The 72,089-nt window shown below is 36.2% G+C and overlaps 3 protein-coding genes and 1 long non-coding RNA gene across 6 annotated transcripts; all 4 read left to right on the forward strand.

The window, feature by feature from the left end:
* The first annotated feature begins 15,011 nt into the window (after positions 1 to 15,011).
* Positions 15,012 to 16,106, forward strand: LOC112770034 (serpin-ZX-like). The gene is made up of 3 exons (XM_025814465.1): positions 15,012 to 15,030; positions 15,500 to 15,706; positions 15,820 to 16,106. The coding sequence occupies exons 1-3, from the start codon at positions 15,012 to 15,014 to the stop codon at positions 16,104 to 16,106; spliced, it is 513 nt and encodes a 170-aa protein (XP_025670250.1).
* Positions 16,107 to 24,125: 8,019 nt separating this feature from the next.
* Positions 24,126 to 28,796, forward strand: LOC112772147 (uncharacterized). Its single transcript, XM_025817032.3, has 9 exons — positions 24,126 to 24,305; positions 24,495 to 24,594; positions 24,959 to 25,142; positions 25,517 to 25,589; positions 25,679 to 25,858; positions 27,165 to 27,262; positions 27,720 to 27,808; positions 27,902 to 28,075; positions 28,415 to 28,796. Exons 1-9 carry the CDS (start codon positions 24,263 to 24,265, stop codon positions 28,584 to 28,586), a joined length of 1,113 nt encoding a protein of 370 aa, XP_025672817.1. The 5' UTR covers positions 24,126 to 24,262; the 3' UTR covers positions 28,587 to 28,796.
* Positions 28,797 to 28,940: 144 nt separating this feature from the next.
* Positions 28,941 to 31,778, forward strand: LOC112771801 (photosystem II 10 kDa polypeptide, chloroplastic). The gene is made up of 5 exons (XM_025816620.2): positions 28,941 to 29,773; positions 29,875 to 29,933; positions 30,505 to 30,560; positions 30,673 to 30,725; positions 31,517 to 31,778. The coding sequence occupies exons 1-5, from the start codon at positions 29,617 to 29,619 to the stop codon at positions 31,609 to 31,611; spliced, it is 420 nt and encodes a 139-aa protein (XP_025672405.1). The 5' UTR covers positions 28,941 to 29,616; the 3' UTR covers positions 31,612 to 31,778.
* A 36,358-nt stretch (positions 31,779 to 68,136) lies between these two features.
* LOC140181595 (uncharacterized) lies at positions 68,137 to 71,818 on the forward strand. Of its 3 annotated transcripts, none has more exons than XR_011876486.1 (4): positions 68,137 to 68,351; positions 70,422 to 70,679; positions 71,319 to 71,401; positions 71,682 to 71,818. It is a non-coding gene; the product is annotated as an uncharacterized lncRNA (long non-coding RNA). The 3 variants fall into 3 exon arrangements; XR_011876488.1 differs by lacking the exon at positions 68,137 to 68,351 and adding an exon at positions 69,230 to 69,966 and having other exon boundaries at positions 70,412 to 70,679; XR_011876487.1 differs by lacking the exon at positions 68,137 to 68,351 and adding an exon at positions 69,230 to 69,966.
* The last annotated feature ends 271 nt before the right edge of the window (positions 71,819 to 72,089 follow it).

The following is a 72,089-nucleotide window of genomic DNA, read 5'->3' on the forward strand; positions in this document are numbered from 1 at the left end:
ACTTTGTCACCTTTGGAAAGCCCCTCTGTTGGAATCTTTCTATTCTTCCAACCCCTTTTTGCTTTGTTTCTGCGTTTCATCTTTCCTTTTGTTGATCTTTCTTTTCTGGCCGTAGGCTTTCCTTGGGGATCTCTCTTTCAGTGGCTAATACTCTAATATCCTCTTGGGTTTCTTCATCAGTCTGCACAATCCTTAGCATTGGGATGTTGCTGTGACCTTCCTGGTCATTTTTCATATAGTCTTTCTTCTCCTTGCTAAATTGTGCCTCTGGTAATACTTTCAGAGTGACACTCTGGTCATGCATCCTGAGAGTTAATTCCCCTTCCTCTACGTCTATGATAGCTCTAGCAGTGGCCAAGAATGGCCTTCCCAGTATAACAGAGTCACCATCATCATCGTTTGATTCTAGAACCACAAAATCAGCAGGGTATATAAAACTGTCCACCTTGACCAAAAGATTTTCAATTACACCCCTGGGGTATACCATTGACTTGTCTACCAGCTCCAGAGACATTTGTACTGGTTTGACCTCCTCTATATGCAGCTTTTTCACCAAGGAGGATGGTATTAAGTTAATACTTGCTCCGAGATCACACATTGCTTTAGTGATGGTCAATTCCCCAATGGTGCAAGGCAACAGGAAGCTCCCTGGGTCCTCAAGCTTAGGAGGAAGCCCTTTTTGAATCAAGGCCCTGCATTCCTCAATAATCATTATGGTTTCTTTCTCATCCCAGCTTCTTTTCTTGTTGATAAGATCCTTCAGAAACTTGGAATATAGAGGCATTTGCTCAAGTGCTTCAGCCAAGGGGATATTGATTTCCAGCTTCTTAAAAATCTCAAGGAATTTGTGAAAATGCTGGTCTTTAACCTCTTTGTTGAATCTCTGGGGATATGGCAGTGGAGGTGTGATGCTCTTTCCTATTTGCTGCTGTCCCTGAGCCATTTTCTTTGAGCTATGTAGCTGGTTGTCCTTCTCTTTAAGTTTCTCAGTGCTTTTGTTTGGCATCACAACTTGCTCTTTAGCTTCATCGTCCTTTGCTTGCTTCTCATCCTCTGTTGGTTCTTTGCTGTTCTCTGCTTGTTTCTTTGTAGTGTCATCGTTGCTTATCAATGTTCTCCCACTCCTTAATTGTATTGCCTTGCACTCCTCCTTGGGATTTGGGATTGTGTCACTGGGCAGTGAGTTTGAAGGTCTCTCAACAGATACTTGCTTGGAGAGTTGCCCAATCTGCCTCTCTAGACTCTTTAGTGATGCTTCATGGTTTTTGTTTGTTATTTCCTGGTGTTTCATCATTTTTTCTATCAAGGTTTCTAAATTGGTGAGTCTTTGAGGTTCAGGTGGTGCTTGTGGTAGGTTGTGAGATGTGGGTGGTGGATGATAGGCATTTTGGTTGGTGGGTTGGTTATTGGATTGGTACTGGTTGAGATTAGGGTAGTTGTTTTGAGGTTTTCTGTATGTGTTTTGGTTAGTCTGCTGATGGTTGTAGTTTTGGTTGTTTCTTGGGTTGTTTTGATTTGAGTTCCTCTACCATGGGTGTTGGTTTTGGTTGTGAGTGTCTCCCCATCTGAGGTTGGGGTGATTTTTCCATGAGGGGTTGTAGGTATCACCATAGAATTCATTTGGATTTGAATGCATGTACTGGACTTGTTCCTGCTGTTGCTCCTCTTGGATTTCTTCATTTTGCCCCCATGTGGCTGATGGTTGGCTGGTGTTAACTGCTGCAACTTGGAGGCCATCAATCCTCTTGGTTATTTGCTCAAATTGTTGTTGAATTTGCTGCTGCATTAATTTGTTTTGAGCCAGGATTGAATCCACTCCTTCTAGTTCCATTACTCCTCTCCTTTGTGATGGTTGGCGGCCTCTTTGATGAGCAAAGAAATATTGGTTGTTGGCCACCATATCAATGAGTTCTTGAGCCTCCTCTGCAGTTTTCATGAGTTGCAAGGAACCTCCAGCTGAATGATCCAAAGCTTCCTGGGATTTCAGTGTTAAGCCTTCATAGAAGTTCTGCAGCTTCTCCCACTCATTAAACATGGCAGGGGGACATTTCCTGATTAGAGCCTTGTACCTCTCCCATGCCTCATAGATGGGTTCAGCCTCCATTTGTGTAAATGTTTGTACCTCAGCCTTCAACCTTATAATCCTCTGAGGTGGGTAAAACTTGGCAAGAAACTTGGTTACCAAATCATCCCAGTTATTGATGCTGTCCCTTGGAAAAGATTCCAACCATTGAGTGGCTTTGTCCCTGAGAGAAAATGGGAATAGCATCAGCTTGTAACTGTCAGGAGGCACACCATTAGTTTTGACAGTGTTGCATATCCTCAAGAAAGTGGATAAGTGTTGGTGTGGGTCTTCAAGTGGTCCTCCACCAAAAGAGCAATTGTTCTGAACCAAAGTGATGAGTTGTGGCTTGAGTTCAAAATTGTTAGCATTGACATTTGGGGCCAAGATGCTACTCCCACAATGTCTAGGATTTGCAAAGGTATAGGAAGCCAAAACTCTCCTCTGGGGTGGGTTGTCATTGTTGTTGTCTGCTCCACCTGGTGGATTGGTTGAATGTTCCTCCATCTCTTGGAATTCTTCGTCTGATTCCTCTTCTCCAACAATATTTTTCCCTCTTTCAGCTCTTCTTAACCTCCTGAGAGTTCTTTCGTCTTGTTCATGAAAATTGGGTATGGTTCTTCTTGTACCTGACATACAAGCAGAGCATGAGAAATGCACAAAACCAGTGACACTTCAATCTACTTCTAGATTGAAGTGTTAGTTAGTTTAAGCAAAAAATCAGACAGTTAGTGGGTTAATCAAAATTAAAGAAAAAGTGCTTGATCTAGATTACCACCTCACTTAATCATTGTCAATCTAATCAATCCCCGGCAACGGCGCCAAAAACTTGATGAGTATTTTGTTGGAAAAATGAATTTCTCCCAAAACACACAAATCTAACCGGCAAGTGTACCGGGTCGCATCAAGTAATAAAAACTCACGGGAGTGAGGTCGATCCCACAGGGATTGAAGGATTGAGCAATTTTAGTTTAGTGGTTGATTTAGTCAAGCGAATCAAGATTTGGTTGATTGATTGGTGATTTGCAGAATTTAAATTGCAAGGAAAGTAAAGGGAACGGGTGATAGGCATGAAATTAAAGAGAACAAGAATTAAATTGCTGAATCTTAAAGTGCAAGTAACATAAATTGCAGAAACTTAGATTGCAAGAAATGTAAATTGCAGAATCTTAAAGTGCAAGAAATGTAAATGGCTTGAAATGTAAAGGGGATTGGGGATTGGATTTGCAGAATTTAAACAAGGAAAAGCAAATTGCATCAAGCAGAGAAGTAGAAGAGGAGTGGGATCCATTTGGATCTCAGAGCAGAAAAGTAAATGAACATGGAAAACAGTAACAGAGAATGTAAAATTGGGAAATTAGATCTCAGGACCCAGAGACTAGAAAACCAGGTCTAGATCTCAATGCCTTCCTAGATCCAACAAGAACAATTGCAAGGGAATTGTAAATTGCAAGGAAAATAGATGAAGAACAATTAACCGAAACTGAAATTCAATTAAGCAGTAAATAAACAGAGAGATCCAAGGATGAGATTGAAACAGAATTTCTTCAATTCTTCAACCCAAGATCCAAGACAATTGTAATTGAAATTGAAAGCAATAAAACTGAGAGGAAGAGAAGTGAATTCTCCTTCCCCAAGACAAAGAAATTAAAGATCACTCAATATCCAAAGCTCTCCGGAAACTATTATGAAAATTCAAAAAGCAAAAGCTCCCCGAAGAACTTGAATTCTATCCTATTTATACACTTTCTTCAAATGATCTTCAAGCCTTGAGTTGGGCCTTTGCTCTTGGTGGAATTGGGTTGAAAGAGGCCTTGGTTGATTGCTCTTGAAGTTTGGAGAAGAACCAAAGTGAACCAATTGAACCGGGTTGGAGTTTTGCAAAAGTTGGACCAAAAGTTGGAGCAAAAGTTAGGGTCTAACTTTTGGTCCAACTTTTCATATCAGCTCCCACATCTTGCTGATACTCACGTTGGTGCAAAAGTTAGGGGTCTAACTTTTGCACCAACGTTGGCCTTCCTTGGTGCACTTGTGGCGCCAACGTTAGCCTCCAAGTTAGGGGCTAACGTTGGCGCAAACTTTTGCTCCTCCCCTTGTAGTTTTCATGTGCCAACGTTAGCCTCCAAGTTAGGGGCTAACGTTGGCGCAAACTTTTGGTGCCCAGGGGTGATTTTCATCATGCCAACGTTAGCCTCCAAGTTAGGGGCTAACGTTGGCGCAAACTTTTGGTGCCCAGGGGTGATTTTCATGTGCCAACGTTAGCCTCAAAGTTAGGGGCTAACGTTGGCACAAACTTTTGGTACCCAGGGAGTGATTTTCAAGTTCCAACGTTAGCCCAAAAGTTAGGGGCTAACATTGGGGCTAACTTTTCACCCAAAAGTTTGTGCAAAAGTTTGAGGCTAACTTTAGGTCCAGCTTTTTGCTTCCTGGTTCAATTTCACTTGTTCCATTGTCTTCTCTTTACTCCTAGCTATTCCTTCTTGCTTCAACCTTTCTCCAAGCTTTCTTCACCTATCATTAATCAACCAAACACATCAAAGCTATGCTTAAAATCATGAGATATTCATTCTTTCATAATATGTAACAATTATAGTATAAAACCTCATGAAATAGCATGAATTCATACATGGTTGATTAAATCAAAGGAAACATGAAAATCTACCCAATTAGCTTGCTTATGGCTCAAGAAAGTGCATAATTCTAATGAAAACAAAAGAAAAAGACTAGTTAAAATAGGCTAAGATGACTTGTCATCAAGTAGTTGTGTTGGAAAGGTGGTGGTTCTGTGTATGGTTCATTTGGCTCATAAGGTGGTTGGTATGGTGGATACGAGTTAGGGTCATATGGAGGTGAATGGTTGTAGGTGGCTTGTGAGTATGGCGGTTCAAAGCTGTGTTGAGGAGAGGGTTTATGCATATGGTGGTGGTTGTTGATAGTCCATTGGAGGTGGTTGTTGCCATGAGGGTTGATCAAATCCTTGTGGCTCCTCCCATCTTTGATTGTTCCAACCTTGATGCCTGTTCTCATTGTAATTTCTTCTTCCTGCAACATAATTGTAACCAGACTCATAGCTAAAGGGGTGAGAGTTCATAGTATCAAATAAAAATTAAAAATGAAAATAAAAATAATTTTAAATTAAAAGGTTATTGAAATTTAAATTTTGAATTTGAAAATTAAATTTTGAAATTTTGAATTTTAAATTTTTGAATTTTGAATTTTCGAAATTTGAAATTTGAAAACTTTTAAATTTTGAATTTTGAAAATTTTTTTTTTAAATTTGAATTTTGAAATTTGATTTTTGAAATAAGTTAAGATAAAATAAAAATTTTAAAATAAAAACCAATAACCTCTTAACTTAAGAAAAAGAAAAAATAAAAAACAAAAATAAAGACAAATAAAAAAAGCAAAAATAAAATATTTACAATAACCAATAATAAGGCACAGGTTTGCAATTCTCCGGCAACGGCGCTATTTTGACGTTAGGATTTTTGCCAGTAAAGAATTTCATAAAAACAGTCGCGTTGTAGATATAGTCTCTAAACCGACAGAAATTCCTTCGTACAAACGTTTTGGTTGTCACAAGTAACAAACCCCTTTAAAAATGATAACCGAGTATTTAAACCTCGGGTCGTCTTCTCAAGGAACTGCAGGGAAGTATGTTCTTATTATTGGTTATAGAGATTGTAAATTCGGGGTTTTAAGAATGAGGAACAAATATGACAAATAATTTAAATAGCAATTAAAATAAATAAATACTGTAAAGCAAACTTTTGGCAAGGTATGAGAAATTGGAAGTTCAAATTAGTTACCCTTCTCAACAATAAAGAAGATTGAATCTTAATTCCACTTAGTTAACCTTTGCTAGAGGAAAGGAAAGTCAATGGATTAATTAGTTTGATCTTCGAATCCTATTTATTTCCTAAGAAAAGATTGGGATTATTGAAGTTCAATTCAATTGGCAAGATAACAATTATCAATTATGCTGTTGAATTGGATAACTCCTGAGTTACTGATTTCTTAACTAAAACCAAAAGGGAAAAAGTAAATCTACTGGAATAAAAATGCCTTCAGATGGGAAGCAATAATCATATAAATAAAAGAAAGCAATGATAACTGAAATACCTCAAATAATATTAATTCAAAGAAAATCATAACATGAATGTAGCATAAGCCAAATAGGCAACATAACTAATATAAGCATTAAAGTATCTGAAAGTAAGAGATAAATATAAAGTAAAAGAACATTGAACCTGGGATTGAGAGTCACTCCTAAAACTAAGAGAAGTCCTAAATCCTAATCCTAAGAGAGAGGAGAGAACCTCTCTCTCTAAAAACTACATCTACTCCTAAAATTATGAATATGAAAGCCTCCTTATGAATGGATGCATTCCTCCACTTTATAGCCTCTAATCTGTGTTTTCTGATATGAGAATTGGGTCAGAAACAACCCAGAATTCACTGGTTGCGAATTTAACATGTTGAATTTCCGTCACTGCGACGTGTCCGCATGGAGCACGCGGTCGTGTCACCTAGCGTTAGGGCAAATATGGCATATTATATATCAAATCGAAGCCCCGGACGTTAGTTTTCTAACGCAACTGAAACTGCATCGTTTGAACTTCTGTAGCTCAAGTTATGACTGTTTGAATGCGAAGAGGTCAGGCTGACAGCTTTGCAGTTTCTTCAACTTCTTGTACTCCTTCCACTTTTGCATGCTTCTTTTCCATCCTCCAAGCCATTCCTGCCCTATAATCTCTGAAAGCACTTAACACACATATCAATGCATCTAATGGTAATAAGAGAGGATTAATAATAAGCAAATATAAGATCAAAGAAGCATGTTTTCAATCATAGCACAAAAACAGGAAGGAGTTGTAAAACCATGCAAATAGTATGAATAAGTGGGTAAAGAGTTGATAAAATCCACTCAATTGAGCACAAGATAAACCATAAAATAGTGGTTTATCACTTACCTCGCGTCATAAAGCAAAGGTTAATTAGAGATTACGGCAGTTCTAAGCTCATGCATAGTATATATATAGAAAGAATAGTATAATCTACAAGCCCGATGAAGGATATAGCTCAAAAACAGCATTTCAAAGCACAAAACGTACTAACGAAGCTACTAGCTTAAGGAAAAAGAAACAGATAAGATATAACAAAAGATAAGTATATAATATCATAGGAAACTAGCCACGACTCGCGGAGTTTAAGCCGGCTAGCCATATACAGGTATACAAAACCATACAGTGAAAACAGCTTATACAAGTTTTGTTCTCTCAAATACATGTCTCTAGGAAGAACAAAATACAAGAAAAGATATGCATAAACAAAATAAACCAAAAAGACTCCAAAAGAATCCAAGATCCTCCGCTTCTGTCACCATCCAAAGCAACTCACTAAGGTGGGTTGCGACCTGCATCTGAAAAACACAATAGAAAATATGGTATGAGTACCGGAGGTTCTCAGTATGATAACAATACCCAGTGATGTAGGATATAAGACCCCAGGACGCCAAAGGCAATCCTAAGCTCCATATCCATCACAAGATTCAAACTTAAGCATACTAAAACAAATAAGCATAACTAGAACAACATTAACTTAAATAAACCGGGTAATCTATCTTAGGGATTTCTACTCTAATCAAGCACCGCTGTCCCACAGCCTTCACCAACCCATCCTCCATGCGATCCCATCGCCATCGCCTTCTGAACCTCCTCAATCCCAGTAGAAAACACAGGTAATATACAATGCAAGTAAAACACAAGTATTGACATATAAGGCAATTAATTCAACTAGAAATTAGGCATGTTATACAAATAGGAAAGCCATTACAAGTAGACAAAGCATGCAAACAGATAGAAAATGCATATGATGAATGCCTGTCCTACTGGCTGTGATATCACATTGTCAGTTCAACTGCCAACCCGACACATCTCCATGGAGACGTCGCCCTTCAGAATTCTCATATAGGAACCCCCGAGATATAGTGCTCGGATCACTGTCTAGCTACCGGCGCCTACACACTCTATAGATCCGAAGGGATGCGAGCGGGATACTCTTGCCACAGACCTTACATCTCAATGCAAGCGAGACGAACCACCGTTCTTACGCCACCGCCGCTACCTCGACAGGCGAGATCCAACCGCCGTCCCTGCCGGGCGCATAGCGTCTCATAATCTCAATATAAAATAATGGTACAGTGGTTTTCAAAAAACATTTTTAGTATAAAGTGGATCCGTCAATCTCATTTAGAGTCCTAGACTCCACTCAACCACCGTCAATCCACAATTCAGTTTCCAAACATCAACAATTCACAATTTCTCATCTCCTATATCAATCATCCTTCACATAATATCAAACCATCCTCAGCACGCTAGAAACCTAGGCCTCCGTTTTCTAATTTGTCTTAAAAATCATTTACTAAAACCCTTAGGTTATATCCGATGTTCTAATACTCAAAACCAAGCCCAAAAGTCTTAAAATAGTGTTATAGAAGCTTACAACGTTGTTGGAAAGGTGGAATAGTTGACAACAAGTAAATTTTGAGAAACACGGCGTGTGCGGCCGCACAGGGGTGTGTACGTGCGCACGCCCAAGAGGTTTTAAAAGTGTGTGTGCGCACAGGGGTGTATGCATACGCATAGAGACTGAAATTCACAAGGTCTGTCCACTCACACAGGGTGTGCTAGCGCCCCAACAGACTCCCCTTCCCGACTTGTGCGTGCGCACAGGGGTGTGTGCGTCCGCACAGGTCGCAATTCTCCATTGATGTGTGCGCGCACCAGCTATGCTAGCGCTGCAACTAGTAGGCACTTCCCTGCCTGTGCGTGCGCACAGGTTTGTGCGTCCGCACAGAATATGATTTTCGCAGGGTTGTGCGCGCGCACAAGGCTGTGCGTGCGCACACATCAGAAATCCTAAAATTCTGCAACTTAGCAAAATTTCAGATTTTTAACACCAACTTTGAATGATCATAACTTTCTCTACAAAATTCCAATTTTTACAAACCCTATATCGATTTAAAGGGTTTTCAAAGGTCTTTAATTCTAAATAAGTTTCAATCAATTTCAAAAACTGAGGCAAAAGTTATGATCAAACAAAGTTCACCAAAATTCCCTTTTTACCCAAATTTTGCATATACTCAAATTTACCAAATTCACAAGCCACATCCAACTAGATATATACCAAACCCCCATTTATAACACAATTTACCTTCTAGGGTCACCAATTACCATTCTCAAACATCAACATCAAATATATGACTCTAAATCAACCCTTCTCCAATACATTCACCAATCATTACCCCATTCATGCTTTAAATCCATATCCAACATTATACAATCATTCAAAATCATCAAGCATCATATCCCAACATCATTAATTCTCAACATATCAATATCATTCAGCATACAACATCAACCAACCACATAAATCTAAACCTATCCTATATGTCACTAGCCTAAGTGACCATGAATATTACATACTACATAGAGGAAACCCAAATCATATCTTGGCCGATTTTCAATATGCATCAAAACTCCAATTTAGCACAAACAAGCTCTCAACCACAATCCAAGCTTTTAATTCCACTCCAATAAGCACAATTAAGTTCCAATAGCTCCCAAAGCCACAATAATCAAACTATACACATATAAATCACCTCAAATCAACCTAGAGTTCCATTTAAACATAAATTCACAAGAGTTTAATGGCTCTTACCTTCTCCAACAGATTTAATAGCAAGAATCCAAGGCTAAGCAAGGATTAGAGCAAACCTAAACATCCAAAATCACAAAAACTCACTTAATCACAAACCCTAAGAACCGAAATTTTGGAGAGAAGAATAGAAAAGATTTTGTGGTTACCTTCCCAGTTTCTTGTATGGACTTTGTAGAGCTCTTCACAAGGAACGCGTAGCCGCAAATGTGATGACATGTCATCATGTCATGTTTTTTTATGCTTTTTGATACAAGAAATTGATGATTAGTGCTTAAATATTGAATACTTTTGTGCTTAAATGGTATATTTCTTTGATCTTTTGATTTTATAAACTTTATAGGAAATAAGAAGAAAAAGAAGCAAAAAAGCACAAAATAAGTTAAAAAGGAGAAAAGAGAAATTCTGGGGCACATTTTGGAGTTTGGGCACGCTTTGGAGCCTTAGGCCACGCTTTTAAAAGTGTGGCCCATGACTAAATCAAGAAAGCGTGCTCTGTTTTCACAATCAGTGCTCATTTGCAAAGAGAACGCTAAGTTAACTAACAGTGCGGCGATCGGAGCTCTCTAGCTCAAGATATGAGCTTTGGAAGATTGAGATGAATAGTGTTCAAGGGTTTCACTTCTTTCCTTTCTCCTTCAGCTGGGTGTGTGTGTTTGTTAGTGTCTTGTGATGAGATGGGTTCATTAAATGAGCCTTTTATATGTTGGGCTTGGGCCCAACTCGGGCTCGGTCCAATCTGTTAGCGTTTTTAGCCCGTTTGGCCCAACTTCAGGCCAAACCTTTAAAATTAACGCCCAGATTTTCATTTCTAATATTTTTCTAAAGTTTTTGACGGTTTTCACTTTTCTCATGCGGTACCAGGCAGACTTGAACCGGTTCAACCGGTTCAACTGGTTCAACTGCCGGTTCGCAATTTTTCACGATTTTTTCAGAAAATACATTTTCTGACTCAGAAAGACCCACTGAGTCCAAAAATCACCTTTAAATCCTCAAATTCTCACTCTAACTTTTCAGAATCTAATTTGGGCAATTAATCACTTAATTAACCAGTTGATTAGTTACGGTTCTTACATACACTATTGGGGTAACTAATTTCTAAGTAACAAAGTGCTATTAATGCATGTATATCTATATATTTCTTTGTGAATAAGGTAGTAGTAACTGTTGAAGGGGATAAGCAGTTAAAGATGAAATTTATTGGTAGCATATAATGCTAGAAAAAAGAGGGAGGATAAGGAAAAGAGCCATTTACTAAACGTTACCTTATAAGGGCGATACACAAGTGAGTTTAGACAGCAGCATGTTTTGACTATACAAGCTTTAAAGACGAATCTAGTTGGGACAGTAACAAGTCCTTTGGATAATGACTAGTTAACACAGAGTCCATTAATTAATTAAATCCATATACTAGTAATGCATGGTAATGCATGGTAGTGTCTTAATTAAGCATTCCTAGTTGAATATATATATACATGCATATGTGTATATAAATATTCAAGTGGCAGCATGTATATTAATTTAACATTTATGCTATATCTCACATGAGTGTCTTGAGAGCGCTTGTCCATCCATTTAGATTTGTCACTTTTAAGTGTGTGGGTTTCTTTGAAGACCTCCTCGTGGGTTGGTGTACGGCCCAACTGCTTTTTCTGTTCCATATAAAACACAAAAAAGAAAAATTTTACATAAATAGATGTCTATTAAATAAGATCTAAAGCCACTTAAATTATGTTACCATCCTCTCTATAGTTGAGCTCAATGGAATAGAACCACCGTAATGGACAGAATCACCTAAGAGTGACACTCGATTCTCCCTTGCTTTTTTCCTTATATGTTTCACAAGTGACAACAACCAGCCAGTCTGGCCAAACAGCTAGAGCAACTAAATTTAAAAGGCCAATAAAAGGTGCAGAGCATATAGCTATAGTCACCCCAGCAATAGTAAGAATGCGCCCCTGTATTACAATAAAAATATATGTACTTTTCAAATGAGTAGAAATGCAACCGAAATACTGACATTATAACAAGACAAACAAATAATTCAAAAAATGAACAATTAAGTGAATCACTGGACTGAGTGCATGGATGAGTCTGTTAAAGTGTTTAACTAGAACCAGGAGTCCAGGATTTTGTTGAGCAAGACTCCGATGATGATCTAATTTTGGTGAACTAGCAAAGAAAAATGAGAAGTGTAGAAGAATGGTCAAAGACAAGGCTGTTGGTGGTAAAACAACTTTCTCTTAGCAAATTTTCCAAACTTATCTGAAACTCATTCCTATCAAAACAATAATTTCAGTAAATTGATCAATAATATTCATGAGTCATGATGTGTGTGTGTGTTTTGGGGTAGGAGGGTTGTTTTTGTTTACCTTCTTGTTTTTAAACTTCAATTAATGACTGTAGGGGACCTTGATGAGAGAAGGATCTTGAACTGTAGGTCCTGTTTCACCAACCAGCAAAGCTTGTAAATTCTAACCTCCTCCTACTTTTTATAAAATTCAAGAAAGAAAAGAGGAAGAAGAAGAAATTAAGCACAAAATAGAAATTGAACAACTTGGCAGAGAATAATTAGAAGAAGAAGAATTAAATTCCAGATCTCAATCACAACCACCACAGCACCAAGAAGGATCAAAAATTACAGATTAACCAAAATTACATCATATAGATATAGAAATTACAACTTCAAGAATTCAACGATCTTCTTCAATACCTCAACATCAGTTCTCAGCATCATCAATCACAATTCCAGATTTTACAACACTGGCAATCCAACCAGTAGATGATGAAGGCGAGATCAAAATACAGATGTTCTTACCAAATGCAGCATCCGATGAAACGAAGTTGAGTAACTTAATATCTGATCTCATGAGGAGGTAAAAAGATATAACAGATACAAAAATAGCATGAACAATAGAGAATTTTCTGCAATACAAAATTTTGTTCAAGCAAAAGTATCAATTATGGAACAAATCTACAAAGTAAAATCATAACGCAAAGGAATTTTACCTATTATTCCATTTTATTTTTTTATTGCTCAATTTAACATATCTCATGAACAACAGAGAACTCATAATAACTATCTATCTATAAATTAAACAAAATAGGTTGAATAGATAAGCAGAAACACAATTCTGCTAATACTCCAAATGCAAAACTACCGAGAAGAAGCATTACCAGAGAAGAAGCCATTAACTGAATTAAATTTCTGTTCTAGACAACATTCATCAAGCTCATATTAACAATTTTCAGCATTGTTCAGCAATCCAGATTAACAATCTAAACATTTCTCAGCTATTTAGAATCAAAACCTAATCTAATCCTATTTTAACAACCTAAAAATCCACTAATCAAAAAATAAATCTAACTAAAATAATTACTAAAATCAAACTAACTAAACAAAATTAATTGAACTCAACAGAAATTAAAACAATTTTGAAACCAAAACTTGGAAGCAGAGACAATCAAAACAGGGCAGAGGGAAAGAAGGATGCTCAGGTCTCTACGGTTCGAACAGGGGGAAAGAGAGAGGTGGCACCGCGGCTGACGGTGGAACCAATTTTGGTCGCCACGGAGCTAGGGCTTGCGCGAAGGTAGCCGCAGCATTGACTGGAGGAGATGATGGTTGTAGTGCTGGAAGAGATGATGGCTATAGCCAGAACTGAGGGTGATAAAAGGAGAGAGAGAGGCACGGCGGTGATGGAGCTTGAGCTTGCTTTGTTCTGTGAATGAGAAAGAACGAGAGAGACAGGGTTTGTGTTCTACTGGTTCAGTGTTTAAAAAAGAGGAGAAGAAGGAGAAGGTAGCTGCAGTGGTTAGGGTGGTCAGCGGTGGTGCTGTGGGTGAGGAAAGGAGAAGAAGAAGTAGCCTGTTGACAGAGAAGAAGAGGTAGCTGCTAGGTTTATCTCGTTTGATTTGTGTGCTGTGAATGGAGCTCGGGCAATGGTAGGTTTAGCTTATTATTTCTGACAGAAAATCCGTCTGTAATAATTTAATGGAACGTAGCGTTTTTGTCCATTTAATTACAGACGAATTTTTCATCTGTAACTATTTCCCACAAAAAAAAATTAATTTTTCTGACAGAATTATCGACGGATTCTCTTTTCTGTCTGTAATTTATGCTTATTCATTTTTTTATTTTCCGACAAAAAATCTCTCTAAAATTTCGTCTGTATTTCCGTGGGATAAAATCCGTCGAAAATATCCGTCTGTAATAACTAGTTTTCTAGTAGTGACTTTTTACAATTTTAAAATTATCCAAGATATATAAAAAAGAATTTGTGCAGTGTTGTGTTGGTTTGATTTTATTTTTCTATTTCATCTAACTTTCTTGGAATAATTTAAAATTTTAAAATTTAGATAATTATAATTTAAAGAGTAAAGTATTATTTTAGTCTCCAATGTTTGGGTCAAATCCTAATTTAATCCCTAAAATTTCAAGTGTCTTATTGCTGTCCCAAAAATTTCAAACAGGTTAAATATTATCCTACCGTTATATTAATAGTTAACGTAATAAGTGACATAGACGTTAATAACGTTATTAGGTAAGTCATATCTTCTTCCATGAGTTAGAAAAACATAACCAAAATCTTCTTATAACATTTTTTTCCTCAATTTTTTTTCTATACAACATTTTAAATTCTAACAATCAATCATTAATGCTTTAAAATCAACGAAAAAATTTTTATATTTGAGATCGTTGATAAATCGATTTCACTTACATATTCAACTCGAATGGTAATAATTTTTTCAGTATGCGAATTTTTTGTGTCAAATTTAATGATGGAACAACATTGAACTCACTTAAATTTTTTTTTGGAATTGAAATAGGATGTTTGAAAGTTTTTGGAATTGAAATAGGACGTTTGAAATGTTAGAGACTAAATTAGAATGCAAAATTAAATATTTTGTAATTTTAACATTTTAAATTATTTAAACAAAATTGGATGAAATAGAAAAAAAACAAGCCAACACAACACTACCCAAAAGGTTTTGTATATATCATGTATAATTTTAAAATTTTAAATAATTAATTTTTTAATTTAAAAATTTAAATTGTTAATTTTTTTTCAAATAGAATATTTAATTAATCATACAAGTATAATAACATAAGTACGTAATATTATAATTAAATTGTTATAATAATACACATATTTCGTATTTTCAGTACACTAACATTAAATTTATTATGCATGTATATACACGTATCCAAGACTATTACTTAACAACAATGCTAGGGAACCAAGAAGGTATCATCCAAAAACCAGCTAAATGCCTCTGAGTGAATCTAAAATCTCTACGTGGATGGTGCTTATGCTAGGCATTAGGATGTTTCTTTTCTTTGTAAATCGGATGGTTTTAAATCTATTTTTTGATTTATCATGTTTTAGGCATTTGGAGAGAGAAGGAGGGTGAAGAGACAGAAGCTAATTGAATTAGTTTCTGTGATTCACGTTGCAATGATACTGAACGTATCTCCTCCTAATTTGAATGTGGTGAAACATTTAATAACCAATATTTTAAATCATAAATAAATAAGTTAATATACATGGATGTTTCTTCTGTTAAGTATTAGAATGTTTCTTTTTTATACTAAATGGATGTTCTTTTATATATATTTTGAATATTTTTGTATTGCAAATGTGAATATCTTTATTTTTTTTTAAGAATTTCATAGATTTTTAAGAATTCTTCTCCTTCGTTCTTTCCTTTCCACAGTCGTCGCCCTCTCTTCCATCCTCAAGATCCTCAAGTTCGAGGTGTTCGATGAAAGGACTCCCGGTGCCAGAGAAGCCATGGAAGCCATTGTTACTGCCATCATAGGTTGCCGACTCGAGAAAACTGATCCGGTGTCTGAGGACGCCGTTATGATGAAGATTCTTCAGGTTCTTGCAAATCACTTATTACTCTCCAAAGAAAACGACGGTAACAAGAACGTTGCCTTTTCGCCTTTGTGCATCAAACTCCTTCTTGGCATTGATGCCGCCGGGTCCAAAGGTCCGGTTTGTGACGAATTCCTCTCGTTCCTCTCTGATCAGAATCCATCAACAATCTCAACTCCGTGGCAACTCAGCTCTTATCCTCTGTGCTTGTCGACCGTTCTGCGAGCGGCAGACCTCTCCTCTCTTATGCTAATGATGTTTGGGTTGACAAAAGCCTATCTATGAAGCCTTCCTTCTCACAAGTTTTGGAGAATACTTACAAGCCCACTTTGGCTTCACTTGATTTCACTAACAAGGGTGAAATAGCGAAGGAGATTAACTCATGGGCTGAAAGGGAGACGAAAGGCGTTGTTATGTGGAAGAGAAGAGGAAGGTTTTTATAAACTTTAATTAAGTTTATTTGATCAGTTTAAAATTTTTTAAATTTTGAATTTAAAATTTTAAAATTAATTATTAATAATTATAATTAATTGAGTTATTCATTTTTTGGTTGGTTAGACACTTGGTTCCTATACTTTTCCATTACTTAAATATGCCTATACACATATTCTGGGTAAGACACCTAAATATGCAAATACAGATGGCTGTATTTGTTTATAAGGATGGGATATTGAGACAGAGATATAAAGACAAAAATTATATTTGATAGATGAGACATGAACAGAAACATTGTATCTAGAGACGCTAAATTAGTGTATTTTGTGTCCATCCTGTCACGAAGGACACAGAAACACTAACAAATGACACAACTTATTTTTTATTTTTTCTTTTATTATTCTTAGTGCTTGTTTGGGCGCCATTATCTTGATAAAAAATGAAAAAAGATCTGTTTTTATTTTTTAGCGTGTTTGGCAAATTTCTAGTAGTAAAAATAAAAGCACTAGAAAAATAAAAAAAAAATCTTTTTTGAGAAGCTGTAATTTACATCTTTTTTTAAAAAGATCTTTTTTTCTTAAAAAAAGATATTTTTTATATAATAAATAAACAAAAAGTACTTTTATATTGTTATACCCAAACATAATTGATAGATAAAAAGATCTTTTTACATGAGATACCCAAACATAAAATTACTTTTACTTTTCCATAAGATCTTTTAAAAAAAGATCTTTTCTTAGAAGCTCACCGAAACAAGTCCTTATTAGTTTTTCAAAATTATATTTTTTATTATTATATTTTTTTCTCAAATTTTTTGATGAAAAAAATGAGAATAAATTGAATTTTTATAATTTGTTCTAATTTATCACCAAACAGAATACAAAAATATAAAATTTTGTGTCTCTATCCTTTTTCTTGTCATGTCCTGTTCTCAGAAACAAATACAACAATAGAGATGACAATGAGACTCTGCGGGAACGGGGACCTTCCCCCGCTCCCTCATCCCCATTTAATAAAATGCTCCCATATCACCGCCTCATTCTCATTGCGCGTCCCCATTTATTTACCCCTGCCAAAAAGATAGATATCTGCGGTATCCATGAATATTTAGTTTTAATTTTTTTTAAAAAAAATTAATACAATCATAATAAAATTCAATGTAATTCAACTAAATATATCAAATTAAAAAGCGATCAAACAGATGTCTAACATAAATCAATATACACACAAAATTTTTAACATACAAATTAAAATAAAATGACACAAATTTAAATAATTAGCTATTGTAAATTTAAATATACACATAATTAATTTGTTCTTTTATAAAATTTAAAAAAATAAAAATAAAGACCATTAAACATACATTTATATAAAGATATTCAAGTAATTTTTTTTTTAGAAATTTATGGATCTTTTTGAGTCGGGTTCGCCCCCACTTCCATTTATTTATGAGGATGGATTAATTTGTTGGAAGCTTCTAGCATCAGGAAAGTATTTTAAGGTCCTTAATGGACCAGGATAAATTAAAAATATGTAAAAAATATTGGGGTCACTTTGAAATATGATAAACAAGTAATTAACCTTTACATGACTATCACATTCATATGATCATCACGTGTGTTTAAAGAGAATTCAAAACCCATATTCTTGAAGAGTTCATACCATTCTTTACACGTGTCAACATCACTAATAAGAGAAATACTGCAAATTTAAATTACTTGTTCATTTCTAAAAATAATTTCATTAAAAGATCTAAAATATTTTTGTTAAAAATGTGTTAGTCATAAAAAGTAACAATAATAACAGTAATAATAATAATTATAATAATATCAATTAATGTACTACATTAATATCAATAATAATAAAAGTTATTATAATTATAATAAAAAATTTATCTCTTTAAAATTAATGTTAAGAAAAATTTCTATTTTCTTAAAATGAATTTTATGTAAATTTTAGTCTTTTTATAATAAAATTTAAATATTAACTTTTAATACAATCAAATATCTTTAAATCTAAAAGAAATTTTAGAATTTTTTAAAATTAATACAAAAAAATTATTTTTATTTGAGTTTTAAAAAAGGTACCTTAGTCATTTAAAATGAGTATTTTAGTCTTGTTAAAATCAAATTCGAATTTTTCATTTCTAATATGATCAAACAATATGAATTTAATCTATAATGGTATTTTAATTTTTTTAGATTAACTTTAAAATGTTATTTTGTTATTTTAAAAATTACTTATATGAATATTTTAATTGTTTTGAATGTTAAATTTACAATTTCTAATACAATTAAGTAATTTTTATTCTAAAATAATATTTTATTTTTTTAAGGTTAATGCTAAAAAAAGTTGTTTTGGTATTTTAAAATTAACTATAAAATGTTTTAATCTTTTTAATATTAAATTAAAATTTATAGTTGCTAATAAATCAAATAATATTATTTATTCATATAAAATGTGTAATAGTAATTTTAAAATTATTACATAAAGAATATTTTGGTATTTTAAATTTAATGCTAATTAACAAATATTTTAGTTTTTTAATATGAATTCTATAGATATTTTAATATTTTAAAATAGAAATCAAATTTTAAGTTGTAATACAATTAAAAAACTTTAAAAATAAAAAGCTTTTTAATCTTTTAATAGTGATATCAAAATATTATTTCTTCATAATGTTAAAAAAATTCTTTTAATTTTTTTTAAAAATTAATGAAAAAGATATAATTAATTTTCAATTATTTTATCAATTTATTATTTAATCTAATAGAACCTTTCATAATTAGTACAACTTTAAAGTAGAGTTTTATAAATTTACACATTTTTTATATGGCATTAATATAAGCCATTAAATTGGAATATTTTTTCCTAGTCCTTTAAGAACCGTTTCAAGTTTCCCCACCTTAGACAATTCCTTTTTTGTTATTCCTAAATACATATATCTAAGTACCTGATTTATGAACAAAGGTATATTTTGTATGTTTCTCCCGAATGCAAGGGTTTATTTAACTGTTACACCCTAATACTTTTTAACTGAGTTAAGCTTTATTTGGATTATATTTAGTAGCTGATATTTAAAATTTTGCGAAATTTTTCTTTTAAAACAAATGTGAAATATTTATATAAAATAATTTATAGATAAAAATATTGAATAATTAGTTTTTATTAGAATAGTTACTAGTTGAAAAATATAAGTGGATTTGAAAATACTAACATGAAAAATCGGTGTGTTAAACTATGAAGGCACAACAATGACAAGCTTTACTCATACCAAATAAAAAAGGAAACATAATAGTTACAATTGCAATCAGTCAATAAGGATAAAACAAGACACATAGGAAATTCTAATTCTCTTAATTTGTTTAATTATGGCTAAAACAATCGCATATTCTTCCTTTTTAAGGTAAACGTTTAATGTTTTGTATCTACGTCCTCGATGGCTTGCTCCCACTAGTGCACCTATCTTTTCACCTCAACTGTATTGTTTCGTACTGCATCGTTCCTGAAGATAGTACAGAGAGAGGGGTGAGAAACAAAAGTTTCTCAGTAGTTTATCTATATGGTGTCATCGTATCCATCTCCAACCACTCCGAGTTTTAAAATAAAAACAGTGATGATGCAATGTTGTTCAATTATTATTTTCAAAAGTCTTGATTAGTCGGAGTGGTGTAACTTTTAGATGCTTCTCATTTACTTATGTTATGACATGTGTAATGCATACAAAATGCCTATAGCGTTAAAACATATAAAGGTAACTCATAAACCTTGGTATGATATTTTCATAGGCCATAAAGCAAGACGAAATAAATAATAAATAAGAGAAGAATAGTAACATTACTATAGATAAGTCAAACAGAATAGATCTGAATAAAATAAAGATCTTAAACAATATCACACATCATACAAAAAGGAACTTTGAAAAAAAGAAGGATATTTGAATGCAATAATAAACATAATCACAAATAAAAATAAAAAAATAAAAGAAGAACAATCATGATCACACTTTTCATTGCACTCTTCATTACTTTTTCTTGTAGCTTTTATGGAAGGTATTGAGCTCAAACCGGTATAAAAGGTAGGAGTCCCCTTCCCTTACCGAAGGTTCTTATCCCAAACGTTTTGACGATCACCTTCCCTTACCGAAGGATCATATCGATATCTTGTCTTTAGGGGTCACCTTCCCTTACCGAAGGATCATTCCCTCAGTTCAATTTACAATCAAGGTTATTTAGACATACACAAGAAAAGAGTTATATCAACAAAGATATCTTATTATATAAAATTGATGGGAGTCTCCTTCCCTTACCGAAGGTTCCCAAAAGTTTGCCGATCACCTTCCCTTACCGAAGGATCATCTCGATTATCTTGTCTTTGGGGGTCACCTTCCCTTACCGAAGGATCATTCCCTCAGTTCTTTATGCACATAAAATTTTTATTATAATGCATAATGCGTATGAAGGGAAGAGACATTATATCATGACATGTAATGCTAACATCTATATATGACATAAAAATTAGCATAAAACCCCTACCTCGAGTGAAGTTCCGCTAGGTATTCCGATGCAAATAGATGCGGTTTGTTAGTGAAGAGAGACTTGTTTCATGATTAGACTTTGTGTATACTAGAATTTTTTGTATAGAAAAGGGAATAGAATGATAAAGGAAGGATCAAATAGCTCTCAGGTATGTGCAGATTATGTTAAGAGGCATTTAGGTGAAATCTTCAATCTGGATCGTCACTTTGTGAGCCCTATAACTTTTTCTACGTTTGAAATTTGGAATTAGCTAATAGAGACAAATTTATGGAGAATTGAATTAGCTTTAAAACTAATATCAAACGAAATCAATCGGATAACAACATCTTGATATATTCTCAAAATACTGTTAGTATATCAGGCTGGCTGATAAGAGCGCAATTTTCTACTATGAACTCATAACTGATTTATCTATCTAATTTAATTTGAATTTGATTTTATACTGAACTTAAGGAATAGAGCTAGTATTCTTATCTTTTCATATAACTAAATATCATTCAAATCTAATAAATGTAGAATTAGTTATGACTATATTTTAAAAGGTTGTTTACTGTCGGTTAGAGATTTACTACCACTAGTGCTTTCATATGTTTAAATTTTAAATTCAAATCTTAAATCATTACCATTTTAATTAATTAATTAGTTATTAAAAAAGAATAAATGACCATTTGTACCCATGAGAGATGAAAACGCTGACATTTGTACCCATGAAAGCTCGAAACTAATCTTGTACCCATGATAGATGCTGTCCGTGTGACAAAAGTACCCTGACTTGGATCTGAGCTTGGTTCGTGCGTTTCCGAACCTACGTGGTACTCTCAACCTCCCCCCCCCCAAATCTGAGCCAACCATTCATCATCTTCATCTTCTTCACCATCACCATCACCATAACCTCCATAACCTCCATCACCATCACCTCAGCACCGCTACAGCCACCTCCCTTCACCACAACCTCCGGCGACAACCCACACCGCCGCGCCCCTTTCTCTTCTTCTTCCCCTCTTCTCACTCCTCCTCTCCACCAAACAGCCGCGACACCCAACCTTCTCCGCAGCGTCTGTCCGAACCCTACCTCCCCCAAAGCTCCCAACAGTATCAGACAAGCCAAAAATTTCAAACAGTAGCATGAATCAAAAACAGCAAAATTTTCAAACACCAGCATGAATCAAAACAAACCTAAATCCACTAACATGCATTTTTAACTAACCAAATTAAGCAAAATGAACTAAAAGCAATACAGTGAAAGAAACAGAACTCAGGGAAAAACGCAGGGGATGGAAGACACAGGGAAAAACGGAGGGGATGGAAGACACAGAGGCTGCACCCTGTTCTGGTCGTTCCATGGGAGAACGGGAAACGGGGCTGGAATCGCGACGGTGCTAGGCTGGTTCGCGATGGTGAGACGGGATGACAGAGAAGGAAGAAAAAAGGGGAAAAGGGGCTCATCGTCGGCGTTGCTGTGGCTCGTCGACGGCGCGGCGGTTCGGCCAGTGAGAGAGAGGGAGGAGAAGGTGGCCGGTTCGTTGGTGTGGCTGAGGAAGACAGAGATCACACAAAGGGAAGAAAAGGGAAGAGGGTTGCGGTGGCTCGTAGAGGCCGACGGTGATGGTTGGCGGAGCTAGGGTTCAGACAGGGGAGTGGTGACGGATTGGAATGCCGTAAGGACGCTGCGGAGAAGGTTGGGTGTCGCGGCTGTTTGGTGGCAGACGAGAGGAGACCCAGGAATGGAGAAGATGGCCGCTGTCGCTCTAGGCTTTGGTGGAGAGGAGGAGCTAGCGCTGTGGTTTCTGGGCTCAGCGGAGGTGAGAAGAGGGGAGAAGAAGAGAAAGGGGCGTGGCGGTGTGTGTTGTCGCCGGAAGTTGTGGTGAAGGGAGGTGGCTGTGGCGGTGCTGAGGTGATGGTGATGGAAGTTATGGAGGTTATGGTGATGGTGATGGTGAAGAAGATGAAGATGATGAATGGTTGGCTCAGATTTGGGGGGGGGGGAGGGGGAGGTTGGGAGTGCCACGTAGGTTTGGAAACCCACGAACCAAGCTCAGATCCAAGCCAGGGTACTTTTGTCACACGGACAGCATCTATCATGGGTACAATATTAGTTTCGAGCTTTCATGGGTACAAATGTCAGCGTTTTCATCTCTCATGGGTACAAATGGTCATTTATTCTTAAAAAAAATGACTTAATTCAAAAAGTTGGGATGTTACATTAACACGGTTAGATTTAGAGCCCGTTTGAAAAAGTTTAAAATTAACTTTTTTGAAATTTTGACTTATGAATTTTTCTGGTATAATTTTTAAAATTAAATTACAACTTTTTGAGAAGCTATTTAGGAGCTTATAGAGAAGTTAAAAAAATGACTTCTCTCATAATACTTATACTTTTTATCACATTTCAATAAAATAAGTATTTTTAGAGTTAAAAATTCAAACACAAAATAACTTATTTATAAGCTACTTATAATATAACTATTTATTGTTTAAGCTATTTTGTCAAAAGAAACTTAATTAAGCTATTTACCCAAACTGAACCTTAGTTATTTTCAAACCCTCTTACTTACTTATCCCTAATACTGAGTCATTAAATTGTATTTTTTTAAAGGTAAATACCAAATCGGTATCCGAAAGATTCTGGCGCTGACAAAACAGTACCTGACTTTTGTTATTGACAAAATAGTTCCTTAAAGATTTTAAAATTTGACAAAATCGTCCAACCGTGAAAGGATGATATCACAGTGAATGAAAAATGCTAATTGGTCGTCAGAAGAGAGTTTCAATGATGGTAGAGAGCTCTAGCGACGTTTCTGATCTTCTTCTTCTTTGCCATGGCAGAAGGGGACGCAGCGGCGAGGTGATGCCATGGCGGAGGGGACGCATAAGGGACGCAACAATGTGTTGAAGAAGAAGCGGCGAACACGAGAACGCAACGAGATATTGCCATGGCAGAAGGGGACGTAGCAGCATGCCATGGTGGTCTGGCAAAAGGGGACATAGTGACGTGTTGAAGAAGAAGAAGCGGCAAATACGAAGAACACGGTGAGGTGCAGCGACGTGACATGGCGGTCTTCTTCAGCTGCCATGGCAGAAGCGGACACAGTGAACACAAAGAAGAAGAAGAGGACACAGTGGCATGTTGAAGAAGAAGAAGCAGTGAACACAAAAAAGAAGAAAAAGGTGGTCAGAAAAATGTCACCAGAGCTCTCTTCCGACGACTACATCAGCATTTTTCATTCACTGTCATCCTTTCATGGTTGGATGATTTTGTCAAATTTTAAAGATTTTCAGGAGTTATTTTGTCCATAACAAAAGTCAGGTATCATTTTGTGCTAGAATCTTTCGGATAGCAATTTGGTATTTATCTTTTTTTTTTATATATAATTTGTGTGTCTTAGTATTCAAGATGTATAATCTTATTTAAATTAATTAATACTATACGGATTACAAATTTCATAAATATTAAATTTATTTAATTTAAATATAACAGCAGTAACTTTCAATAATTAATGACCCATTGAAAGATCAAGGTGTCCACTCTCCAGTCCAATGCACAAACCATGACTATCGTCTCTGTTAGATAGATTGGACCTTTCAGATTCATCTCAGAACCTATTACATTTCATTACCACAAAACCATGAATACCGCCGCCTTTAAGGTTGCTGTGGTGGGAGGTGGAAGTATGCACTTTACTCATCTTATCTATTGCCAACTGATCTTACTTTAATTTCTTTATCTTTCTTTATTTGTTCATCTTTTTGGCTTCTAGTGCTTCCGTTGATTAAAATATTGAAGTTTACAAAGTAAAACAATAATAATGTCGATTAATTATGTTAAAATAAAATAACCAAAAAATGGATTGTTGGCAGTTTCAGGAGCTGTGTGTGCATCTACACTCGCCAGAAATGGAGTTTCAGTCACTCTCTTTGAGTCAGCTAGAGGCCCTGGTGGACGCATGTCCCATAGAAGGTTTCTTTTTTTTATTCATTATTAATTTATAGATTTTAAAATTTGAATGGCTCCTATTCTGTGTAATAACTTGTTTATTATTTATTTGTAGTAGTATTTTGAAGCTATTATCTTTTTGTTGTTGAATTTTTTATCTATATATATTTATTTATTTATTCATGAAAATTGCTTATATTGATTTATGATAAAACTTCTGCATCCTGTTATTGTTTTCTTTTATGAGGTTGTGCTATTTGGTTTTGCTTAAAGGATGCCAGAGTTAAAAAATTTAGTTGCTTAAAACAAGTTTTAGTGGAAAATTCTTTCATTGGTTTGATGGTGATTGAAAGAGGATCCTAATTTTGTTTGTTTCTGTGGAATCCAGAGAGAAAACTGAAGATGGGAAGGAGCTGAGCTTCGACCATGGGGCTCCGTTTTTCTCAGTTAGCAAGCCTGAAGTGCAGTCTATTGTTCAAGAGTGGGAGTCAAAGGGTCTTGTAGCTGAATGGAAAGAAGAGTTTGGCTCGTTTGATTTCCACACTCGTAAATTTAACAACATAGAGCAGCAGGTTGAAATTATTCTTCATATGTTTAAATTGTTTTTGCATAATAATAAATGATAGGGTGTTGTCTCAGTTTTTCTTGTTCATTGATTATGTCGTGTTATACTTTCATTTTGTATAAATGTTTATGGTATTTTGATTACGGGATAGAAGTTGGATGAAAATGATCATGATTGAAATCATCCATGAGAGTTTTCACTAAATTCGTATCCTCCAGCCAAACATGCCCTTAGTGTTGTCAATGCTCATGATAGTGTAACTTCCTCTGTATTGTTAACATCTTTCCATCATGTTTATAAGTGATGTATTGATTTGGATTGGATTCATGTATATATATCATTTGTTAGAATAATTGCTTCTCTAACTTGAATCTCTCTTAGGTAGGATTAAGCAAGAGATTTGTTGGTGTTCCAGGCATGAACTCGATATGTAAAGCTTTATGCAATGAAAGTGGTATCTACTTCTATTTATGACTTAGTCTTTTTATTCACAGTTCACTGTGGACCTAGTGAAGAGCTTATTTACTATGTTCTCATCATTAGGTGTGGAAAGTAAGTTCAGTGTAGGTATTGGAAAAGCTGAATGGTTGGATGATGAGAAATTGTGGTCATTGACGGGTGTGGACGGACAAAATCTTGGTCAGTTTAAGGGGCTCGTTGCATCAGACAAGAATATAGTCTCTTCTAGAGTCACAGAAGTCACAGGACAGCCGCCACCACTTGGTATGATGTCTTTCTTTCATCTCACTTTATTCTTCCATGTTCAAGTGATTCATGATTCATTATCCTTTGTGGGGACAATATTGTGCTCTTTTAATAGGTCTTTTTCCCAAAACTTCAGTTGTGAGAATTTTAGATGGTATGAGCCAATTGTCATAACTGTAAGTTGCATGCTAATATACATTTGCGTTGAATGGAACTTTCTGTCTCTTTTTCATTAAATCAGAATTTTCAGTATGAATGAACATAAGTAGAAATTGATGAGGGGAAGTATCGAAACTCACCTGATTTCTTTACAATTTTTAATATGAATATTCTCTTACTTCAACTGGCATGTAACATGAAATTTACTTATGTAATTAACAGGGAGGACGAATGATTTGGTTCCTGATAGATCAAATGCCAACGAATTAGTCACTAGATGGTCTTTTATTTGTTTGTGTTGTTGCTAATGCACTAAAATAGTGTTGACAAGAGATACTTTGGGAACTAATTTGTCACTTGTCAGGTTGTTGATTTTTTAAGGACTAATTTGTTAGCTCATTGATCGTTGGGGTGCTCGATAGAATATAATTTGTCAGCAGTGATCTTTTGAGGATCAAATTGGTGGTTCTCCTTAATTAACATAAGTTAAATTTGGGAAGAGATCAAATTGTCAACTACGCAGATTCAACACAATATTGAAATCAATCTGGAAATGTATCTATAAGAACTGGTACCTGCATGGAACAGAACACACACATACAAATAGAAACAGAGAGATTGATCAAGGTGATCTCACCCCAGTACTTTATTGAAACTATGAAATGCAGAAGTACACAGAGATAACGCTGGGCTTTGATTAGAGAGCCAGCCTCTCTCCTACTCGTATTCCAATCCTCACTCCAAATCTGCCCCTCTCTTCCTAAATCTGTTATTCAAATACTCTCCTCCCTCATGCTTCCCTCACCCCCTTGTCCATGTGGCAAGTTAGTTAGAAAAATATTCCCAATTGCATTTTTCCTATTCTTTCTGCTGTAGTGAAAAGGCAAGGGAGGAATCTTCCCTTCCTGATTCTTGGAAGCTTCTATTTCATTCTCTCCTGAGCTCACTGACCTAATTGGGTTTGTTACAGTATCCTGGTGTTTCAGCTACTCCTAATAGGCATCCTTATGATAATCACATTGGTATTAAGACAATAACAGAGACACACATTCATATAATGAAAACAGAAAAAAGCTGTTTGTATGCCATGTGTGAAATCAACAATTTTTCGTCCATTTGCTTACTGGCTAATCAACAGTTTTCTTGACATTTGTGTGGTATGCAGATTTCAATTTGGTGCCAGAGTTGTCGGCAAAATTGCAGAATCTTCCTGTTCAGCCATGTTTTGCTGTGATGCTGGCATTTGCAGAGCCTCTGTCATCAGTAAGATATAGCTATATGCTTCCCAAACTGTCAATGATTGTTAAAGTTTGATAATTCATGAATTTGACATGAGTTGGACCTATTTCATTAGTCACACTTTTGTTTTGGAAACACAATTTATATTTCCTTTTTATGTGTAGTCTAGTACAGTAGTATCTAGTTCTCTTTTCCTAGGGAAAAAATTAGTGTAGCTTGATATCTACTATATCAAAAAAATGAAGTGTGACATGGGAGTTGTTGCATCCAAAAAATAGTAGAACATGAGAACGAATTGCCAAGATAAACAAGTTGAGATGGCTTTTCTAAATAAAATTTCATGCGGGAAGATATTAGGCATAATCAAGTTGACTTAAAGGCTTTGTTATATCTAATGTTTTAACTTTCCTTCCAAGATCATTTTATCCATGATGTGGAACTATAAGGATCTTAATTCATCACAATGTTACTTATGATTCAGATACCATTCAAAGGCCTCTCTTTCGAAAATTCGAAGGTCTTAAGCTGGGCGTATTGTGATAGCTGCAAGCCAAACCGTACCACCACAAGGTATGTGATCGATGCTGTTGGCACGTTGTGAGAGGATTTTCTAAGTTCAGATTCCTTTTATTGCTATTTAATTTCTTGTTGGCTTCTTTATAGTGAAAGATGGGTTCTTCATTCAACAGCAGAATATGCTGAGGGTATAATTTCTCAAATGGGAATGAAGAAGCCCTCAGATGCGACACTGAATAAAGTAGCCGAACAACTTCTCCAAGAATTCCAGAGTACTGGAATTCACATACCGGAACCCTTTTTTAAGAGAGCACATAGATGGTAAGTAACTATATATGTATATGCTTAGGTAGCATTACTATATATTTCAGGTTGCACTAAGATGGACAGTGGAAATTGACTCTAAAAGCTGTACCTATTATGCATTTATTTTGTCAGATTATAGAGTATCATCATTTGCTTTACCTCCGGTTGATGTTTATATGATACCAGTTAGCAAACCTTTATCTTGTTACAAATTTTGATCGTAAACAGTCTTTGCTTGTTGTTAAGTCGAGTCGCCTGTTATGGTTTAAGAAGAATATAAAATGACTACGGCAGAGCTGAATATGTGTTGTTAAAGATGAAAGGCATAACTTGAAATGTTGTTTGTTTTTGTAGGGGAAGTGCATTTCCAGGTGCTAGAGTTGCCCCAGAGGAAAAATGTCTATGGGACAGAAACAAGAGAGTAGTAATCTGTGGAGACTTTTGTGTTAGTCCCAATGTTGAAGGTGCCATAGAGAGTGGCTTGGCAGCTGCATTAAGGCTTAAAGATAGTGCAAGTTGTTTATAGTTGCTCAAACAAGACCATGCCTTTCTTTTGGTTGTTCATTTCTTATTTTGTCTGATCAAAGGTAGAAAAGGTGAAAATATGCTATCTACTATCACTATCTAGGTTTAAACAAAGCTATCTTATCCTTTTCCCTTGCTATGATATTTATAGGGGAATAAGGAACTGAACTCGGATAGAACAATTTGCAATAAGAATAGCATTTATTTTTAAGCCATTGCATCATTACTAAATAACCATCACCCATTTTGGCTAATAATATTGCTAATCACACATGATTGTTCAATATAATAATTTGTAGAAATTTATAGAAAATAAATGTTAAAGCTTGAAACTTGTTTATGCTCGGGAGAAGAAAAAAAGCAGCCTGCGGCACAAGTATCCTGCGTTAATGTAGGATCTGGGAAAGAGCTACATCCAAAGAGTGTAATTTATGTAACCTAATCTAATAATTATAGCCGTAGCTGTTTTCATGGTTCGGAGAAGAAAATTGTTATTTTTTACTAATATTCCAAACTCTTTACGAATATTCCAAATTCTGCATAGTCTTGAAAATGTTTTAGAGCTATGTACAGTTTAATTTGAGAATCAAATAAATAAAAAAAGAGAAAGCTTATATAATAATATAATATAATATAATATAATATAATATAATATATTTGTGGTCAATATTCAATGGGCTAGAGTTATTTTATCATAATTTCCATTCGATTATTTATTCCTTTTTCTTTTCCTATTTTACGTTTCCTAATAATTTCATGAAAGGAAGGAATATCCATGTGTCTTGCATCAAGATTTTGTTTGTATGTCCCTGAAACAAAAGGTGAAAATTTCATCCATTTAGATAATGTTTTGCAGCACCATATCCTCCACTCTGCCACATATATTCTGCCACGTGTCACAGCACCAATCACCAACCTCTTGTCACTCCTAATAATATCATCATACATAGAACCTTGTTTTTGTTGTCCCCTACACCACCAATTGAAGCAGTTTTAGAAGCACAAGAAGAGAAGCAAAAAAGTACAGAGCAATGGCATCATCAGTGATGGCTTCAGTGAGCTTAAAACCTGCACCTTTCACTGCTGAGAGGTCCTCAGTTAGAGGGATCCCATCCCTTTCAAGGGCATCCTCTTCCTTCAAAGTCGTGGCCAGTGGTGGCAAGAAAATCAAGACTGATAAGCCTTATGGTTAGCAATAATAATAACCACTTTTGTTAAATAGACATCAAAGAGGCCTTTATTTGTTTATTTTTATTCTTTTTGCTTATTTTTGTTGTGAATGATTGTAGGAATTAATGGAGGCATGAACTTGAGGGATGGACTTGATGCATCTGGCAGGAAAGGAAAGGTTTGTTTTATTTACTTTTTTATTTTCTTCAACTTCAGCTTCTTACTCTTAACTAAAACATAGTGATAGATCACTGATAATTTAGTCATGGATTCTATTATTATTTTTAATGTAACTAACTTCAGCAAATGGACATTGATATGTCTATTAATTGTGTAAACTATCGTTTTTAACTATGAAAAATTTGAACTGCACATAGTTTCTAACTTCTAACCATAAAACAATGTAAATCAACTTAGATACTCATCAAGGTTAAATGAATATGGCAAAACTATCCAAAATGTTCGACAAAATTATCGAACAAACTACCGATCCTGGATAATTTTACGAGCAAACCCAATCTTTGATGGGTAGTTAGAATTGCTAGCATTTAGAATTTTGATGGTTAGAAATGGTTGTTTATTCTTTTCTAATTTTAATCTTAATTTTTTCGTGTTTATAATTAATCAGACATGGATATTGCTTGATTACTTGAGAGCGTGCCCTTGTTGAGATATTTGAATTGATTTACTAATTATAATTTTGATTTAAACATTTGATTCAACCTTCTAACTATTGAACTTCAATTCAGGGAAAGGGTGTGTACCAGTTTGTGGACAAGTACGGTGCTAATGTCGATGGTTACAGGTACACAACATCTTTTAGAATAATAATTTCAGGTGCCTTTATTATGTGTTAATCGAATTAATAATGAAAATTTTCACTAATTTCATATTTGTTTATATCGATTGTTGTACAGTCCTATCTACGATCAAAAGGATTGGTCTCCCACTGGTGATGTCTACACTGGCGGTAAGGAAATTTAATGCCTGAAAATTTCATTAAAATTAGCATGAGCACATAGTAGAGTTCAATTTGCTGATATATCTCTCTAACAAGCTTCGTTGAGTTATCATTTCTGTGTGCCAAACACATTTCACTGGTCGAACTCGTCCGACACACATATCTACTATGTCCAACCGTGTTTTAATAAAAAATAAAAATTTTTTTTCGGATACACTTGAACACACTTAAATACTATCACGTGTCAGTTTGTCTAACCTTATTCTTAACATGTATTCTTGAAATAAATTTAAAAATAGTATATATTATTATTTATTAAAACAAAAAATATTTTAAATATTTTATATAATTAAAATAAGACATTAAAAAATTAATAAATTATTTTATGTTTTAATATCAATAAAATATTAAAATATCATTATAATTTATCTAAAAAATACTTTATATTTCGTGTATCGTGTCTGTGTTAGTAAATTGGTCATGGTGGACTCACCTGTGTTAAATAATCCAACAAAACATTTGCATATAAAATAGAGAGAGAAAAAAGGTTTCATTTTCATGCACTCTAATTAAGTCGCAAATTGGTCCTAGTCATTGGCCCTTGCACTAAAATAGTCATCGAATTTTAAGTGCACCTATTATGTCTTTGAAATTGACAAAAGTGCACCAAATTAGTCTTTGACGCATAATGAATCACTTAATAGAAAAAAACTAAGGGATTAATATGATAAGCTTTTGCCAATCTCAAAATATATATCTTTTTGGGATCTTAATTAAATTTGTGGTTGTATGAATTGTAGGTACGACTGGCTTGGCTATCTGGGCTGTGACTCTTGTTGGCCTTCTTGCTGGTGGTGCACTTCTTGTCTACAACACAAGTGCTTTGTCACAATAGACCCAGTGTTATACAATTATATGTAACTAAGATTGAAGGGATATAATTGTTCAAGTACTTCGTGGATATTATGGTTTAATTTCCTTCAGTTTAGATGTATGTATGTTGTGTGTATTAAAAAGGTTACTGCTCCTTGTTCCTCTTTTAATCTAAGACCTGTTACGCAAGTCTCCAATTTTGTTATTGAAAATAACATAAACATTTCATGTAACGGTAAAACATGTTGCATTGCAGTCTATTTTCTCTTGGAGTTGCCGAAATAAAAAATGCAGCTACAACCTACAATCTATATATTCTGAATTCTTAAGTCAAAGTTAAAAGCACATATGATCTAATAACAAAAACACATTCGAAGTTCAAATTAAAAGGCAATCTCTTCACACTGAATACAATGGATCTTGGAGATACCATTAAGAATGAAAATAAAACATCCCAGAATGATAAAGCTAAAGCCATGATCTTCTTTCGTCGTCATCTTAACGAATGATTAAAAAATAAATATCTCATACTAAAAGATCCTGCAGATCTGTGGAAGAACCTTGAAAAAATGTATAATCATCAAAAGACAGTGATACTTCCTCAAACCCGATATGAGTGGACACACAGGGTAATCAGGGACTTTAAAGAATGTCATTGGGAAGAAAAAGCAGGGAGAGGTTACTGAAGATGGAGAAAGTATTTAGAGGCAAGAGTTATTAGAAGGGTCTCATAGGAGCGGATTCTCTATTCATTCTAGAACCACGAAGATGTATCACAATTTAAAGAAAGTATTCTGGTGACCTGAGATGAAGATGATGCAGCATCGATTGTGTCAAGAGTCTGATATAATTAGAAGGTGAAGATAGAACATCAAAGACCGTCAAGAAGGCTACAACCTCTCAAAAGTTTCCATTGGAAGTGGAAAGGAGTTGCCATGGATGTCGTAAAGGGTTTGCCAAGGATACGGGTAGGATTTGGTGCGGTCAGAATCAATCAAATGTGTTGTCGTTAGCACTGGCGGAAACAAGGAGGTCGTTAATTGACATTGATGGATGAGATGCCTAGACGATTTGATTAAGTTGATGATGTTAGGAGACGAACGCTTCGTGGAGGAAGGAGTTTCGAGAATATGGACGTGATTAATTTTAAAGATTAGCAGACAATTGAGGAACTACGAGTTGGAGAAAAAGAGAACAAGGTTAGGGTAGGTTTCAAATCGGTGTCAATAAACATTGCGTGTGACGGACCATTTTAAGGATTATTAAAAGCTCGGGAAGCTATACGTTGAGTTGAAAGAGATCTACTCTCGTGTGTTTATATGGTGACTAACATTTTCGAGAGTGAAAATTTCTATTAGGAGGGAAAAATGTAAGAACTGAAAATAATTAACAGATTAATTAACGTAAAATAATAATAATTTAATTGTCCAGAATAGGTTCAAACATTTAGAATATTAATTAAAAATTTAAATATGATATTTGGACTTAGTAGATTTTTCTGAGTTGAAAAATGTAACTTTCTGTAAAAAATTGTGTAAAAACGCGCACCGGTAAATTAGCCGGCAGTACCGGCTTAAGTCTGTTCAGTACTATATGAGAGTAATAAAAACTGTAAAAAAAACTTAGAAAAATAATTAAAGTTGAAAATCGGGCGCTAATTCTAAAGGTTTGGCCTAAATTTGGGCCAAATTGGCCAAAAATGCTAACGGGTTAGATTGGGTCCAAGTTGATCCCAAGCCCAATATATATATACCTCACTTAAGAGCCAATTCAACTCATTTCCACCCAAAAATAAAGAAAGGGGCACTACTGAGTCGAGAGAAGAGAGGAGAGGGTTTACTATTCCCCATCATCTTCCTTGAGCCATAACTTGAGCTACGGAGTTCTGATTGACGAGCCGTTTGTGGCCACATGAAGCTCTTGTCGAGTTCTTCAATTTTAGCTAAACAACGTTGATAAGAACTCAAAACTCACACTCCAGTTTCTGCCCTAATAAAATCCGTGATTTTACGTTTGGTTTTTTAGTAGATTTTTTTATTTTGGTTATTTAGGTGTGATCTAGTAGCAGGTTATTGTTAGGTTTTGTCCCAAATTACAGTGGGTAAGATAAAATTTCCTTAAACCCTCATGAAAGTATGATTTTGGTAAACTCTAGGTATTGATTATGATGAATTAATTGTGTATAGCTTGGAATTTATGATTATTGGAGCTTTTGGATTGTGTGTCGTGGCTTGTTGAACTTGACTTGTCGAAGCTTGGTTGAGGTCAAATTTGGCATTTGGTGCATATTGAGAATCGGTCAAGGTATGGTTTCGGTTTCCTTTATGTAATACATAATGTTTTTAGAAACTTAGGCTAGTTGACCCTAAGATAGGATTGAATGATGGTTGTGTATGATTAATTATATGTAAAATTATGTTTGATGATGAAAAGGATGATATGGAGTGTTGGAATGTGTGATATATGAAATACGATGAATATATGATGAATATTGATGTTGAATATGATTATGATGACTGGTGATAAATATTGATGATGATATTGGGTGTTGAATGTTGTGGTTAGTGTTAATATTGAATGGTGGTGAATGAGGTTGATCAAGAGTTAAATTGTGTGAAAATTGTTGAGGTTGAGATATTGAATCATGAATTGTGGATTTTTGTTGAATTATGGTGGAAAGATTGAGTGAAATGGGTGTAGTATGTGGTAAAGTGTAGTATGTGGTAGTGTTTTGTACTGAAATTGGGTATGTTTTGGTTTGGTTTGGTTATGGAATTTGAAAATTGTAAGAATCGCGAATTAAATTAATCGATTAATTAACGCAGAATAATAATAATTTAATTGTCCGGAATAGGTCCTAAATTTTTTAGAATATTAATTAGGAAATATAAATTTTATATTTAGACTCAGCAGATTTTTCTAAGTTGGAAAATGTACTTTTTGCGAAAAACCGCGTAAGTCTGTCTGGTACTGTGTAAGAGCAGTAAACACAGTAGAAAAACTTAGGAAAATAACTAAAGTTGAAAATCAGGCACTAATTTTAAAGGTTTGGCTTGAAATTGGGCCAAATGAGCCAAAAATGCTAACAGGTTAGACCGGGCCCAAGTTGGGCCCAAGCCCAACATATAAATACACTCAAATGAACCCATTCAGCCATATTCATCCTCATAACATAAACACAACAGCAGCTGAAGTGAGGAGAGAGGTGAGAGCTTTCCACCATTGTCACTATTCACTCCTCTCTTCCGGTGACCATAACTCGAGCTACGGTACTCCGATTCACGTGCCGTCAGTGGCTACGCGAAACTCTCGCTGAGCTTGTTAGTTCTATCTAACCTTTGTTGGTAAGATTTTGAATTTTTATCTCCTTTACTCTGCCCTGAAAATCCAAAAATATGGGTGATGATTTTGAAAGAATTTTTGTGTTTTGATTGTTTAGGTGGTACTTAAGGTTGGGCAATTGGTGGTCTGTACCCCAAACACCATCAAAAAAGGTAAGGAAGATCTTTACCTTGTGAAGTTGAGATTTTGATGAACCCTAGGTTGATTTGGTTGTAAATTATATGTATATAGCTTGATGTTGTGATTGTTGGCACTCATTTGGAGCTTTGGATTGATTGTTGGTGATTGGAGGCTTGAGTTGGACTCAATTTGGTGATTTAGTGCATATTGGGAGTCGGCCAAGGTATGGTTTCGATTTTTTCTATGTAATATATAATATTTCAGGACACTTAGGCTAGTAGACCTTAGGATAGGATTGAATTGGTTGGTAATGAATATTGATATGTGATGATTTTGATGAAGGTATGATTTTGATGAATGTTGAAGTTAATTTATGATGTGGGATTGAAAATGATGAATTTGGATATTGATAATGATTTATGAAGTATATTGATGTTTATAAATAATGATAATAATAAAATGATGCTTTGAGTTGTAATAATTGAGAATTGGAGGCTTGAAAGTGGGAATTTTGGATGGAAATGGGTGAAATTGTATATTAATAGGTTGAGGAATGATTTGAGAGTATATGCATATGGTTTAGGTACATTAGGACTCTTTTAAAAGTGGAATAAGTAATTTTGGATTGAAAGTTTGGTAAAATTGAGGTTTAGGAGTTTTTGGTAAAAATGGATTTTTGGCTAAATTCGATGGATCATATCTTGAGCTACGGTTTTTGAAATTGAATGATTTCTATATCAAATTAAAGATAATTCAAAAAACTTTAAAATGGTTTAAATTTTGTGGAAATCCAAATTTTTTAGAAAAAGATGTGATCGTTAAAATTTGGTGTCTGAAATCTGAATTCTGTGAATGTTGCAGAATTTTTTATTTCTGGTTTGTGTGCGCACGCACACCCTGTGAATTTTTTAAAATACGCGCACGCACAGCCTTGTGCGTACGCATGCACGGGGATATGGCTACTGCTGGGAGCAAGGTTCTGAAAACCGGACCGGACCGGCCGGTTCGACTAGTTTAACTGCAAACCGGCGACGCAAACGGTCCGGTCCTCCTGTAGAAACCGTCCTGGAAAGAACCGCCAAAAAACCGGTGAACCAGCCAAAAACCGGCCGGTTCCGCATAAACCACGCCGTTTTATTGTTTTTTAAAAAAACCCTAGACCCGACCCGACCCGTGGAGCACCCTGCACCCCACCCCCTTTCTTCCCCCGAACCCATTCACTCATGATTCAGCTGATTCTAAATCATATTCATCTCACAGTGAGAGAACAGAGAAGAGTGAACCCTAGCCGCCCAAATCCTAACCTGCCACCGCGCCCTCCTTCGTCGCCGCGGTCACCGGTCATCAGCGTGACTGCCGTTGCCTGGTCGTCAGCCCAAGTAACCCTCCTTCTTCGCCTGGTTCCCTGCCCAGTAGCCCTCCATCTGCGTCGTCTTCATCTTCTCAACACCAGCAGGCAGTAGCCCGTCTCATCGTCTTCATCGTCGCGCGGTCCTCAACAGTCAACACCAGTAGCCCTCCGTCGACCCCAGGTGAGTGACTCGTCCTCTGCTCATCTTCTTTGTTCTTCGCCTCTGTGAACTTCCTCTGTGAAATTGATACTATGTGAACTTCGACTTCCTCTGTGAACTCAGATTTCAGTTTAATTGTGAACTTCCTCTGTTTGTTGGTTAGCATGACTATCAAAAAATCTGTTTGTTGGTTAGCATGAGAAATAAATAATCTGTTTGTTCCTTAGCAGATTTCTGTTGTTGGTTAGCATGAGAAATAAATAATCTGAAAATTAACTAGCTGGTTTGCAGATTTTTATTTGTTGGTTTGCAGTTCAATTTCTGTTTGTTGCTTAATTTCTATTTGTAGTTCAATTTCTGTTTGTTGCTCAATCGCTGGCTTTGTTTGTAATTGCTGGGTGAAAGTTTAGTGTTTTGTGATTATTGGTTAATGTTTTGTTTTGGTGTTCTCTCTTTTCCAAATTTCCCTTCTCTTGTATTTCTACATGTTGCTGAATTGGTAATCAATAAATTTGCCTTTTTGCTATAAATCGGGACTTTACTAGGATTTGTTAAATTTGTTGCTTGTTGCTGAATTTGTTGCTTCCCAGTCACAGCATCAGAAGAGAAGCCTGTGAATAATGTTTTAAACTGTGAAATGATGTGTTGTTGCTTGAATTTTAGGAGAAAGAGCAATGTAATGTATTCCTATTTATGATTCCATAAGACCAAGGTTAAATTAACAATTCAGGTGGAGTTGAGTTTTGTTTATGAGTAATTAAATGCACGAAACAAGAATAGGATTGCTAATTAAATTTGGAATTTCGGATTAGTGACTTGTTAAGGTGTTGTTGTTGTTATGCTGCTGTTTTGTTATGGCACTGTTGTTGTTATGCTGCTGTTTTGTAATGGTTGTTGCTGAATGCTACTCTGTTTTTATTGTGTTGTAGTTGCTGGTTTTGCTTTGATTTGTAGTTGCTGGTTGTGTTGGTTTTGCTAGCTTTGTTTGTAATTGCTGGTGAAGGTTTAGTGTTTTGTAATTGCTGGCTTTGTTTTCTAATTTCTGGCTTTAGCTGAAGAAATTGGAGGGGCTGGATGAGGAGACATTGATGCCTCAGAAGACACCACCACCATCAACATATTAATAAGATTATATGAATTTGATTGATGACATTTAATGTAGTTTTTTAAATTTGAAAACTATTTTAATATTTATGTTATACTATAATTATATTTTAGCATGTTTATTTATAATTTATTTATTATTTTATTTTAAAACAGTTTTTTCGGTTGAACCACCGGTTAGACTGGTTGGACCAGTGAACCAGTAGTTAGAGCGGTTTGATGACCGGTCTGGTTTTCCAAACCTTGGCTAGGAGTGCTAGCACGCTTTGTGCGAACCAACAAAGCTTTGCAAGTTGTGCGCACGCACAGCCTTGTGCGTACGCACACGTTGGAAGGTGTATTCTGTTGAAGACGTTCGCACGCCTTGTGTGAGCTAACAGAATTGAAAAATTTTACTCCTGTGTGTACGCACACCTCTACGCGTTCGCACACATCTTAAAAATCCTCCTGGGCGTGCGCACGCACACCCCTGTGTGTACGCACATGCCCTGTTTTTCAACTAAAATCTTGTTTTTAACTGTTTCACCTTCCCAACAAGCTTGTAAACTTCTGTGACACCTATTTAAGACTTTTTGGCTTATTTTTGGATGTTAAAATATAGGGAAGGTCTTGGGTAGAATTATTTGGTATTTTCTTAAAAAGTTAGAGAACGGAGGTTTAGGTTTCTGGTGTGCTGTGGATGGGTTTGGTTGAGTGAGAAGGAAGAATAGTATATTGGTAATTAATGATAAGGGATTGTGAAAGTGGTGAACTGATCAGTTCGGAATGAAATTTAGGAGTTGGCAGTGGTTGAGGTGAGTCTAGGACTCGGAATGGAATGATGGATCCGTGATATATTGAAAAATGATTTCTGAAAACCACTGAATGACTGTTGTATACTGAGATTGTTGAGACGCTATGTACCTGGCAGGGACGGTTTGGTTGGATCCCGTCTGTCGAGGTAGCGACGGCGGCGTAAGGGCGGTGGTTCGTCCCGCTTATGCTGAGATGTGAGGTCCGTAGTAATAGTATCCCGCTCGCATCCCTTTGGATCACTAGAGTGTGCAGGCACAAAATCTTGGACAGTGTTCTGAGCACTATATCTCGGGGGTTCCCATTATGATTCCGAAGGGCGACATCTCCAGGGAGATGTGTCGGGTTGGTGATGGGAAGATTATCGTTGGTCTAGAATTTTCGTCAATAGAAAACTAATGTCATTGTCATAGTATAGTCCTAAACCAACAATGGATCCTCAAATCAAATTTTAATATGGTTGTCACAAAGTCAACCCCAATATAAAGTAACCGAGAGTATTGGTCTCGGGTCGTCCTCAAGAGAATGGGCAAACATGTGCATCAATATTAGTTAGAATTCCGGGGTTGGGAGTCATGACCAAGAATTTAAACTAGTAAACTTAACATGCAAGAAATCTTAAAGTGCAAGAAACTAAATCAAAGTAATTAAAGCAAGGTATGAGCAATTTCAATCTAGCAAGGGAACATATAAATCTACCTCTATTCTAGGACTAAGTAAACAACTAAACTAACTATAGCAAGAATCAAACAATTAGGATTTTTGGGTTTCAAATATGAATAATAAAAGGAACTCTTGGCTAGGAATGGGAATTGAGGTCACCATCCTTGTCTAATAACCATATCTTGACAATTATGAGGAACCAAGCTCATTAAGTCTACCTCTATGCTTTAAAATATGTATAATGTCTATTTCAAAGCTTGAAGTACGTCAAATGACTTGATCAATCTCAACTCATAAGTCCCAATCCAACTTCCAATTGGCTTAGTAGTAGATTGGTGTCAATGGGTATCAATTTGACCACTAGGATTCTCAAATCACCAAATCAATTAGACCCAATGACTTAAGTTTTTCCAATTCCCTTAGCCTAGGCCAAGAGTAAAGAAAACTACTCCATAATCAAAGGAAACATTTCATCAAACACATGGTATGCACTAACTAAAGACATATTCAAATTACAAATTAATTGGAAATTACAAATACCCACTAACAATTATCAATAGAAATTCAAGGTCCATAAAGTTCATAAAATGAGAAGAAAAGGGAAATAACAAGAAAACATAAATTCAACACAAGATCTAAACAAAATTAAAACTAGAGAACTCAAATTAAGTAATTGAAACTAAAATTAACAAAACCCAATTCAGAATTTTAACAAGGAAAGATCAAATTAACTAGATCTAGAGAGAAGTAAGAGTTTCTCTCCCTAGAACACAAGAACCAAAAACTAGCTAAAATTGTGTATAAGGTGTGAATGATTGATCCCCCCTTTCCCCCTTCAATTCCTGGGTCTTTTCCATGTAGAATCCAGTTCAAATTGGGCCTGGAGCCCCTCAGAAATTGCCAGCCACGAGTTCATTAATGATGTCACGTGCTGGACGTCACGCGTGTGCGTTTGCCATGCGTGCGCGTCATCTGAGTTTTGCGAGCCACGCGTACGCGTCAGGCATGCGTACGCGTTGGTGGGATTTTTGCCAATCCACGCAAATGCGTCAGCTTTTGCGCGCCAATCCTAGCAATATGCTTCCACGCGTACGCGTTAGTCATGCGTGCGCGTCGCGGCCAATTCTCTGAAGCTCCATTCTTTATGTTCCTTCCACTTGTGCATGCTTCTTTCCATATTCTAGGCCATCCTTGCCCTATAGATCCTGAATCCTCTTAACAAACACATCACAGCATCGAATGATAATGGAAGAGGATTAAAATATCGCACTTTTAAGGTAAAAGAAGCATGTTTTAAACCATGAAGCAAAATTAGGAAGGAAACACAAAACCAAGCAATTTACATGTTTTAAAGTTATGGTTTTAATTTTAGTTATGCTTTAAGCTTGAATCTTGTGTTGATATGAAGCTCTAGGATTTCCTCTGGCGTCCCAGGGTCTTATATCTTACGTTACTGGGCACTGTTACCATACTAAAAACCTCCGGTTCTCATTCCATACTTTGTTGTTGTTTTTCAGATGTAGGTCGCAACCCACCTCGGTGAGTTGCTTGATGGTGACAGAGCGGAGGACCTTTATCATGTATTTAGAGTCTTTTGATTTATTTTTATTAGTACTCTCACTTTTGTATTTTATTTTGCTTTAGAGGCTTACTTTATGAGAGATATTTTGTATAAGCTGTTTTACTTTCAAAACTCTATATGTTAGTAGTTAACTAGTCGACCTAAACTCCGCGGACTGTGGCTAATATCTTATGATTATTATACTCTTATATAACTACATATATCTTGTTATCTCACATAGTGGATCTTGTCTCTTACGCTTGTAGCTTCATGTGAATGTTCGTGCCTTGTACTTCCGTATTTGAGCTTATTTTCTTCATCGGTCTTCTAGAATTATTATTCCTTCTATATATTTATATATAAGCCTTAGGATTATCGTAACCTTTGCTTTACGTCATGAGGTAAGGCTTAGGGTAATTAGGGTGTTACATTTAGTGTTATTAGAGCGGTTCGTCCTCGTGAGCCTGAGGGTTGGACCGATTGTGCTTCATTGCATACTCTGGGTCATTTTTCTTTCATGCTATTTAGGTTATCTACTTGATATTTCATAGCATGCTTGTTTGTGAGTGCCTTTTTAGGATAATTGAAGTACTAGGCTTTTGATATTGAGACTGATCACCTTGATATCGATTGTTTGGTGTAGACAGGACCCTGAATGGCTACTCGCGGACGAGGTCGTACTCATACTCGAAGAGAGAATGAGAGTAACTCATCGACAGACAATCACGCTGAACTCATGGCAACGATGGATAACTTAGCTAACACGATTCAAACAAGCACTGCGATGACTACTCATGCTATGCGGCGAACAAGGCAATCAGCCGGAAACGAAAATGTAGAAGGTGCTGAGGACAGCTTAGGTGGTGTTCCGAGGACTCTAGCTGCTTTTTTGAAAGTTGACCCGCCGATTTTCAATGGATCGACAAATCCTGCTGAAGCAAACAATTGGTTCAAAGCCATGGAGTGTGCCTTACAGACTCAACATGTCCCGAATAATCAGTTCGTAGAATATGCGGCTTATCAACTCGTAGGAGAAGCTCAACATTGGTGGCAAGGAGAGTGTCAATTTCTACAACTACAGAATATAGATATTCCATGGGAGCTGTTTCGGACTATTTTCTACAAGAAGTATTTTTCTGAGTCAGTGAGGGAGGCCAGAGAGTTAGAGCTTATGCACCTGAAGCAAGGTTCAATGCCTGTGGCTGAGTATATGAGTAAGTTTGAAGATCTCCGTAGGTTTTCAAGGGTATGTCGATGAGCCCCTGAGTCCTATGAGGGTTGGAAGTGTGAAAAGTACCAAGTAGGGCTGAGGGAAGATATCATGCGTGTTGTGGCTCCATTTGAGATTAAGAGATTCTCGAAATTGGTGAACGAGGTAAGATTCGTGGAGGATTGCATTGAGAAGATGACTTTGACGAGGGATACTCGCGAGGGTACCAGTAGCAGAGGCCGTGGAAAGCACTTTCCACTAAGAGGCTGGATCTTAAAAAGGGATGGACATTCCACTCAGCACCTTCAAGGTCAAGGAAACTTCAGAAGGAACAACAATGCCTAGTTTCACCGGGCGAAAGGAAATGGTCGATGCTACACTTGTGGATTGTTTGGACACATTGCCAGGGATTGCCGTCGTAGGAAAAACCAGGATGCGAGTCAGAACCAACAATAAAGCCATGTATTCGCTGTGAACGCCATATGGGGGAGCCTGAGAAAAGAGGTAGGTGTAAAACTGGTTATAAAACTTTAGCTGCATTGTGTGATATTGGAACACTGCGTTTACTTATAGCTTGTGATGGAGAGAAAGGTTTGAGGATAAAGGTGTAAAACTTAGTATTAATTTTTGGACCAAGCTCACTTGTGTCGTGTAAAGTATTGCCACTAGAGCCGACAGAACTTAGGGACGTTTCTGGTTGACGTAGGTGAATCATTAAATCCTTAAAGACCAACGAGTTAGAGTAACGCCGCGTAAGCATGGTGATCTTAATGACGGTGTGAGGTTTTATACGAATGAAAGTACTAATATATCCTTGTGAACCGACCTATCTTTTCCCTTGAAAATTGCATTAGAGCTCTTTATTTCGAAATCCTTCTTGGTGAGCAAATTAAACTTTGCCTAATCCTATTCCTTGTTTGCACATATTCTCACACGAACCTTGTATTCCTTGATGTGAGCCTGAATGTGTACTGTTGAGGTAAACCGCCTTTATTTAAGGGCTTGTAATATCCTCTTGAAATCAGTACAGACGTATTTTGATTCAATCTGCTTTATTGTATCCTCTAAAGATTCTCAAATTGCAATTCCATTTTGAGGTGCACTCTAATTCTTTTTCTGGTGTATTTTCTAAATTTCTACAACCCTATCTGATCCCAAAACAATGCATTTTTTCAACTTCTTACGAATACCTTTCAAATTGTTTGCTTTCTTTCAAGCTTGATATTTCTTCGGATAGCTTGAGCTCATTTCGACATCGCATGCAATCTTTAAATGCAACCATCGATATGTTAGTTTCTTATGACACGAATTATGAATATGAAGGACGGAACTTGCGAGGGTGCGACATCGCGAGGAGTTGTGAAGCTTTACGTTTGCAAATGACATTACCTATAATTAAATTGACATACAAGGAGGCCCCATTGGTACAGACGTCAAACTGTGGAGAAAATTCTCAAAGATTTGAAAGAAAGATCAATTACGGAGCTAATGTTTGTGTTGCCGGAACCTTATGAACCAGTTGGGATCTATAATAATGCTTCGTTGGAAATCTTGGAGTGCATTCTGGTGTAACATTAGGATGTAGTGGGTTAGGCATCACGACGATTGAGGCTGTAACGAAGTAATTCTGACTCACGATATGGAGCCTGCTGCGTTTGTGCTCGTATTGAAAATGTGGTGTAAGGAGGAACTACTGCATGGAGATGGATGAATTACTAAAAGATTATAATCTTGAGATAAGCTGTCACCTAGGAATTTCTGCACTTGACTTGGTTTCTTCATGTAGATTATAGGGTGGTTAAGGTAACATCTGGTACATGGTGAATTATTGAGTGTAGAGGTAAGTAGAGAAGGAGAAAAATAAGTGAGAATAAATTTTAGGCTTGAATTTTTGGCTGAGTTTAACATTTGATTTAGTTATGATAAGTGAAAACACGTAGGTTGTTTAGTATGTCGAGTTGTAGCGTTGCACTTAAAGTAAAGATGAACAACCGGAATAGATACCCTATTTGTTGTTGAGGTTCTAGGTACTAGGTAATATAATTATAGAGATTGAGGATTTAATGAGACCTTGAATGAGGCATAGAGATGCTATAAGGCACTAAATTATGACATAGTCTTAGGATGAGCCTAAACACTATTTGGGTTAAGTTGAGAGAATTCAAAATTGAGCCTAAGTTTTGTAATCTGATAATGATGTATGACTTGATTGAACATTTAGATTAATTAGTTAATGAGTGACTAAAAATCAAAGTGGCGCAGCGGAGCTTGCGGAAAGAAATGGCACATGATAGTTGTGAATATAGGTAGTGGGATGGTGACTAGACATATCTTAGGCTTGAATACTTGAAGAGTTTAGTGAATTAATGTAAGTGAAGGTTTCTAAGAACTAAGTTTAATTGTGATTGTAAAAATAGAATGGTTTAGGATAGGTTGTGAACATGAGGGTAGGTGACTAATTTGGATTTGGATGGCAGGTGAGTATAATTGTCGAGTTTGGAAGGTAAGGATTGCGATAATTAATGCGTGGTGACCTTGGGTTTAAGATTGAGATGGGAAATGATTTATTTGAGAAGCGGACTTGGAACATATTGAGTTGAAAGGCCGATGTAGTATGGAAGTTGAGTTGAGGGAATCTAAGAGTAAAAAAGATGAGTACAATATAGGCTTGAATTCAGTTAAGATATGGCACTATAAATAGGAATGAAGGATGTAAATAGAAATTTGAGCTGACGTGGAGGAATGAAATGATGAATGGTGAGAGGTAGGTTTAAGTTGAGGGAACATTTAAGGATGATGATGGCTAAGCTAAATTTTAAGGACAAAATTTCTTATTTGGTGGGGAGAATGTAAAAACTGCGAATTAAATTAACCGATTAATTAATGCAGAATAATAATAATTTAATTGTCTAGAATAGGTCCTAAATTTTAGAATATTAATTAGGAAATATAAATATTATATTTGGACTCAGTAGATTTTTCTGAGTTGGAAAATGTACTTTTTGCGAAAAACCGTGTAAGACTGCGAACTGGCAGATAAACCGATAAAATTGGTTTAAGTCTGCCCGGTACTATATAAGAGTAGTAAAAACAGTAGAAAAACTTAGGAAAATAATTGAAGTTAAAAACCGGCCACTAATTTTAAAGGTTTGGCCCAAAATTGGGCCAACCAGGTCAAAAACGCTAACGGATTGGACCGGACCTAAGTTGGATCCAATCCCAACATATAAATACACTCAAATGAACCCATTTCAGCCACATTCATCCTCATAACATAAACACAACAGCAGCTGAAGTGAGGAGAGAGGTGAGAGCTTTCCACCATTGTCACTATTTACTCATCTCTTCCGGTGACCATAACTCGAGCTACGGTGCTCCGATTCACGTGCCGTCAGCGGCCACACGAAGCTCTTGCCGAGTCCGTTAGTTCTATCTATCCATTGTTGGTAAGATTTCAAATTTTCATCTCCTTTCCTCGGCCCTAAAAATCCGAAAATATGGGTGATGATTTTGAAAGAATTTTTGTGTTTTGATTGTTTAGGTGGTACTTAAGGTTGGGCAATCAGTGGTTTGTGCCCCAAACACCTTCAAAAAAGGTAAGGCAGCTCTTTACCTTGTGAAGTTGAGATTTTGATGAACCCTAGGTTGATTTGGTTGTAATTTATGTGTATATAGCTTGATGTTGTGATTGTTGGCACTCATTTGGAGCTTTTGATTGATTGTTGGTGATTGGAGGCTTGAGTTGGACTCAATTTGGTGATTTAGTGCATATTGGGAATCAGCCAAAGTATGCTTTTGATTTTCTCTATGTATTATATAATATTTCTGGACACTTAGCCTAGTAGACCTTAGGATAGGATTGAATTGGTTGGTAATGAATATTGATATGTGATGATTTTGATGAAGGTATAATTTTGATGAATGTTGAAGTTAATTTATGATGTGGGATTGAAAATGATGAATTTGGATATTAATAATGATTTATGAAGTGTATTGATGTTGATAAATAATGAGAATAATAAAATGATGCTTTAAGTTGTAATAATTGAGAATTGGAGGCTTGAAAGTGGGAATTTTGGATGGAAATGGGTGAAATTGTATATTAATAGGTTGAGAAATGATTTGAGAGTATATGCATATGGTTTAGGTACATTAGGACTCTTTTGAAAGTGGAATAAGTAATTTTGGATTGAAAGTTTGGTAAAATTGAGGTTTAGGAATTTTTGGTAAAAATGGATTTTTGGCTGAATTCGACGGATCATATCTTGAGCTACAGTTTTTAAAATTGAATAATTTTTATATCAAATTAAAGATAATTCAAAAATCTCTAAAATGGTTTAAATTTTGTGGAAATCTGAATTTTGTAGAAAAAGATATGATCGTTGAAAGTTGGTGTCTGAAATTTGAATTCTGTGAATGCTACAGAATTTGTGATTTCTGGTTTGTGTGCGCACGCACAGCCCTACGCGCACGCACACCATGTGAAGTTTTGAACCTGTGCGCACACACGCATGGGGATATGGCTACCGTTGGGAGCGCTAGCACGCTCTGTGCGCACACACAACCTATGAAGCTTTGCAAGTTGTGCGCACACACAGCCTTGTGCGCACGCACATATTGGAAGGTGTATTCTGTTGAGGGCGTTCGCACGCATTGTGCGAGTGAACATAATTGGAAAATTTTACTCCTGTGCATACGCACACCTCTATGCGTATGTATACATCTTAAAAATCCTCCTGGGCGTGCGCACGCACACTCCTGTGCGTACGCACATGCCTTGTTTTTAAACTAAAATCTTGTGAAAATCTGAAATTATGATCATTCAAAGTTTGGCGTCAAAATCTGAAATTCTGCAAAGATGCAGAATTTTGTGATTTCTAGTATGTACAGCCTTGTGTGCACGCACACCCCTGTGAAAATTTAAACATGTGCGCTCGCACAGCCCTGTGCGTACGCACAAGCAGGGGAAGGCTTTTTGTTTAGAGCACTAGCACAGCTTGTGCGCGCACATAACCAGTAAAGAATTATAATCTGTGCGCACGCACAGCCTTGTGCGCACGCACACGTTGGAAAAGGCAATCTGTTGGGGGCGCTAGCACAGCTTGTGTGAGCGAACAGAATTATGAAAATTTGTACCTGTGCGTACGCACACCCCTATGCGTACGCACACGTTTAAAAATTTTTTTGGGCGTGCACACGCACAGCCCTGTGCGCACGCACACGCCCTATTTCTCAAACTTAAACTTTGTTTTCAACTATTTCACCTTTCCAACAAGATTGTAAGCTTCTGTGACACCATTTTAAGACTTTTGGGCTTAATTTTTGGCATGAGAACATGGGAAAGAACCTAAGAGATTTAGTTGACGTTATTTTGAAAAATTAGAAAACGCTGGCTTAGCTTTCGGGTGTACTGAGGATGGTTTGATGGCATGTGAAGGTAGATTGGTATATGAAATGAGAACTGATGAACTGCTGAGTTCGGAATAGAAATGTGAATTGACAGTAGTTGAGATGAGTTGAGAACTCAGAATGGAAATGTTGATTTGACAGTGTTTGAGACGAGTCGAGGACTCGAATGTGCAATGATGAATCATTGATGTATTGAAAATGTTTTTTGAAAAACCACTGAACTACTGTTTTATACTAAGATTGATGAGACGCTATGCGCCAGGCAGGGACGGTGGTTAGTCCCGCCTGTCGAGGTAGCGGCGGCGGCGTAAGGACGGTGGTTAATCCCGCTTACGTTGAGATGTGAGGTCTGTGGCAAGAGTATCCCGCTCGCATCCCTTCAGATCAATAGAGTGTGCATGCACAAAATCCTAGACGGTGATCCGAGCACTATATCTCGGGGGTTTCCAATGATGATTTCGAATGGCGAAATCTCCATGAAGGTGTGTCGGGTTGGCAGTTGAACCGACAATGTGATATCACAACCAATAGGACAGGCATTCATCATGTGCATCTTCTATCTGTTTGTTTGCTTTGCCAACTTGTAATTGTTTGCCTATTTGTATAACATATCTATTTGCCTATTTGAATTATTTGCTATATATGCCTATACTTTTATTTTACTTGCATTGCAATTAATTTTACTTTCTATTGGGATTGAGGAGGTTCAGAAGGTGGTGGCAATGGGATCACATGGAGGATAGGTTGGTGAAGGCTGTGGAACAGCGGAGATCTGTTATACTAGAAAATCCTCTACGTTAGATTACCCTTTTAATATGTTAAGGTTTTATATATGCGTTACTGTTTTAGTTATTTCTTAAGATTGAATCTTGTGATGAATATGAAGTCTAGGATTGCCTTTGGCATCCAGGGGTCTTATATCTTACATCACTGGGAACTGTTACCATACTGAGAACCTCCGGTTCTCGTACCATATTCTGTTGTGTTTTTCAGATGCAGATCGCAACCCACCTCGGTGAGTTGTTTGGATGGTGACAGAAGTGAAGGATCATGATACTTTTTGACTCTTTTTTATTATTCTGTCTATATATCTCTCACTTTTGTATTTTGTTTTGCCTAGAGGCTTGTATTGAGAGAGAAAAAATTCTATAAGTTATTTTTAAATTTCAGGTTCTGTTTTGTCTATATATATGGCTAGCCAGCTTAAGCTCTGCGAGCCGTGGCTAGATGCGTATGATTTTTGTTATATTATATCTATATCTTGTGTCTTAAGGTAGTAGTTTCGTTAGTACATTTTGCGCTTTTCAATTCCTGTTTTTGAGCTATATCCTTCATCGGGATTCTAGATTATATTAATTCTTTCTATATAGTATATGTATAAGTTTAGAACTGTCGTAACCTTTGATTAACCTTTGCTTTACGACGCGAGGTAAGGATTAGGCTAATTAGGGTGTTACATATAGTGGTATCAGAGCAGTTCATCCTCATGAGCCTGAGGGATGGACCGATTATGCTTCATTGCATACTCTGCGTGTCTTTTCTTTGATGATATTAGGTTATCTACTTGATATTTTATAGCATGCTTGTTTGTGAGTGTATGTTTGGGATAATTGAAGTACTAGGCTTTTGATATTGAGATTGATCAGCTTGATATCGATTATTTGGTGTAGACAGGAACCCTAATGGCCACTCGCGGATGAGGTCGTACACGTTCTCGAGCCGAGAGTAGGAATGCGCAACCGGCGGATAACCATGCCGAATTCATGGCGGCAATGGCGAATTTAGCGAACACCGTGAAGCTAATGCTGCTGCGACTTTGCAAGCTGTGCAAAGGTTAGGCCAACCGGCAGGGAATGGAAACGGGAATGGCGAAGGAAATGCAAATGACAATGCTGAGGGAAACGACGATAACATGGGAGGTGCTCCGATGACCTTGGCAACTTTTCTGAAGGTTCATCCGCCAATTTTCCGAGGATCAACCAACCCTATAGAAGCAAACAACTGGTTTCAGGCCATGGAGCGTGCTTTACAGGCGCAACATGTTCCGAATAATCAGTATGTAGAATTTGCTGCTTATCAGCTTGCAGGAGAGGCCCAGCATTGGTGGCAAGCAGAGTGTCTCTTGTTACAGCTTTAGAATGCCGACGTTCCTTGGGATGTGTTCCAAACGGCCTTCTATAGGAAGTATTTTCCTGAGTTTGCAAGGGAAGCAAAAGAGATAGAACTTATGCAGCTGAAGCAAGGTTCCTTGTCTGTGGCAGACTACACAAGCAAATTCGAGGAGCTTTGTAGGTTTTCTAGGGTCTGTTAGGGTGTCCCGGAGACCTACGAGAGCTGGAAGTGTATTAAGTACCAGAGGGACTTGAAGGATAGCATTATGACTCCTGTGGCTCCTATGGAGATCCGTGTTTTCTCCGAGTTGGTGAACAAGGCGAAAGAGATAGAAGAATATGCAAAGACGGTAGCTTCATCCAAGGAAACTCACGGAGGAAGCTCTAGTCGGGGACGTGGCAAGTATTTCCCTCCGAGGGGTCAGAGTTTCAAGAGAGGAGGATATGCGCCTCAAGGACAATGAGGCTTCAGAAAGAACACTCAGAATCAGTTTCAGTATGCCAAAGAGAGAGGAAATCAGAGTAAGATTTCTCCGGATTTGACTTGTGTGCATTGTGGGTGTTTTCATCCATACGACTCTTGCAAGATTGGTTTAGGTGGTTGCTTCAACTATGGGTTGTCTGGCCACATTGTGAGGGATTGCACTCGCGGAAAGAACCCGAATGCGGGTCAGAGTCAGCACCAGGGGCGAGTATTTGCTGTGAACGCCAAGGATGCTTCTAAGACGGATACTTTGATGAGAGGTATATGTTTAATTGGCGATAAAACCTTAATTGCATTGTATGATACTGGAGCTTCGCATTCGTTTATTTCATTTGCTAAAGTTGAGTAACTAAGCTTGAAAGTGTCAGAATTAGCATTTGAATTGCATGTACATACTCCGCATCAGACGGTTATGACTAGGTCAGGATGTAGGCAAGTCGGTTTCAAGCTTGAGGATAGAGATTTTGTGCATGACTTGATTTGCTTACCAATGGTTGGGTTGGAGATGATTTTGGGGTTTAATTGGTTGTCGAAGAAACGAGTTTTGTTGGATTGCTTTGAGCGGTCAATTCAATTTATGCCGGAAGGAGAAAAGGGAGCAGTGATAGCTGGGGGTTACTACCTGAACTTGGTAATGGTGCACTGTAGTGGGGAAGAGTGTCAGGGTTCTATTCTGTTGGCTGCAAATACATTAGGTGATAATTAGGAACTAGATCAAATTCCGGTAGTTAGAGACTTTTCGGAGGTGTTCCCGGAAAATATTCCTGAATTTCCACCTCAGAGGGAAATTGAATTTGCGATTGAATTGGTGCCAGGAGCCGGACTAGTGTCGACTGCGTTGTATCGAATGGCTCTGATAGAGCTGGCAGAATTAAAAACTCAGTTGGAAGAGCTTCTGAACAAGAGGTTCATTCGACCGAGTGTATCTCCGTGGGGAGTGCCAGTTTTACTGGTGAAGAAGAAGGATGGAGGAATACGACTGTGTGTGGATTATCGATAGTTGAACAAAGTGACTGTGAAGAACAAGTACCCGCTGCTAAAGATAGATGACTTGATGGATCAATTGCAAGGAGCTGGAGTGTTTTCCAAGATCGATTTGAGATCCGGTTACCATCAGATAAGGGTGAAGGAGGATGATATCCCTAATACTATGTTCAGGACGCGCTATGGACACTACGAGTTTGCGGTGATGTCCTTTGGATTAACGAATGCACCTGCTGCTTTCATGGATTACATGAACAGAGTATTTCGTCCTTTTTTGGATAAATTCGTGGTGGTTTTTATAGACGACATCTTAGTTTATTCTAAGACGGAAAATGAGCATGAGGAACACTTGAGGATTGTGTTGCAAATCTTAAAGGAGCAGAAATTGTATGCAAAGTTGTCGAAGTGTTGTTTTGGAAGGAGGAAGTGAAGTTCTTGGGTCACGTGGTGAGTAAAGGAGGTATAGCCGTAGATCCTTCGAAGATAGAAACGGTGATGGAATGGGAAAGACCAATGACGGTGACGGAATTTAAGAGCTTCTTAGGATTAGCCGGATATTACTGGAGATTTATTGAAGGATTTTCCCGTATAGCACTGCCGATGACTAAGTTGACAAGGAAGGAAGTGCCTTTTGTGTGGACGCCGGAGTGTGAAGAAAGTTTTCAAACTTTGAAGTAGAAGTTAACTTCAGCACCTATTTTTATTTTACCGGAACCGCATGAACTGTTTGAAGTATATTGTGATGCTTCTTTGAAGGGTTTGGGTTGCGTGCTGATGCAACACCAGAACGTGGTAGCTTATGTATCGTGTCAGCTGAGACCGCATGAGGTAAATTACCCAACTCATGACCTGGAATTAGCGGCGATTGTGTTTGCCATGAAGATTTGGAGACACCACTTGTATGGAGTGAGGTTTATCGTCTTTTCTGATCATAAGAGTCTCAAATACATCTTTGATCAGAAAGAGCTCAATATGCGTCAGAGGAGGTGGATGGAACTTTTAAAGGATTATGATTTTAAACTAAGTTATCACCCTGGAAAGGCGAATGTGGTAGCAGATGCATTGAGTCGAAAGTCCTTAACAATAGCTTGGATGAGAATTAAGGAAGAGGAGTTAGTGGATAAGTTTGTGGATCTTAAATTGGATATTGGTGAAGTTTCCGGAAGAGCTTGTTTGAATCAGTTGCAGATCTCGAGTACATTTAAAACAGAGATTCAGAGGGCTCAGTAGGATAAGCAAAAGCTTCAGCAACTATTTCAACCAGTTGGTGAGAAGAGGCTTGGAGAATTCACCAAAGATGATGAAGGGTTATGGAGATATAAGGGGAGAATTTGTATACCGGATGTCGGGAGTTTGAGGCGAGATTTGTTATCAGAAGCTCACAACAGTGGGTTTTCTATTTATCCCGGAAGTACAAAGATGTATAAGATGTTCTGGTGGCCTGGGATGAAAGGTGACGTAGCTACAGTGGTATCCAAGTGCCCGATGTATCAGAAGGTGAAGATAGAGCATCAAAAACCATCGGAAATGCTACAGCCACTTGAGATTCCTCAGTGGAAATGGGAAGGAATTGCAATGGACTTTGTGACCGGTTTACCAAGGACTAGATTGGCATTTGATGCGGTTTGGGTGATCGTGGATCGCTTAACCAAATTCGCTCATTTTTTGCCTATTCGAGTGAACTATTTTATGGAAGATTTGGCGAGATTGTACATCAAGGAGATAGTAAGGTTGCATGGTATGTCATCGAGTATAGTGTCAGACCGTGATCCCCGATTCACGTCAAGGTTTTGGGGAGCTTTCCAAAATACTTTTGGTACGAAACTATGTCTCGGTACTGCGTATCATCCACAAAGTAATGGACAGTCGGAAAGGACTATTCAAACATTAGAAGATATGCTGAGGGCGTATGTATTGGATCAACCTGAAAGTTGGAACCGTTACATGTCATTGGTGGAGTTTGCGTACAATAATAGTTTTCATGCGAGCATTGAGATGGTTGCGTATGAAGCCTTGTATGGACGGAAGTGCCAATCTCCACTTTGTTGGTATGAAACCGGTGAAGCAAGTGTTTTGGGTCCTGATTTGGTAGCAGAGACTGCTGAGAACATTAAGAAGATTCGTGCAAGGATCTTGACTGCCCAGAGCCGATAGAAAAGTTATGCGGATCAGAGAAGGAAACCGTTAGAATTTGAAGTGGGAGAACACGTGTTTCTAAGGGTTACACCGATAACTGGGATTGGAAGAGCGATCAAAACCAAGAAGTTGAATCCAAGGTTCATTGGACCGTTTGAGATTCTGGGGCGATTCGAGCCAGTGGCGCATCAGGTAGCCTTGCCACCTCACTTATCTAACTTGCATGACGTATTCCATGTGTCACAACTCCGTAAGTACACGTCGGATGCAGCTTATGTGTTATAGCCTGAGTCTATCGAGTTGAGAGAGAACCTGACATTTCAAGTAACACCGGTGCGTATCGACGACACTAGTGTGAAGAAGCTGCGAGGAAAAGAAGTTTAGTTGGTTAAAGTAGCTTGGGAGTGAGCAGGAGTCGAAGAGCATACTTGGGAATTGGAGTACGAGATGCGGAAAGATTACCCCGAGCTATTCTCAGGTAATCACTAAATTTTGAGGGCAAAATTTCTTATTCGACAGGGAGAATGTAAGAACTGCTACAAATTAATTGTCTAATTAGTTAATTAACATTGCCCAAATTAGGTTCCAAAAATTTAGAGTGAGAATTTGACGATTTAAATATGATTTTTGGACTCAGTAGGTTTTTCTGAGTTAGAAAATGTATTTTCTGCGAAAAACCGAGAAAAACTGCGAACCGGCAGTTGAACCGGTCAGACCGGTTCAAGTTTGCCCGGTACTGCGCAAGAAAAAATGAAAACAGTCAAAAACTTTAGGAAAGTATTAGAAATGAAAAACCGGGCGTTAATTTTAAAGGTTTGGCCCAAAGTTGGCTGAACGGGCTAAAAACGCTAACGGGTTGGACCGGGCCCAAGTGGGGCCCAAGCCTAACATATATATACCCTCATTAAAGACGCATTTCAGCACAACACTCACTTAAACACCACACACTTAGCTAAAAAGAAAAGAGGGAAGAGGAAGAAGAAAACACTATTCATCACCATCTTCACAAGCTCATATCTTGAGCTACGGAGCTCCGATCGCTGCACCATTTGCAGCTACGCGTTCCTTCCGAAGAGCTCTACGAAACTCACCCAAGAAACTGGTAAGAAAACTACGAATCCTTCTCAGTCCTTCTCTTCAAAAATTTGAAAATTTAGGACTTTTGATTAAATGAGTTTTTGTGATTTTGAGTGTTTAAGTGCACTCTAGCCCCTGATTGACGTTGGTTTTGGCTTCCAAAACTGTTGGAAACGGTAAGAGGTCTTGAACTCTTGTGAAATTTTAATTATGATAAGCCCTAGGTTGATGAGTTATGATTTATGCGTTTTATAGCTTGATTATTGTGAGTTTGGAAGCTATTGGAGCTTTTGGTGCCTGTTGGAGTGGAATTGGAGGCTTGCTTGTGATTGAAAGCATAGATTGTGCTCAATTTTGGGTTTTAGATATATTGAAAATCGGCCAAGGTATGGTTTCGGTTTTCTCTATGTAGTATATAATATTCATGGACACTTAGGCTAATGACCTATAGGATAGGTTTGATTTGATGTGGTTGTTGATGATGGTCGGTTGATGATGTATGATGAATTAAATTTGTTAATGTTGATAAGTAATGATGTGGAGGTATGATGTTTGATGAATTTGAATTAATATATATTGTTGACTATTGATATAAAGCCTTAATGAGGTTGATAATGAGAATTTATAGTGATGGAATGATGATTGGTGAATGTGTTGATGGAGGATTAATTTTAATGTTATCTATAATTGATGTTGATGATTGAGAATGGTGAAATGTGATGGAAAATTGTATAAATGGTGAATTGTGACCCAAGAAAGTAGATTGTGCTGTAAATGGAAGTTTGGTATTGATTTAGTTGGATATGGCTTCAGAATTTCGGAAAATGAATTACTTGTGGAATTTGGTAAAAATGAATTTTGGTGAGCTTTATCTGATCATAACTCATGCCTCAGTTTTCAAAATTTGTTGCAATTTGTATAGAATTAAAGTCCATTGAAAACTCTTCAAAATGATATAAAGTTTGTAAAATTTGGGCTTTTGTAGAGGAAGTTATGATCATTCAAAGTTTGGTGTCAAAATTTGAAATTCTGCAAAGATGAAGAATTTTGTGATTTCTGGTATGTGCGTACACACAGCCTTGTGCGCACGCACACCCCTGTAAAAATTTAAACCTGTGCGCACGCACAGCCCTGTGCGTACACACACGCAGGGGAAGGCTTTCTGTTTAGAGCGCTAGCACAGCTTGTGCGCGCACATAACCAATGAAGAATTACAATCTGTGCGCACGCACACGTTGGGAAAGGCAATCTGTTGGGGACGCTAGAACAGCTTGTGCGAGCGAACAGAATTATGAAAATTTGTACCTGTGCGTACGCACACCCTTATGCGTACACACACGTTTAAAAAAATTTTTGGGCGTGCGTGCACGCCCTGTTTCTCAAACTTAAACTTTGTTTTCAACTATTTCACCTTCCCCAGAAGATTGTAAGCTTCTGTGACACCATTTTAAGACTTTTGGGCTTAATTTTTGGTATGAGATCATGGAAAAGAACCTAAGAGATTTAGTTGACGTTATTTTGAAAAATTAGAAAACGGTGGCTTAGCTTTCGGGTGTACTGAGGATGGTTTGATGGTATACGAAGGTAGATTGGTATATGAAATGAGAACTGATGAACTGTTGAATTCGGAATAGAAATATGAATTGACAGTAGTTGAGATGATTCGAGGACTCCGAATGGAAATGTTGATTTGACAGTGGTTGAGACGAGTCAAGAACTCGAATGTGCAATGATAAATCATTAATGTATCGAAAATATTTTCTGAAAAACCACTGAACTACTGTTTTATATTGAGATTGATGAGACACTATGCGCCCGGCAGGGACGGTGGTTAATCCCGCCTGTCGAGGTAGCGGCGGCAGCGCAAGAACGGTGGTTAATCCCACTTACGTTGTGATGTGAGGTCTGTGGCAAGAGTATCCCGCTCGCATCCCTTCGGATCAATAGAGTGTGCAGGCACAAAATCCTGGATGGTGATCCGAGCACCTTATCTCGGGGGTTCCCAATGATGATTCCGAAGGGCGACATCTCCATGGAGGTGTGTCGGGTTGGTAGTTGAACCGACAATGTGATATCACAGCCAATAGGATAGGCATTGATCATGTGCATCTTCTATCTTTTTGTTTGCTTTGCCGGCTTGTAATTGTTTGCCTATTTGTATAACATGTCTATTTGCCTACTTGAATTATTTGCTATATATGCCTATACTTGTGTTTTACTTGCATTGCAATTAATTGTGCTTTCTATTGGGATTGAGGAGGTTCAGAAGGCGGTGGCGATGGGATCACATAGAGGATAGGTTAGTAAAGGCTGTGGGACAGCGGAGATCTGTTAGACTAGAAAATCCTCTAAGTTAGATTACCCTTTTAATATGTTAAGGTTTTATATATGCGTTACTATTTTAGTTATTCCTTAAGATTGAATCTTGTGATGGATATGAAGTCTAGGATTGCCTTTGGCGTCCAGGGGTCTTATATCTTACATCACTGGGTACTGTTACCATACTGAGAACCTTCGGTTCTCGTACCATATTCTGTTGTATTTTTCAGATGCAGGTTGCAACCTACCTCGGTGAGTTATTTGGATGGTGACAGAAGTGGAGGATCATGATACTTTTGGACTCTTTTTGATTATTCTGTCTATATATCTCTCATTTTTGTGTTTTGTTTTGCCTAGAGGCTTGTATTGAGAGAGAAAAACTTCTATAAATTATTTTTAAATTTCAGGTTCTGTTTTGTCTGTATATATGTCTAGCCAGCTTAAGCTCCGCGAGCCGTGGCTAGATTCTTATGATATTAAACTCTTATCTTTTGTTATATTATATCTATAGCTTGTGCCTTAAGGTAGTAGTTCCGTTAGTACGTTTTGCGCTTTTCAATTCCTGTTTTTGAGCTATATCCTTTATCGGGCTTCTAGATTATATTAATTCTTTCTATATCGTATATGTATGAGCTTAGAACTGTCGTAACATTTGATTAACCTTTGCTTTACGACAAGAGGTAAGGCTTAGGCCAATTAGGGTGTTAGATTTCACCTTCCCAACAAGCTTGTAAACTTCTGTGACACCTATTAAAGACTTTTTGGCTTGTTTTTGGATGTTAAAACATAGAGAAGGTCTTGGGTGGAATTATTTAGTAATTCCTTGAAAAGTTAAAGAACAGAGGTTTAGGTTTCTAGTGTGCTGTGGATGGGTTTGGTTAAGTGAGAAGGAAGAATAGTATATTGGTAATTAATGATAAGGGATTGTGAAAGTGGTGAACTGATGAGTTTGGAATGGAATTTAAAAATTGGCAGTGGTTGAGGTAAGTCTGGGACTTAAAATGGAATGATGGATCCATGATATATTGAAAAATGATTTCTGAAAACCATTGAATCACTTTTTTATACTGAGATTGTTGAGACGCTATGCGCCTAGCAGGGATGGTTTGGTTGGATCTCGCCTGTCGAGGTAGCGGCGGCAGCGTAAAGGCGGTGGTTCGTCCCGCTTACGTTGAGATGTGAGGTCTGTGGCAATAATATCCCGCTCGCATTCCTTCATATCACTAGAGTGTGCAGGCACAAAATCCTGGACGGTGTTCCGAACGCCAAATCTCGAGGGTTCCCATTATGATTCTGAAGGTCGACATCTCCATGGAGATGTGTCGGTTTGGCAATTGAACCGACAATGTGATATCACAGCCAATAGGGCAGACATTCATCATGTACATTTTCTATGTGGTTGCTTGCTTTGTCTACTTTCATACTATGCCTACTTGTATAACATGCCCAATTGCTTCTTGATTTACTTACTATACTTGATTATTTCTTCTGTATTACTTGTATGTAATTATTTGTGCTTTCTACTGGGATTGAGGAGGCTCGGTAGGCGGTGGCGATGGGATCGTATGGCGGTTAGGCTGGTGAAGGCTGTGGGACAGTGGTGATCTGATAGTTAGAAATCCCTTAAGTTAGTTTACCCCTATTTATAAAGGTTTTGAAGTTATGGTTTTAATTTTAGTATGCTTTAAGTTATATCTTATGATGGATATGAAGCTCTAGGATTGCCTCTGGTATCCCGGGGTCTTATATCTTACATTATTGGACACTGTGACTGATGGTGGCAGAAATTGGCGAGTTAAGAATTGTTATAAGATATGCGTTGCAAGTATAGTTCTCAACCAACCAGAAATCCGCTTATCAATTTAAAAGGGGTGTCACAGAAATTAAAATTAAAATACCGAGAGTATGAATCCCAGGTCGTCTCCCAACGAGTTGCAGGAAAGTGTGCTATTTTATTAATCAGATGGTTTTCAAAAAGATTTGAGTTGAATGACAGGAAATTAAATCAGAGAATTAATGTAATTTAAATAAAAGCCTTGACTGGGAGTAGATTAGTTGGAAGCCCTATTCTTGTTGCAGTACTTTCAAGATTAATTAATAATTGGGGTTGTTCTGTTTAGTTATCCCTTACTAGGTAAGGGGAAAGTCAAACAAGTTGGAATGCTGTTTCTATTCACAAGTCCCAATCCGCTTACTTGGAAGGACTGGCGTTAGTGACTAGAGAGCAAACCAATAATAAACCCAATTACAATTTCTCCCTTGAGCACTCCAACTCAAGGGTTCCCTTCAATCAACTCCCCATCAAGTTAGGGAACTACTCGCTCATTGTGAATGTAGAATTCATAACATAGGAAAGGGAATTAAAGGAAGACATGATAAATAAGACTCAAAGGAATTAATCAAAAATAAAAATAACTCTTGTATTGATAAATTCTAAAATAATCCAACAGTAAGATTGAAATAAATTAAAGGACATGGAAGAGTAAAGCCAAGTAAAGAAAACAAACTAGAATGACGAAGTCTTGATGAGGTAATAACTCTTCTCAATATCACAATGCAAAAAGCAATTAAAAATCCTAAGAACTATGAATGTGTAGAGAAAACCTAGAGGAGAGGAAAACTAGATCTGAAAAACTAAAACTATCTAGAATGAATGTTGTTTCAGTTTCTGCATGTTCTCTGGCTCTAGTCTGCTTTTCTGGGCCGAAAACTGGGTCAAAATAGGGCCCAAAATCGTCCCCAGCGATTCTGCAAATTATGCAGATCGCGCACGTCACGCGATCGCGTCATTCGTGCGGACGCATCATTTGGCATTTTGCTTCTCCACGCGGACGCGTCGTCCACGCCTCCGCGTCACTTATGCTATTCCAATCCGCACGGTCGCGTGAGCCATGCGGCCGCGTCACTTCTCGCTGGTCATCTCCTTAATTTCTTGTGTTCCTTCCATTTTTGCAAGCTTCCTTTCCAATCTCCAACTCATTCGTGCCCTATAAAGCCTGAAACACTTAACACACAGATCACGGCATCGAATAGAATAAAGGAGAATTAAAATACATAATTAAAAGTCTCTAGGAAGCAAGTTTTCAATCGTGCAATGATTTTAGGAAGGAAATATAAATGCATGCTAATTATATGAATAAGTGGGTAAAGATCATGATAAAACCACACAATTAAACACATTATAAACCATAAAATAGTGGTCTATCAGTGACCATACTGAGAACCTCCGGTTCTCATTCCATACTTTGTTGTTGTTTTTCAGATGCAGGTCACAACCCACCTCGGTGACTTGCTTGATGGTGACAGAGTGGGGGATCTTTATCATGTATTTAGAGTCTTTTGATTTATTTTTATTAGTACTCTCACTTTTGTATTTTATTTTGCTTTAGAGGCTTACTTTATGAGAGATATTCTGTATAAGTTGTTTTATTTTTAAAACTCCGTATGTCAGTAGTTAACTAGTCGACCTAAACTTCATGGGCTGTGGCTAGTATCTTATGATTATTATACTCATATATAACTACATATATCTTGTTATCTTACATAGTGGATCTTGTCTTTTACGCTCGTAGCCTCATGTGAACGTTCGCGCTTCTAATTCCGTATTTGAGCTTATTTTCTTCATTGGCCTTCTAGAATTATTATTCCTTCTATATATATTTATGTATAAGCCTTAGGATTATCGTAACCTTTAATTAACCTTTACTTTACGGCATGAAGTAAGGTTTAGAGTAATTAGGGTGTTACATTTTTCCTCTCTTATAAGGCCAGTTTTGTCTCATGTATAACATCTTTAGAATTTCTATCATCATGGATGCACTTAGTTGAGATTGACTCTTCACTAGAAGTTAAGTACTCCACCATTTCTAAATCAAGAGAACCTCCTCTCCCCACTTGCGTATCCACATTCTCTATGCTCCCATAAAAGATCTTCATCCATATCACCAACCTCTTTGCTCATATTATGCTTTGTATTCATCACTAGTGCTGCAACATCATTATCTTCTTTTCTATTATGGAATTGAACATTTAAGCTTTCATATTTTTCATTTTCATGGCCTTTATCTTTAGAATAATGCTTTATAGCATTATTTTTCCATTATTATTCTCCAAATTTGTTTTCTTCACAAAGATATCATATTTCTCTTTATTCAGACTTTATTCTAAGAAAAATATTGATACGATGAGTCTAGTTAGAGTCAACCAAAATTTTGACAAAATTGAAGTAGTAAAATATTATTATGATAAGTATGAATGGATGGATGTCCATTTGTGACTTTCTTCACAATATTGGGCGGCCAACTTTCTCAAGATTGAAGGAATCAATCTTCAAGATAAATGCAAATAAATAAACTTTGAAAAAGTAAGGCTTAGTATGTGTAGAAATAGAGGTTTAAACCTCTGACAACACACACGATCAATAATAACAAATATTCTCTCTCTTTATACTGAATACTTCTCTCTCTCTTTATATGCATTATATATAATATTAGTAATATATATATATATATATATATATATATATATATATATATATATATATATTGAGCTAATTATATTAATATTAGAGTCTTCTATTTATACATCTTTATTTTATATTTGGTATATCTTTTATTTATTTTACAACACGTTATCAGCACGAGACTCTGATCAAATTTTTAGGAAGACTCAGGTAACAAATTTTCATTGTGTCGAAGCTCTCTCATCTTGAATTCAATGATCTTGATATATCTGAAAATAATTATTTATCATGGATACTAGATGCTGAAATCCATCTTGATTCAATGGATCTTGGAGATACCATTAAGCCTGAAAATAATGCATCCCAGAAGGATAAAGCCAAAGCCATGATTTTTCTTCGTCGTCATCTTAACGAAGGATTGAAAAATGAATATCTCACATTAAAAGATCCTCCAAATCTTTGGAAAGACCTTGAAGAAAGGTATAATCATAAAAAAATGGTGATACTTCCTCAAGCCCGATACGAGTGGACGCACTTGCGTCTGCAGGATTTTAAATCCATAAATGAATATAATTCTGCAATGTTTCGAATCACCTCACGAATGAAATTATGTGGGGAAAAGATAAATGATCATGATATGTTGCAGAAAACTTTCTCAACCTTCCATGCTTCGAATGTGCTCCTGCAGCAGCAGTATCGAGAAAAAAGGTTTAAAAAATATTCTGAGTTAATTTCTTGCCTTCTTGTTGCTGAACACAACAATGAATTACTCTTAAAGAATCATGAAGCGCGCCCAACTAGCGCCGCCCCATTTCCTGAAGTAAATGCCGCAAATTACCCCAGAAGAGGTAAATGGCAAGGTTTTAATAACAAGAAAAATTATGGAAGGAAAATGAATTATATTCAAAAGAGAGGATCTCACCAGAAGTGGGATAAAGAAAGAAATTCTGGACAAAATAAATCAACAGAGGATAAGTGTTTTCGTTGTGGTGAAAAGGGCCATTGGTCACGTACCTGTTGTACCCCAAGGCAGCTAGTCGATCTTTACCAGGCATCTTTGAAAAATGATGACAAAGGAAAGGAAACAAATTTTGTTTCAAATGAAGCTTAAAATTTCACCACTCATTATGATGTATCTGATTTCTTTGAGGACCCTGAAGGAAATATTGGTCATTTGATCAATGATGGAATAGTTTAATATGTAAAATTGTTAAGTATCCATGTAAATAAATAATGTAACGAACTTATTGTTAAGTTTTATTTTCTGTGTATTTAAGTTTCAAATATGATGTATTTAAAACTCGGTTTGCGGATTGTCATTTTGATGAATCAAAATTTCCAACATTAGGGGGAGAGAATAAGCTTCCTGAAAAGGAACTTAATTGGAATGCATCATCCTTGATGCATTTAGATCCTCGATCAGGGCAATGTGAACTAGAAGTTCAAAAGATTATACATTTGCAAAGAATAGCAAATGAATTGCTTGATGCATTTTCCGATACAAAGAGGATAACCAAATCCTATATACCAGCGGAAAATGCCCTAATTCGAATTGATGTCCTAGTAGGACAACTAGCCACTGAAGCAAATTTACGCCAGAAGCGTGGCAGGCCTGTCAGTTCCGAAGACAAAAATTCTCGAAAAAGAAAAGAGGTAAATACGATTCCTGTTGAAAAAGACATAGTAAAGACACCTGCAGTTGTCCAAAATTCTGATATAGTTTTAACGACAGAAGACGTTCAGGTACCTGAAAATTGTGAAAATGACGAGATCTCGATAAATTATGTCTTTACAGGAGAGAAATGGGACCGAAATAAGACAATTGTCAATGAAATATTTGCATATAATGGGTCATTAAATATCATGCATGAAATTAAGGATCTTGAGCCAAGATCAGTCGAAGAATGTCGACAAAGGAATGATTGGCCAAAATGGAAAGAAGCCATGAAGGCTGAATTAGACTCACTTGCAAAACGTGAAGTCTTTGGACCTATAGTCCGTACACCAGAAGATGTAAAACTTGTTGGATACTGATGGGTATTTGTGAGAAAATGAAATGAGAAAAATGAAGTTGTGCGCTACAAAGCCCGACTTGTGGCACAAGGTTTTTCACAAAGGCCCGGTATAGATTATGAAGAAACATATTCCCCTGTAGTGGATGCGATAACATTGTGTTATTTGGTCAGTTTATCTGCATATCATAAACTGCATATGCATTTATTGGATGTGGTAACAGCCTATTTATACGGCTCATTAGATCGGGATATCTATATGAAAGTCCCTGAAGGACTAAAGATATCTAAACCATCCAATGAATATTCATAGGGGTTATACTCAGTCAAATTGCAAAGATCTTTATATGGTCTAAAGCAATCTGGACGAATGTAGTATAATCGTCTTACTGAGTATCTGGCCAAAAATGAATTCAAGAATGATGATATCTGTCCATGTGTTTTCATAAAGAAATCTGCATCTGGATTCATTATAATTGCTGTGTACGTTGATGATTTAAATATAATTGGGACTCCTGAAGAGATTCTAACAATTATAAAAACTCTAAAAGAAGAGTTTGAGATGAAAGATCTTGTAAAGACTAAGTTTTGTCTCGGTTTGCAGATCGAGCATATAAAAAGTGGGATCTTTATTCATCAAACAACATACACAGAAAAGATCTTAAAGAGATTTTATATGGATAAGTCACATCCATTAAGTACCCCAATGATCGTAAGATCTTTGGATATGGAGAAGGATCAATTCCGTCCTAAAGAAGAAAATGAAGATATCATTGGTCCTAAAGTACCATATCTTAGTGCCATTGGAGCACTAATGTATCTTGCTAATAATACACGACCTGATATATCATTTGCTGTGAATTTACTAGCAAGATATAGTTCCTCTCCAATCAGAAGACATTGGAGTGAAATCAAACAAATCTTTCGATATCTTCATGGAACGGTTGATATGGGGTTGTTTTATCCATATGGATCCAAGTCACAACTAGTTGGCTATGCAGATGCTGGATACTTGTCTGATCCACATAAAGGGAGATCTCAAACAAGATACTTGTTTACATATGGTGGAATGGCTATATCTTGGAGGTCCACGAAACAGACAATTGCTGCAACATCTTCTAATCATGCCGAAATACTAGCGATTCATGAAGCAAGTCGCAAGTGTTTTTGGCTCAAGAGTTTGATCCAATATATTCTGTCATCATGTAGACTGATTGATCATAAGATAGCTCCAACTATCCTGTTTGAAGATAATACAACATGCATTGCTCAACTTAAAGGCGGATACATCAAAGGTGATAGAACAAAGCATATTTCTCCCAAATTCTTCTTCACTCAAGATCTTTAAAATCAAGGGACAATTGATATCCAACAGATCCGCTCAAGTGATAATCTAGCAGATTTATTTACAAAGTCACTCCCAAAATCCTCCTTTGAAAGATTGGTACATGAGATTGGGATGCGCCGATTTCGAGACATCAAATGATGTCGACAAGAGGGGGAGACTGTACTCTTTTTCCCTTGGTCAGGTTTTTTTCCATTGGGTTTTTCTTGACAAAGTTTTTAATGAGGCAGTCCCCATTACAAAGGATATTGTACTCTTTTTCCTTCACTAAAGTTTTTTTTCCACTGGGTTTTTCTTTAGTATGATTTTAATGAGGCATATTCCTAAATAGCCATCCAAGGGAGAGTATTGTGATAAGTATGAATGGATGGATGTCCATTTAATATATTGTGACTTTCTTCACAATATTGTGGGGGCCAACTTTTTCAAGATTGAAGGAATCAATCTTCAAGACAGATGCAAATAAATGAACTTTGAAAAAGTAAGACTTAGTATGTGTATAAACAGAGGTTTAAACATCTGACAACACATACAATCAATAATAACAAATATTCTCTCTCTTTATACTTAATACTTCTCTCTCTTTATATACATTATATATAATATTAGTAATATATATATATGAATTATTGTTATTAAACTAATTATATTAATATTAGAATCTTCTATTTACACATCTTTATTTTATATTTGGTATATCTTTTATTTATTTTACAACAAATATCATTTTTTAATAACTTAGTATTAACTTTTACATGATATATATGGATAGATTTTAATACTAAATATACAACTCTTAAGTCTTAAGAACTGTAAGTTTGAAATTCATAATTAATTAGTCCAAAATTATACATAAATAACTCACGAACACATCTTTTTCTTTAATTTGTGGACTCAAATTCATGAAACCGAGGGAAGAATTTTTAATACTTATTTAAAGCAATTTTATATTTACACAGATAACATGCATTACATACATATACATGTGTAATTTTGTTACACAAAGCTAGCTAAATAAAACAATATATTAAGGAATAAGAGAAATGCTATAATAATTGACTTGTTATCCAAAATATTATTGTGAGAATGTTTTGTTTTTCATTTAATTCTTTAAAGATTATTCTTAATCATATTCTGCTTTCTGTTGTTGAGAGAATAATTATTAATTATTTTTTTATAATTATAAAACTTCACCAAAAATCAAGATAAAATGTAAATCTTATAACATTTTTTTTGTTTTTATATTTCTAGTCAAGTCACTAGTAAAATTTATTTCGTTAGTTTTTTTCATAATAAATACTATTATATGGAAGTTTGATCAATATTATTGTCAAAATTGGATCAAACTGACTAATTTGACAAAAAAAATTAATGAATCAATTATATGATCAGTTCAATTTAAAAATATGATCGCATGAGTAATTAAATCGTTGATCGGTCAAATTCGCTAAGAATCGACTAATTTGATTGCAAAACCGTATACAGCTACAAATCGGGCATGAATTCTCCATGCACCAGCAACTTACCAAAACATGAAGGAATACTCGTTGATCCACCAATATTCCAACGGAATTTTAAAATATATACCAAAATGATTATTAATTTAATAACTATTTTGACAAAAACTGAATTATAATTGAACAGAGTCTATTTAAAATAAACCAAATTTTTTAAGTAAAAACTGAAATGAAACTACTGTTTTTAATAAAAATTAGTTTGATAATTTTTACGATTCACTTTTTTTTTAAAGCAAATTTTTTAAGTAAAAACTGAAATGAAACTACTGTTTTTAATAAAAATTAGTTTGGTAATTTTCACGATTCACTTTTTTTTTTAAGCCAAATAAAATTGCCTTTTACACCCCCCCTCCTTCTCTTTCTCCCCCTTCTAGTGAAACTCAATGCTCTCACCCTCCCCTCTAACTGAAGCAAAGTTCAAGTTTGGTACCAAACCAAAACCCTAGGTTCCTCTTTCGCTTCTTCCTCCTTACCCTCTTGTAGATCGGCACGTTGTCCCCATCCTCCGTCTTCATATTCTCGGCGCCATCGTCAACTCGTCATCTTCTCTCCATCGTCTGGTCGGCGTCTTCTGTCAATCAACGGTTGGTCGGCGTCGTCTTTGAAGGTCAGTGGCTCAATGCTCGCTTGTTCTTCACTTGTTCAGTTTTTGTTCTTTTTTTCTTTTATACTCTGTTTTTGTGATTTCTGGATTGACTTCAGCGAATGCATGTCTTGCTGCCGTGAGCCCAAGGACTGCGAGCTCGTCCGTGAGGACTACCTCGGGTGCCTCCATCACTCCAAAGAGGTCTTCCTTCTTTCTTTCGTATTATTATTGCTGTTGTTCTGTTTCGTTCTTCATTGCCTCCTTCTTTCCTCTTTCATTCTCCAAACCCCTAATTCCCAATTACTCTATTCAACTCCACTTTCATTCGTTCTGCGCTTTCAGATCTTAAGGCCTTTATAGTATAGCGTTGTTGTTATATGTTATCTTCATGTTTTGGTCATTTTGTTAAGTAGCGATTTCATAAACCACCAACGCAGGTACTACGGGGCACAAAATCAGAGCATGCCCGATAAATTATGCCAAGCATGCTCGAACAGTGTTATTCTTTTACCACCATATAATATTTTTTTGCCACTAAATTTTGGTAGATTTTCTTTCGGCAAATTCTTTTTGCTGTAAAGTATTTTTCTAAATTATCACCCAGTTTCTATTAGTCATTGGATAATTCTTCTATCTATTAGTTAGTAGCCAATAACTGACACAAAAAACTTAGCTTGCGTTCAAAATACAATAGTTTTGTAACAACAACTAAACTATATACTTTATATCCTATGCTATGATGAACTCCTCCTTCTACTTGATTTATCACCCCTAACGGCTTCTCAACCTTGTGGTTATTCAATGAAACCTCCCAAATGTGTTCAAAAGGTTTAAGGATGTGGATGGAAATTTCAATGGAAAACTTGCCACAGAAGTTGAGGGACTCTTAAGCTTATTATGAAGCTTCACATCTTAGGATTCATGGAGAAGACATATTAGATGAAGCTCTTATATTCACTTCGATTCACCTTAAATCCATTACTCTTATGAACGTTATTTTGTTTTATTTTATTTTTGGGTAAAATATACTTTTTGTCCTTGAACTTTGGCAAAAGTTTCAAAAGCATCCTTAAGTTTTATTTTGTTTCAATTTTGTCCTAAAAGTTTTCGATTTGCATCAAATATACCCCCAATGGCTAAATTTTCAAAAAATTTAAGACCAATCTAACAATAATGCATGAAAATGATGCTTGATTTGCTTGTGTTGAGGGTTGTTCTTATGAGATTGTTATTGAATTGATCTTAAATTTTTTGAAAAATTACCCGTCAAGGGTATATTTGATGCAAATTGAAAACTTCTGGGACAAAATTGAAACAAAATAAAACTTAGGGGTATTTTTGAAACTTTTATCAAACTTCAGGGACAAAAAATATACTTTACCCTTTATTTTTCAATTTGATGATATCTTTGATCTTTGTTGCCTATGTTGGTGTTTGTTGATGGCCTGGAGTTTTGAGCCGTTTGTTAGATGAGTTTAGATTTTGATAAAATTTGATAATTGTTATGTTTTGAGAAGGTTTGGTTCAGTGATTAGGTTGAACTTAATTGTAGAAGAGGTCTTGCTACTTAGTTGTAAGAGATGTACAATATTAACTTATTAAATGATTAGAATTGCATTTTGTTTGAATAATGTTGACTTATTGAATAGTATTCACCGATTGGAATTGCATTTTGCTATAGATGGTGATGATTTTCTTGTGGAATGATTAAGTTTGTATTAGACTACAAGTATGTATTAGGGTGTTTATTTATAATTTATTTATTATTTTATTATAAAACAGTTTTTCTAGGTAGACCACGGTTGAACCGGTTAGACCAGTGAACCAATGATCAGAACGGTTCGATGACAGGTCCGATTTTCAGAACCTTGGAAAAAACCTTAGAGTCCCTCGTCCTCTCCTGCTCCCGCCGCTACCAAGCTCCCACGCCACCACTACCATCATTACCATCATCGTTGTCGAACTACTCTCCGTCGGCAGATCCGCAGTTCTGGCATTACACTAAGATTAAGTGATTGTGAGTCCCTGTTCCCACTTCTCTAATTTTTCTGTTAAGTTTCTTGCCTTCTTCTTCACCCAATTAATTAATTTGCCAAATTTTGCTATAATTTTAATAATAAAGTTGATTTAGGTTTTGAATTTTTGATAACTTAAATTAATTTTCTGTTTCACTGTTGTAATTATAAGGTTGATTTAGGTGTAGCTGTTGTTGTGATTGTTGCTGGTGTTGTTGCCAGTTTGCTGTGATCGAAGGGAAATTGGGATTCTTTTCTGATTTTGTTTAATTGTCATGGTGATAATTAGGAAAATGAAAAAGAGAGCAGTACCTACGCAGTACCTATTGTTTTGTCTAATTAGTTGTGTATAGTACTTATTGTTCTGCCAATAATTTTTAGGTTTTTTTTATTGTTTGTCGCTGTAGGTTCTGTAATGAACTTGAAAAGACAAGTGGCTATTTTATTGTTGATAATAACGGTTACTATTGTCTTATATATGGGTTTTTTGTATTACTAAAAGAAATATAGACAAATTTACGAGGATATTATTCAACTATATTGGAGACTAAGAAATGTTTTAAGTTCGACTAGAGAGCAAGACAATTTCAGTAAGTATTTAAGCTTTATATCTTAAAAATTTGATTCTTTATATTTATCCTATCTCTTACACTCTTAAATTTTTCAGACAATTGTTGAGCACTCATTATATGTACTTCTATTGAAGCATTGCATTATATAGGGGCATAGCGGATTCTTCTCTCTTTGCAGGATTTAGTGAATTGTATGGTCAAGAAGAAAAATGACAAAATAGATGAATTTTCAATAGAAGATATATTCGTTGGATAAACGAAAACTGCATGGTGTTCGAAGAAGAAGATTGTAGTTTTCCAAGGTAAAATGAGATCATTTTACCTTACAAAAAGACTACAATCTTCTTCGAACACCATGCAGTTCTTGCTTATCAAACGGAATGTATCTTCAATTGAAAATCCATCCATCTTGTCATCTTTCATCTTGACCGTGCAATTCACTAAATCTTGTGGAGAGAGAGAAGAAGTTACTCTGCCCCTTCATGTTGATATGGTGCAATGTTTCAATAGAAGTACATGCAATAAATAAATGCACAGTAGTTGTCTGAAAATTTAAAAAAGTAAGGGATATGATAAAAATAAATAATCAAATTTGTAAGATATAAAACCTAAATAGTTATTGAAATTGTCTTGTTCTCTAGTCGGATTTAAAATATTTCTTAGTCTCCAATCTAGTTGAATAATATCCTCATAAACTTGCTTACATTTCTTCCAGTAGTACAGAAAAACCTTGTATAGGACAATAGTAACCGTTATTGTCAATAATAGAATAACTACTTGTCTTTTCAAATCCATAACAGAACCTACGGCGACAAACAATAATCATCTAAGCAATTAAACAACAATAGACTCTAAGGTACTGTTCTCTTTTATTTTCCTAATTATCATCTAAGCAATTAAACAACAATGAACCATATTGGATTGTCCATTGTCGAAAACTCTTACGGACAATCCTGGCCATCCAAGGCCTTTGGAAGGATCAGTAGGAGGAAGCTGATGATTACCTTAGGTTTCGCACCAAGATGTATTAGAGATCCTAACGAAGGTATCCGCTACTACATTTTATATATTTAGTAATGTTTGTCTCTTAACATTTGTTAAAATGTTAGCAATGTAGATAAAATTATATTTTAGAAAACATTTATAATAAAACTATAGTTAATTTTCTTAAAAAGTTGAAAGAACTGTTTCCTATTCCTATTCTTGAACACACTAAGGGTTCATACTCTCCCCAAAACCCTCTCACGAACCATTGCGTGTTTTCTCACTCGGTGCTTCCAATCGGTTCTCACAATCATTGTTTCCTTTGAAATCAAGAATCAGAAAACCATTCTCCATCATAATCTGTTCCTCTCTTTGGATCGTGATTTATTCTACTTCGAACCTTTCTCAATCTCAATCTAGTTCTAGGGTTTGATTATTCTCTATTCTGATTGTTTCATTTTCGTTTCATGCTTGTTCCGATTTCTTTTTAATTTTGTTCCAAAAAGTTACTTGCAGAAGAAGAGTAGCATTATTCTAATCTGATCGTAGTGTGCGTGAGTGATTGAATTGAAACTGCAATGAGAAGGGGAAAATTCAAGAGGAAGCCCACTGGTAGCCACCAGTTCTCCATGCCGGAAGATCTCTGTAAGCATCGCATGTTCTCACTCTCACTCTCAGTGTTCTGAATCTCTCGATCTTGTTCCGTCTTCTTCTCAATCTCTCGGCACTTTGAATCTTTGGATCTCATTCTGCCTCCTCAATTGCTTTCTACTTGTAAGTTAAATTTCCATTGTCTTCTTTCTTGTTCTCTTCAATTTGGGAATTTAGGTCCTCTCGAGTAAGCAAGTTCATTCTGCTGTTATTTATTACTGAAAATTGAAATAATTGACTCATATTTTGGACATTTTGGATCATGGTTTTTTTAATTAATGCTGATTTTACATTTAATCCTGCATCAAATTGATATATATATATATATATATAATTCAGCTTATACAAATTCAGGTCTTGTAAACCATGCTTGCTTGAGACTAATGACTATGAATGTTCATTTGATTTCTAGTTCTAATGAAGACAGTGTAATGGTGAGTAATGAGTTGTCAGAAAAAGAGAAAGCCACCAGTAATATTAGAAGTTAGAAATACTAAATACAGCAAATTAAAAATTAAAGTGAACAACAACTGCATAAAGGGAAATACTATAGACTAATTAGTATCTTCATTGTTTAAAGTTTAAACACTAAAATACTCTTTAATGTCATCGCTAACTTAATGATCAAAGATAAAGGAATCATAATCTTAAATTGTTTGAGCTGTTAATTGAAGTGTAATTAATGCAGAAGAAAATTCTACTAAAACTTCATGCCACATACACATACCTCTTCCTAAGATTTTGTTTTGGCATTTGAATTAGGTGAAGCTGCAGCTTTATTTTTGCCCTTTCTATGATTGAAGGTGTTGAAGCAGGGCTACGACTGCTTGAACTAAGATATTGAGGTGTGCTTTGAACACCAACATCTCTTGTCATTCCTTCTTTTTTCTTCTTTGCATAAAAATATTAGATTCAGAGTTGAATTAAGCAACTTCTTAAAAATAGGATACTAGGAGAATGCAGAAGAAAATTCATTCATGATTATTGAATAATTAGGCATTAGTTATTTGATTAGTCTATAGAAATGAAGTGAAGTTTAATTGCTTATAGTGATTGCTTATAGTCTTTTAATATTTCAATTATGTTATATAATTGACTATGTTTTCTATATTGTTCTGTTTTAAGGGGAAGAGAATTCCGGTCCTTTGAAGAATAAGATTACACAAGAGGCTATAGCGGACATTTTACGATGATTTAGTCACTACCGAGGCAGTTGGGACATTGCGAATTGCCATTATTGGGTTGTAAGTTCTGTTACTATTTTTCTGTTTACTATGTTCTTAAATGGCTGCTTCATTATGTTCTTCATGCCGATCGAACAATGACAAATAGAGAAGTTCTAAATGAATAATCTATTCCGTTTATTTTATCTAGTTAAAATGATAAAATGAAGACTAGTAGTGCTTAATTTATCTTATTTTTTTAATTAAATGAAAACATTTTTTTATCATTAGAATGCCGACGTTCCTTGGGATGTGTTCCAAACGGCCTTCTATAGGAAGTATTCTCTTGAGTCTGCAAGGGAAGCAAAGG

This window comes from Arachis hypogaea, chromosome 18 (assembly GCF_003086295.3).
Source record: "Arachis hypogaea cultivar Tifrunner chromosome 18, arahy.Tifrunner.gnm2.J5K5, whole genome shotgun sequence".
NCBI classification, from domain to species: Eukaryota; Viridiplantae; Streptophyta; class Magnoliopsida; order Fabales; family Fabaceae; genus Arachis; species Arachis hypogaea.

Bases quoted from the DNA above. Each gene is read 5' to 3' on its own strand.
- LOC112770034 (XM_025814465.1), top strand. The intron at 15,707-15,819 runs GTAACAAGAACG...CTCTCTGATCAG, and splicing joins ACTCTCCAAAGAAAACGACG to AATCCATCAACAATCTCAAC.
- LOC112772147 (XM_025817032.3), top strand. From the start codon at position 24,263: ATGAATACCGCCGCCTTTAAGGTTGCTGTGGTGGGAGGTGGAA. The intron at 24,595-24,958 runs GTTTCTTTTTTT...TGTGGAATCCAG, and splicing joins GGACGCATGTCCCATAGAAG to AGAGAAAACTGAAGATGGGA. The intron at 25,859-27,164 runs GTATGATGTCTT...TGTGGTATGCAG, and splicing joins AGGACAGCCGCCACCACTTG to ATTTCAATTTGGTGCCAGAG.
- LOC112771801 (XM_025816620.2), top strand. From the start codon at position 29,617: ATGGCATCATCAGTGATGGCTTCAGTGAGCTTAAAACCTGCACCTTTC. The intron at 29,774-29,874 runs GTTAGCAATAAT...GAATGATTGTAG, and splicing joins CAAGACTGATAAGCCTTATG to GAATTAATGGAGGCATGAAC. The intron at 30,561-30,672 runs GTACACAACATC...ATTGTTGTACAG, and splicing joins GCTAATGTCGATGGTTACAG to TCCTATCTACGATCAAAAGG.